The 69,426-nt window shown below is 46.6% G+C and overlaps 5 protein-coding genes and 1 long non-coding RNA gene across 8 annotated transcripts in view; 4 read left to right on the plus strand and 2 right to left on the minus strand.

The window, feature by feature from the left end:
* Positions 1-8,490: 8,490 nt before the first annotated feature.
* BPGM (bisphosphoglycerate mutase) lies at positions 8,491-23,889 on the minus strand. Of its 2 annotated transcripts, none has more exons than XM_032106653.1 (4): positions 23,805-23,889; positions 22,672-22,764; positions 19,640-20,295; positions 8,491-11,724 (listed from the first exon to the last, which is right to left on the minus strand). In XM_032106653.1, the coding sequence occupies exons 3-4, from the start codon at positions 20,238-20,240 to the stop codon at positions 11,546-11,548; spliced, it is 780 nt and encodes a 259-aa protein (XP_031962544.1). In that variant the 5' UTR covers positions 20,241-20,295; positions 22,672-22,764; positions 23,805-23,889; the 3' UTR covers positions 8,491-11,545. The 2 variants fall into 2 exon arrangements, with proteins under 2 accessions (XP_031962544.1, XP_031962545.1); XM_032106654.1 differs by lacking the exon at positions 23,805-23,889 and adding an exon at positions 22,874-22,942.
* Positions 23,890-34,188: 10,299 nt separating this feature from the next.
* Positions 34,189-40,532, plus strand: LOC116442950 (aldo-keto reductase family 1 member B7-like). The gene is made up of 10 exons (XM_032106647.1): positions 34,189-34,380; positions 34,733-34,900; positions 35,891-36,007; positions 37,258-37,335; positions 37,993-38,115; positions 38,568-38,674; positions 38,837-38,918; positions 39,396-39,479; positions 39,926-40,008; positions 40,462-40,532. Exons 1-10 carry the CDS (start codon positions 34,315-34,317, stop codon positions 40,502-40,504), a joined length of 951 nt encoding a protein of 316 aa, XP_031962538.1. The 5' UTR covers positions 34,189-34,314; the 3' UTR covers positions 40,505-40,532.
* A 3,700-nt stretch (positions 40,533-44,232) lies between these two features.
* Positions 44,233-50,079, plus strand: LOC116442947 (aldo-keto reductase family 1 member B1-like). Its single transcript, XM_032106645.1, has 10 exons — positions 44,233-44,320; positions 44,405-44,572; positions 44,905-45,021; positions 46,279-46,356; positions 46,590-46,712; positions 47,207-47,307; positions 47,469-47,550; positions 48,041-48,124; positions 48,547-48,629; positions 49,340-50,079. Exons 1-10 carry the CDS (start codon positions 44,246-44,248, stop codon positions 49,380-49,382), a joined length of 954 nt encoding a protein of 317 aa, XP_031962536.1. The 5' UTR covers positions 44,233-44,245; the 3' UTR covers positions 49,383-50,079.
* Positions 50,080-53,030: 2,951 nt separating this feature from the next.
* Positions 53,031-61,448, plus strand: LOC116442954 (aldo-keto reductase family 1 member B10-like). Of its 2 annotated transcripts, XM_032106656.1 has the most exons (10): positions 53,031-53,238; positions 54,482-54,649; positions 54,988-55,104; positions 56,376-56,453; positions 57,021-57,143; positions 58,268-58,374; positions 58,498-58,579; positions 59,053-59,136; positions 59,880-59,962; positions 60,243-61,448. In XM_032106656.1, exons 1-10 carry the CDS (start codon positions 53,173-53,175, stop codon positions 60,283-60,285), a joined length of 951 nt encoding a protein of 316 aa, XP_031962547.1. In that variant the 5' UTR covers positions 53,031-53,172; the 3' UTR covers positions 60,286-61,448. The 2 variants fall into 2 exon arrangements, with proteins under 2 accessions (XP_031962547.1, XP_031962546.1); XM_032106655.1 differs by lacking the exons at positions 53,031-53,238; positions 54,482-54,649; positions 54,988-55,104 and adding an exon at positions 55,511-55,598.
* Positions 61,449-62,655: 1,207 nt separating this feature from the next.
* LOC116442956 lies at positions 62,656-65,332 on the minus strand. Its single transcript, XR_004239703.1, has 3 exons — positions 64,567-65,332; positions 63,761-64,010; positions 62,656-62,826 (listed from the first exon to the last, which is right to left on the minus strand). It is a non-coding gene; the product is annotated as an uncharacterized LOC116442956 (long non-coding RNA).
* Positions 65,333-65,505: 173 nt separating this feature from the next.
* The window catches only part of LOC116442948 (aldo-keto reductase family 1 member B1-like), a 9,645-nt gene continuing 5,724 nt past the window's right edge, over positions 65,506-69,426 (plus strand). The window contains exons 1-5 of the mRNA XM_032106646.1: positions 65,506-65,637; positions 65,895-66,062; positions 66,592-66,708; positions 68,014-68,091; positions 68,460-68,582. Of these exons, the coding sequence (XP_031962537.1) occupies positions 65,572-65,637; positions 65,895-66,062; positions 66,592-66,708; positions 68,014-68,091; positions 68,460-68,582 (552 nt within the window). The 5' untranslated portion in view covers positions 65,506-65,571. The remainder of the gene's footprint in view (positions 65,638-65,894; positions 66,063-66,591; positions 66,709-68,013; positions 68,092-68,459; positions 68,583-69,426) is intronic.

Consider the following 69,426-nt stretch of genomic DNA (forward strand, 5'->3'; position numbering starts at 1 on the left):
TGCCCGTGTCCCTGATGTATTTTGAAACCCCCCCAAATTCCTGCATGAGTGGAGGATTCACAAGTTGCTCCTAATTACCCATGGTTTTAACCTCTGACTTTGAAGGAAGCAGCTCCCAAGCCCCTGCATAAATCACAGAATCACAGAATGGTTTGGCTTGGAAGTTTCGGGAAACTTCCCAGTCTGACCATGCAGGAGCTGCTCTGGCAGTCCCACTCCCACCACCAGAGGCTTTCACTGCTGGGACTGAGGCAGCAGCGGCTCCAGTGACCCCACGGGTCCCCTCCTGACTCCCCATACACCCCACCCTCACACCCAGACAAGTTTTCCTTACTGGTTCAACTCCAGGCTTCCCACAGCAGAGTCTCAGAGATCCAGAACCTTACAGCAATTTATTCGTGGTGCAGCAACACAGGAGAGCTCAAGCTGGTGCCTCTGAGGAGGGGCCCCGAAGTGAGGAACCCCTGGGCTTTTACCCCCTCACAGTCCAAGCACCCGAAACTCCCACTCTTCCTCCCGAGCCCTGGGCTCCCGCCGTGTCCCTGGGTGTCACCTGGCTGGGTCACAGGTCCCTCTGTTATGCAAAGGTCTGCAGTTCACAGCCTCTTGTCCCGGGCTCGAACCCAGAGCTCAACCTGCAGCTCCTGCAGCACCTGCACTGAAGCAGAAGGGACCTTGCAGACCATCCAGTTCCAGCCCCTGCCACGGACAGCAGCACCTTCCTCTAGACCAGGGTGCTCAAAGCCCCACCCAGCCTGCCCCGGGCATCCACAGCTTCTCCGGGCAGCCTGGTCCAGGGCCTCACCACACTCACAGTAAAGAATTTCTTCCCAATACCCAATCTAAACCTGCTCTCTTTCAGTCTGAAGCCCTTCCCCCTTGTCCTGCCACTACATGACCTTGGAGTCCCTCTCCATTTTTCTCTTAGGCTCCCATCAGATACTGCAAGGCCACAATTAGGTAACCCTGGAGCCTTCTCTTCTCCAGGCTTTCCTCACAGGAGAGGTGCTCCATCCTTCTGATCATCTTGGTGGCCTCCTCTGGACTCCCTCCAACAGGTTGATGTCCTTCCTGTGCTGTCTCCACTGTCTCCCAAAAACAAAGAGACAATTGAGACAGTCAGGGAGACTAGAGCTTTCATCATGTGAGATCTCTCTTACCTGTTGGTTACACACACCAAACACAGACACTGGCAGGCACAGCTGTGCAAAGGAAGCAGTCCTGAAAGGATCAGTGGGGTCAGGATTGAGCTCTTAATTATCTGATGCATCCAATTAAACTGACTGCAAAGTACCAACTGGATGCTGACATTAATACTGTAAAATATGTTTTACAGTTACAATTGCATCAATGAGAACCATAATACACTAATTTCCTGAGGCTGTTTTATGTACTTCAAGTGGTTTGAGCTTGAGAAACATAACTGGGAAAGCATAACAAATGCGTATTTCTTGGTGGTTTGCCTGGATTTGTTATGAAGCTGAAATCTAGACACTGGTCAAATGGTTCTTTATGGGTATTGGTCATAGGTCTTTCCTTTTTACTTTAATTTCCTGTTACATTTCTATTTAGAATTTGAAATTGTCTGTCCTGAGAATTTCCCTTGTGGTTGCTCCACTTCAATCAGAGAAATTCATGTGGGCATTTTCTGGAAGCTAAGTATGCAGGTCTGAACTTTTTCTCAACTGTTCGGATTGCAGCTTTCAACACCAGAATTCTGTAAAATACTTAACACTCCAATAATGAGAGAAAAGAGCCCAGTTCCCTCCACCTTGACCCGTCTCCCCAGCAGGACCTGCTGGAGCCTACAGAAAACAAAAACCAAGGCTCTGTAAAGAGTTTGACTTTCTAAGAAAAGATGTGGATCTGTTTCTCTCCTGAGTCCCACTGTGGTGACCCTGACGGAATCCTTCTCGCTTGTGCAATCACGGCCTGGAACCAGGAGGAGGGTCATGTCCCCAGCATGTCGTTGGACACTGGATTTACCTGTGCTGCAGCCAAGGAGCATAGACATCAGTCTGCAGACATCCTCTCAGGGTGGTTTTGGGCAGCACAGGACACTGCAAGGCACCCTGGAAGCTGGTCCCGTGGCCCCTGGATGGGGTGGAAGAGAAGCTCAAGTCATACACGACACCAGGTTTGCTAGGTCATCTTTATGGACAGTAAAATCCAGCTTTGGGGCAAGTGACAAAAAAGGGTATAAATGGATGTGTATCACCTACCAAAATCAACTCTGCAGCTCAGAAACCAACCTAATCAGGCACGGTGATGCCTCTGTGCAGATAGAGGCTTCTGTAAAACATATCCTAAATCAGAGCTAGTCACACAGGAGCTCCCTGAGCCACCGAAGAGAAGAAAATAGTGGGAGGCCACTATTAATCTCACCTAAATGAAATGTCTAAAATAAGTGTGATGATTCACATCCTAAAAAGGACTGTTAGTCCTTCTTGTCAGTAAAAGGAGCCGAGGGAGAGCCTTGCTCAAGTGGGGATATTTATACTGCAGCCATGTACGAGGAGGTGAGGTAAAGCCTGTCCCATCAGTGCCCCTTGGTAAAGAAAACACTGTTACCAGGAACATGCCCTGAAGTGCTTCATCAAAAAAGGCAGGAACTCTTCCTCCACTTCCAGCTTGGCATCATGGTTGTTTAAATTGAACTCGAAAAACTTCCTGGCCATTTGCAACAGCATTAGAAGGACTTGTGAGAACAATTTTCATGCCTTTTGCAGAGCTGGAAGTGGTGGGACTGTTTTTGGACATTGATTTACTCACATGAATGAACTCTGGCATGATTCTACCAATGCAATGCAAATTGCAACTGAAGACTCCTGAGCTCTACTCTCTCTACAATTTTTACATAATAAATGCTTATTACAGTTCTCAGAGCAGGAATGAAGAGGCAGGGAAACTCCATTTTAAAAACATATTAATCTTTTTAGCACATTGCAAAGATAAAATGCACAAAGCTGTTGTAAATAGGAGGTAAGGTAGAAATCTCAAGCTTTCCCAGAAACGTCATTTTATTACTCAGAGCTCCATTAGGTTGATGACCAGGCTAGAATTCAGCATTATTCATGCTTTGCAATGTCTAGCCCTCTTCCTGTCTGTCCATCGAGACTGCTGTCGTTAAGGGCCCTCCCAGGAATCTCGCAAGAAATACACTGACAAGATATAAAGATTGCATTTCAAAGTCTGCTCTTCACTTCTGCATCCAGGGGAAAAAAGAGTTGGTGGGGAGTCTGGCCCTCTCCCTCTGCAGGCAGCAGGACCTCCACAATTTACTGCAAGGAAAACAAGGATAAGGATCCCAGGTTACAATAATCAAGGCGAACACAGCAAAACATGAGCGTAAAGAGCTAAATTCAGTATTGTTTTCAGTCAGGGGTTCTGTGGTCACCAGTTGAACACACGAGGGCTAAACACTTGTCCAGCAACTGGAGCTGCATGACATCCTCATCCTTTTTGCCCACGCTGTCTCGGAGAGCTGGACAGGATCACACGTTCACGCTCTCTGCATCCAGTTAGACAGCTCTTCGAGTGACCTGCTCTTACAAAAATGCTGAGTTCAGTGGAAGTTACTGTGCATAACACTCAAAAACAGGGACATAGGAGGCAAACCTATTAAGCACCTTCTGAACCAAGACCAAATAACCAGGCTTTGTGGAGCCTTTTTCCTCATCTCCATGAAAACCAAGTCAAAGCTACACAAAACTGGAAAACAGATTGCCCAATGTTTTGACAACCCTTAGAGTACCCTTTGGGGAGTACAAGCATATCTAATATAGCACCCCTAATATTTCTGTAATCGATTTTTCCATTCATTAACTCAACCAATTCTTCTTCATTCCTGGCACGCCACCCTTGGACACTGAAGGGATTAACATCAAGCAGTGCCTGTTAAGTATGATGCTTTTTTGAGGGGTATCATTAGCAAAAGACCTGATCCATGAGGTGATGAACAACCACAAATCTCCCCAGCAGTGGCAGAGGCACACACTGGTCTTTGGCCAGCCACAGCAGTAAAAAGTCATTTGTCATGCAGCACTGCTGAGCCCACGCACAACAGAAATGCACTGCAAGAGCCCCTCAGGCCACAGAGCCCTTCCACTGCCTCCTACAGATCCTGCTACTCAACAAAGTCCACCACTGTCAGCTGTGAAAAACTGCTGGGCATCATGGTGGGAGAGAGCTTCACTGGAGGAACAGGGAGAACAGAACAAGCAGATGAAAATTATTAAGAGGAAAACAGGTCACTCAGTGTTTCTCTCACGTGGGTGGCTTTTTCCAGCTAAAATATAAAAATCCTCATTTTCCCCTGTGTGTCGTAGGAATGCAGACAGGACTGTAAAACATAAAATGCGATCCAGCTGGAAATCCATACCTCAGCACAGCAGTTCTCAGGCTTTTTCAGAGGTATCTCCCTCTCAAACCTATTCCACACTTGACCCTGTCTCCCCTCATCTAAGCACCTCTTACAGGCAGTCTGGAGCCGGCAGGACACGCCATCGAGGAAGGGGCTGTGGAAGAAGGCTGGGTGGGAGCACCTGGAGAAGGTACTTTGTGGTTGGATGGAGAAGTTTAGGGCGGGGCCACATCAGGGGACAGGGCAAAACCACAGACTTGAGAAGATGTGAGAGACACAGTAGCCAAAGGGATCACCCAGAGCCAAGTGATAACTCTTCTCCCCAAACAAACACGAAGGACCATGTGGGTTTTCAGCCAACTGGCATTTGTTTCCTTATTGTGTAGATAGCAGCTTTCTATGGAAACCATTTTGGCACTTGCCAGTGTTCATTTTTTTTTTCATTGTTCTGAACAAAGATGTCAGTATTTCTGGTGGATTCTGACCAAATCTGATTCATGCTTTCCAAGCTAAGAAAATAGGACCAAAACCCAAGCTCCTGTGGAATTTGAGTACTAAGGTATCAGAAGGGAAGGGCAGAGAAGCTAAATAAGGAACTAGAGGACAATAGGATATAAAGTACTAGTACTAGTTAAAAGGAGGTATTCCTGCCCGTGGAAAACACTTGAGCCAACCACACAGAAGGGAAAGCACAGAACGTAAGATTTCCAGTATTGAAACAAAGTCCTTTTCATTTCAGTAGGGTCTCCTAAAGCTTTCACCTGAGAAAATGAGCCCTGGGAAAGTTTATTCTGCTTTGCTATTGTCCAAGAAAAACTGAGTACCAGTTCCCACAACATTTCATGAAACTGAAATGTGTATGTGCATATATTTTTCAAAAATTCCAATACGGGCATGGGTTGAAGCGTACACCAAGTGCAAAACCAAAGCTCATGAGTTTTGTATCACTAACGAGCACTTTTCACACTAATGTGCTAGGGAAGGTTGCAGAACAAGAACGAGAATTTGCTTTGCAGGAGTCTTTATCAGCTACACCTACAGACTCACTCTACTTGGGTAACTCACATCCGTCCCTATATTTCAAGACAGGTGTGAGGTGTCTGAACTGTCTTTCTCAAAGCTCTATTTGAAAGCATGCAAAATGCTTCTAAATTTCCACAAATTCTGATGGGGAGAGAGAAGAATACAGGAGTCCTTGCAAAAAATTAGTACAAGGCTATCTGAAATCAGATCCCTGAAATCCAAGGCACATTCCAATTTGTGTTCTTCTTTAATTTGGCATTTGCTCATTGCTAAGCACCTTTCCTCATGCAGCACTGACTAGTCTAGTGAAGCTGCTGATGCAGGACTAAAGTAGGATTAATCTGCACAAGCGACCCTAGATGATGACTGCAATTTATTCCCCAGCAGAACTAACTCACCCTCACACCACTTGTTAAACCACAGGGCAGTGCTGGCAGAGATAAAAGGTGCTGCCTCTCAGGAGAGGCTGAGCACAGCTCGCTGTCCCCATGTGCACACAGGAGTGTAAAATTGATCCCGTTTTCCTGCACATACTTTGCCACAATGCACTTGCTCCACCTGTTGTCCACTTGCTTTTCTACAAGTCCACCTACAGCTGCACTTGGTGCAATTGCTTTGCCTTTAGGGATGCTTAGGGATCTTTCTGCCTGCCTTCTCACTCCTAACACAGCCAGTATCACTGCCTTCCCTACCAACTCTGAAAAAAACCATCTGCAGTTCAGGAACAGCTGAAGAACCACAGATCTGACAGAGATCGAGCTCAGCTTTAATCACAGTAGTTACTGAGAGCCTGACACGTGTCAGTCAGGAAAGCAGGAGGCACTAGGTAGTTAATTCCTCAGCAAGGCATCCTCAGTCTAGGTTATGGGATTAATAGCACATGCACATTCCTACTTTCCAGCACTTCTGCTAGATTATCACCAGGAACAAGGAGAAAAAAAGTCTTTTACTGGAAGAAACAGGCACTTCCACTGAACAGCTCTGGCAGCATCAGGGTGCTCCCTGTGTGTATTCAGTTGTGCTATTTGCTCCTAATGGGTAGGAATGACCAACCTAGAAGATGGCAGCAAAATACTGCCTGGCTCCTCTGATGCCAACAGCAACCAAAATGTAAGATTTGCTGTCACTGGATTGACACTGCTTTCCTAGGAGAGGGGGGGAGAGAGAGAGAGAGAGAGAGAGAGACACATTCTTTTATCAAAGTAGTAAATCCTAATACTTTCATGCAAGTACCAGACCAAAGGTGAGGCAATACTCACATGCTGTGCTGAGGGGGAGCTGGGAGACACCTGAGAAAGAACATGGCTCTATTGATGAGGCATTAACACTTGCAGACACAGCACTTGTAGTGCCATGGGTCCCCTTAGGGCCACGACTGCTTTCTGAACCCTGATAAGAGCAATTGCAGCACCACAGCAACAAGCACAGAATATTCAGAGCTGGAAGGGACCCACAAGGTTCATCTACTTTGCCATCTCCAACTGAGCTGTGGGCCAACGCCCCTCCTTTCGAAAGAGCCATGAGAAGTCATCTTCAGGCCACTCCACTGCACTGAGAGGGACTTCACAGCCCAGCAACAGCCGTAGTCTGGTATCTGCTGCCCTCCCCTGCTCTGTCAGCATAACGGGAAGAACAAGCACAGGGAGCCCCTCCCCCTGCAGCACGGGGACAGAACCTGGTTGCTAAACGCTGCTGGAACAGCCCCAGGAAGGCCCGGCTGCTGACTAACAAGGAATAAGGCAGGGGGAGGGAGGAGTGCCATGGCACAGCTATCCTGCTCTCTGTTCCCTCCTGTATTCACCCACCCCCAGAACCTCCAGCCACTGTAACACAAGGGACAGGCAGCAACACCTGTTAGGCACAGCTCTCAAAGCGAGATTCCAAACCTTTCTGCACCCTCCATCCCAATCATCAGTCAGTCCCCACCACAGCTAGGAGCTTTCTTGAGCAGCAGAGTTGTCATGTCGACTTCCCCTCCTGCCCACGGGAATTTAAGGCTGAGGAGATGCTGAGGCCAGCAGAGAAGACACACAAGGCAAGTGTCATTTATTGTGAACTTGGAGAACAAGTGCTCTCCACAGACTAAAATAATAAAAAGGGGGGAAAAAAAAGGAAGAAGAAAAGTTGAAATTTTGAAAATGAGACTAGGTAGAGTCAGTCTCTCCTCAGGCTGTGCAGAGCAACTTCAAAGCAAACCCCTTGGCACTGAAGTATGGCAGACTGAAACGAAGCTGGGCTTCAGATGGTCTTTTCCCAACACAGGAAACAGTGGACTTGGCTCTGGAACAATCTGAGGTGTTACTAAAGCCAAGTACAAGAAGTGACTGATGGAAAGGGAGGAATTACACCTTAAGATACCAATACAATTTTGAATTGGTTGGCAGCAGTGCCACGATAACTGCAAAATGGTAAAACATCAGTACACAAATGGCTTAGACAAATCTGTTCTATTCCCCACTCAATCTCAACACAATCACAAGACCAAGTTTTAAAAAGTCTGTTTCTTTAGTGTGCTTTTTTTTTAAGCCCCACAGCTGTGTCTTCCCCATTTCTATTTGAATGTTCAACCTTTCTTAGGACTTTTATACTGCCTCCATCATCCCAGCATCCAAGGCTTTCTGTGTGAAGGTCAGCAGTAAGAGGCAGCCCTCAGCAGGCTGGCAGATCCGTGTGCTTGTCGTTGGAGTTACAACTCTGCCTGGCATCCAAGTGCTTTGGAGAGTGGAGGGGTTGGCTTTGTCTCCAGAAGCTACAGCTTTAAGCACACCATCAGAAAGCAATGCTTCTCACTAAAAGGGAAAGCAGGCACAGGAATCAGTAAGCATTTGTTTAGATCCACTGTTCCGGAGCTAAAGTTTGTTGTTCCTAAGTAAATGCCCCCATAGTTTTCAAGGGGTATTTATTGCCTCCAACCCAACTTCTTTACATGTAAATATGAGCAAGTGTTGGCTCCAACACTGTTTTAACCCAATTGACTGCATGATGTGTGATAAACCACTGCTTGAAGAGTTTTGGAACCCTGAAGGACAGTTTTATTCACTTACCAGCCCTGAAAAGGAAACAAAAGAGGATGGGAGTAGAAGGGAAAAAAGACTGAAGCCAAATTAAATTAAATTTCAGGTGAATTTATTGAGTTACAAAGAACCTGCCAGCTCCACCATATTTACAAAGGTTTTCAACAGGATCTAGAGCTATTACTTCTACTGAACCACAAGTTAAAAATGCATAAACCAACCAAATCAACCACATCCATTATGTTAACTGTATAAACACCATTTACCTTACAGGACTTAGAGGCACACTCGAACATAGGGAAAAATGCTTCCCTACCACTGATTTCTAGAGCAAGATTCTTATTTCTCCCTCTGATGTAGCTATGCCTGAAGATCAGGAATCCTTACGCCACTGTTGATGGCAGTTGGTTGCTGCTCTTCAATATAGATGGTTTATGAATCAGGATTTTAATTAAAAGGTTTCTCAGAACTGCAAGGTGTTAAAATAATCTTAAAGAGCACAATGAAATCCCCAGTTGGTTCCATTTGATACTTTTGTGAGGTGTTACTGCTGCCAGATGTGCACATAAAATCCTGTCACCACTTTGGAGCCACAATCCAAGCAAACAAAGTCAAACTTCCCAGTTACTACTCACATCCCAAGCAGCACTGTAGAAACACACCTCCTGAAAACATCACACTGGTGTTCTCTTCTTCCTGTCCATGTCTCTCAGAGAATGATTTCAGTCAATTTCATCCATTCAGCTGCAAGAACAAATATTAATGCACCCTGAATTCCCTCATCCACCTGTCCATCCACAGAAGAGATCAAGGATTCTCAGAGAAGGGGAGGAGAGATCCTATCTCTCAGTTCAGCTGGGTTCATTTCCAAGTATATTGCAGCCACGTGTCACGTCCTGAAGAAGGCCTGCATTACAATTACACAATGCCAGAGGGATGTGGACATGGCCTGGGTGCCCACACACCTGGATGCACACAGTTCCCACTCACAACAGGTGGCTCTGCTAGTCTTGTTTATGAGTCTACAGTAACATGTGCTTGATATTAAGCTTCACACATCATTTAATGTTTGGGGAGGAATTTATTCACTTGAGTGCCAGTGGCCCCTCTCAGGCCTTTCAGAGGTGAACATTTGCTGATCAGCAATCTAACACTGTAACACTGACTTGTAAGCTATCAACTAAGATTCAGAGTTACTCTAAGCACAGAAAACTAAAACACCAGGAACTAAGTCAGTATCAAATCAAGTAGCAGAGAAGCTGCTAATAGAATTTCAGAAGGGGAAAAAAAAAAAAACCAAAAACAAACAAAAAACACTGAAGTATCTTTCTTGTACAAAGGAAGAGGAAACCTACCAGCCTGATGTTTAAAAGGGAAACATGTAATTTTGTTCCTACCACAAGGGCTACAAAAACAAAACCATAGAGAAGCCCAAGCACCATTCATGCATGAGAAACTACCTTCTAGCAAGAGGTCTTTTATGGAGTATGCGCTACTCTAATGTGAGCTGGCGTCAGACCTGGGAAGTCTTGTTCCACATGTCAGCAAGACTGTCAGAGGCACACCACACTGTCACACTGCTCTCCTCAGAAGAAAAAAAACACCCTCCACACTTACAAAGCAAGCTACAGAGCTGCTCACTGCAAAGCAGCAGCTACTCTAGGATTTTAAAACTTTATGATCATATCAAAGAAATTCTCATCAACATTGAGATTTGTAGCTGGGCCATGCTGAGAACACATTCAGCTCAAGCAGCACACACACAAGTGTCACCCATGTTGATATCCAAGGTCAGAATCAAATGCTCAGGTGTTGAGACAGGGGCTCAGATGTAAACTTTAGTAACAGTTTCATATTTGCAGGTAAGATTAAGAGCAAGTCTTCAAAAGTGGAATTACCCTGACGCTTGTGTACATAAAGAGAACATGAGACTGCCACACATGCTACACTACATCCAACCACGGGGTGAACTGGGCAAATCCAGTGCCAAACAACAGCAAGGCCACACTCAGCAGGAATCAAGCTACGATTGTGAGGAGAGGTTTACAGGAGAACACTTTCAGGCGTGGCAGAATGTCCTTCCTTGGCAGCAGGACGGCTGAATGAGCTGCACCCAGCAACACTTCTGACACGCTTCATGCATCTCTTCCAGCCCTTTGGAGAACGTGATACAGATAATGCCACAGTAATGTTACTGCAGAACACATTTATCAAGATACCTTTGCAACTCAGGAAAGCTTAGAGGGGTTTTTCCTATGTCACTTTTGCTGAGGTTAGCAGGAATTATCCTAGAAACTTGACTAAGGGATGATCAAACCTCCAGTACATGTTACCAAAGTGTTTCAAAGGTACTCAGGTCCCTCACCAAGAGCTACATGATAATTTAAACACTGAGCAGAAAACCTTTGTGCTTCTTCCGTGGACTACAGTCTGACTTAAATCCTATTACTGCAAGCCAGCAAAATGCAGGGATGCTAGGCTTTGCAAAGATGGTGGAGGAAAAGGGATTCCATCTAGATTCCTTAAAAACAGAATACACTGTAATAAAAGACAACTGTGACAACTCTAGTAGTTGTCTCTACAAATTCTCTGAACCATGAACTGGCCACAGAAGACTCAAAATACCAAAGGCAGAGAGCTGTCCAGCTGGAAGTGTTCTGAAAGACTGCAGGAAATCCATCAAGAACAAACTGACATGGCTATTGACACAGAAGAATCATAGCTGATAACAGAGTTATCTGGTTCCATTTTATCAGTGAGAGTTTTAGTGCCTGTAACAACTTGGACTTAGTCCAGTAAGCTGGTGCTTTTCTCCTTAACAGATTAGGACTGGTTGTTGGCAATAACACATCCCTTTATTTCTCTACTGGGCCATCCTCAGTGGTGGATGTGGGGCAGACTGCCCTGCAAGCTTCCATTACCTGAATCATCTCCTTCCTTTTCCAGTATCGAAAACCTCACACTGCTATCTAAATTCCAGTTTCTGAAAAGGCAGAGGGTTAAACTACCAACCTGAGACTCAACAATTGTCCCTTCCAATTATTTAGTGCTTGAAATTGAGACATTCACACAGTGCAACCTAGCAGTCATACACACATCGTCACTTACTACCACACTGAACACAGCTGTGTTACACAGTGGGATTTTACTTCTCAGCAGATTTTACTTTCCCTTGATCTTCCACTTTTTTGATGGCAGCTTGGATAGCTTCTTGATCACCCAGAAACTGGTGAGGGCCCAGAGGGTGCAAATTCTCATCAAGTTCAAGAAGTATGGGCACACCAGTGGGGAGGGTAACATTGATGATGTCCTCATCGGAGATGCCTGCCAAAGAAAAACAAAACAGAGTTATACCTACAGCTTCCTCATTGCCTACTGCCTTGTTTCTGAGGTTATCAGTCTTAAAACAGTCAAGGACACATTCCAGCCTCCATCAACACCACCAGCCACTCAAGGGTCAATTCCCAGCTAGGCCACAGCTTGGTAAGTGCTTTAGGAACAGCTGAAGGAGAGAATTCCCATCGAGGTGAAGACAGTTTCTTCACTTCTGCAGCCTACACATGTGAAATAAACAGGAAGGGATTGCCCTGGAGACTACACTGTTCCTTTAAGACAGGACACAGAGCACAATAGGTTCCCCCCCATAATTTCCCAAGTCACACATCACAGAAGATGATGAGAGTCCACATGTGCTATTCCAACATGAAACAACCTCTGCTGAGCAGCCAACACAGGCTCTTGAAAAAGGTGGGATAACAAGGTTAATCTTTCTCTTAAATTTTCTGTGCAACTCTTCTCACACAAACTGTCACAAAAATCAGTATGTAATTCTTCTTGTGTGAGAATCACTCTTGACCCACATCTGATTTCTCATAAGCAAGTTTATAGCAGGGCCCACAGTACTGTTCTCAGAATTACTACATACAGCATATTCATTTCCACTTTCAAACGAGGGGAACGGGAAGAAAAAGGAGGCAGAAAGTAAATTTGTACAGCTTAGAGCATGTTTCTTTTTTCCACTTAACTAAAGGAATGTGTACCTGGAAACAAAGTTTATTTTATGCTGATGTGTAATTAACACATTCTGGGTCTCTCACCTCAATGAAATTGCTGGTTATTTTTATATCAAACACACATCCAAAGCCTCCAAGAGCATTTCAAGACCAAACATCCTAGTAAAGTTTCCACACAAGGTCTAAATAGTTGCATTAAAAGCAGTGACTGCAAAATCATTATCCCTCAAAAAAAAAAAAAAATCAGGCAAAAGAAAGCTAGTGTCATTGGGAACGTCAAGATTGCTTTTTCCCCTCCCTTTTTTAGAAGCACTGGGGTCACAGCAGCAGCCTGCTATTGTGAAGCGGGGCAGCTTTGAGTAATTCACACTTGGAAAATGCACACAACCAAGCTTCTAAAGTGATGATACCATGTAAACTAGACCTAGGTGCACCCAGCAAACATCCTCCTGAGCAGCTGACAAAACAGATAGTCCTCAGGACACATGGGTATAAATTCACCAGTGATTTTCACATTAAGTAGAAAAGCAGAGCCAGCATATTAACAGGAAAACACACACGAGTCAAGCAACTCAGCAACAGTGGGGTGACAACAGGTCAGACAAAACGGAACTACTCATGAGGTGAGGACCATATGCCCCTGCCCAGAGACTACACCAGCACCCAACTTCGGCAGTGACCTATTCTTGCTTTGTGCTCAGCACTTGGGTGAGCCCTAAGTTTCAGAAGGGCATGGAGCACCACAAAGAAACCCTCACAAGAAACCTAGACCTTGTTACACATTCAGCATCAGTCCATTGAAACAAGTCACACTCAGCTTAAGCAATTCTTGCATACAAAGGGACAAATAATTCACCTGGTGTAGGCCACAGAATCAGACCTACAGGGAAAAAAAAAAAAAACCTCAAAGAATACTTGAAATTTAAAAACAGCACAGAAGTGAACAGGAAAAAAACTACATCAATTCACCAAGCACAAGTGCTGTTCTCATGGACTTTTGTTTGCAAAACAAGCAGCCAAGCTGCCTGAGCTCTTATTTCAAGGATTCTTAAACATTAGATTTTAACAACACCCACATCACCACGTACATCCCCAGAGAATCTGTGCCTAGGAAGTGTTCTGCCCACCTCCTAAATTCAGTCTCCCAGACTAAACCGTGCATATATACACAAAGCAGATGAAGTCATGCAGGAGAGTTTAGGCAAACCACATAATGTGGTCAGGAGACATGATATTTAAACGTTTCCTCTGGAGATGGATTAAACAAAACTAGCTGTAGCTACATGAATTCAGAAATGCATTTTACTGTTTTTACAGAACACAAAGTGACCACAATGTCAACTAGTATTGATTTATGAAGCAGAACAGCGCAGTCTAGGATAAACACACAGCAGCAAACATGATGGTTTCTCCTCGGGACTCTTCATCATACAGAAGTGTTGCCCCACAGCCACAAGTCTGGAAACACAAGCTGAAGTCAGATGAAAATCCTAAAGGAACAACAGTGTTCTGTTGCTGTGTATGGTATTTGTGTTCTTCAGGCAGCAAGAAGCTGAGCAGGCTGGTCACACAAGCTCTTTGGTTGCAGGGAGAGCTCACCAGAACACTCCCCAGCCAGCAGGCCAGGAGGACAGCAAAGAGATCATGCCCTGCAGTTGCAATGGCTGGAGTGTGAGCTGACTGCTATCCAGTTACTCCATGTGCTGTAATTATAACCAGCTGACCTTTTCCTGTGCCCCATCCAAGCTGGCCTGAGTCACAACCCAGCCTATGGCACAGGGAAGAAGGGTGAAATCAGGGCAAGATCTCTACTGCTGACTACAAGGTGCAATGGTAAACAAGACCACTGAAGAAGCAACACTCTTCCCTCCAGCTGAATACCAAAGCCTGGGTCTCAGCACTGCTGAAGTACTGTGCTGCTGGAAGCAGTCTTTACCCAAGAAGGCTTAAACCCCAGTTCTACCTACTTACAGTCATGAGAACCCACAGACACTACAGAAGTACTCAGGATGACTTCCTCAGGACCCCAGATCAAATGCTGACCAGGCACCTACATTCCTCAAGTGGACATCTCCCCTGCTCTATCCTGAGAGCATTGTCCCTTAGCTGTATAGCAGGAAGCAGTCAGGTACATGAACACAATAATAATTTGGTACAGCACTTGTTACAAAAAAGACCTTTAAAAATCACATTCAGAATTCTTCCCCAGCTCATTTACCATCCATTTAACTGAACTGGGTAACCAAACGCACAAACTGGAAGTACATCCAGGCAAGCTTAAGAATTCACCTTCATGTGGTAGCCCATGGAGAGTTTTGAAATATTTGTACCTTGCAAAGTCCTGCAGAGACAAACCCCACTGATTTTGAGCACCTACAGCACTTTTACAAGGGCTGGTTCAGCTTCCCCTTCCCTTTCACCTGTTTTTACCAAGTTCCTCCCTTCTATTCTTATGGTCAGAGGAACCCAACACCCACAAGAGCTATTGAGAATTAACTACAGCTCTCCTCCCCTGCATGTCAACTGCACTTGAGGCCAGATGATTCATCCAATAAAAGATCATACACGAGATCAAATGCATAAATTCAGCCACAAAAGCTTGTTTAATACTGGTGCTTTGTAACTGAGTTCTAAATCAGATCATAGCATCCTTGCCACATGCTTAATGAAAATACTAAAGCTTTAGCCTAGTAAGTTAAATATTCAGAGCCACTTTCTGCCCTCCCTGCAGGCTGACTGAAGATCTAACTTCAACAGGGTAGAGGAGGGAAATGAGCACAGTGTTAGAATCTGGTGTTTGATCTTGACAGAATGTTATCTTGCTGTGCAAAGTCTAAGGGAAGAAAGATGGGTGGGCTACAACCATGGTTGTAGCATACCATCTACATTTGTTTCACTCATGCCTGCCAAGATTGTCTATGTCTGTATTACACTTGCACAGCCAGGCTTTAGTAGTAGGGGGCTACGGCAAAAAAGAACTGTGGTGGGTTGACCTTGGCTGGACACCAGGTGCCCACCAAGCTGCTCTATCACTCCCATCCTCAGCACAGTGGGTGGGGAGAAAAGATGAAAAAATAATGTGTGCATCAAGATAAAGGCAGTTTACTAAAGCACAAGTAGAGGCTAAGCACAGAAACAAAGAAAAACACAGGATTTATTCTCTATTTCCCATCGGCCAGCAATGTCCAGTCACTGATTAGGGCTTCAGTATGCAGAGCTATTGCTCCAATGCCATTACAAACATCCTTCCTCCTTTCCCTTAGCCTTTACTGCTGAGCAGACATCATAAAGGGTAAGGAATATCCCTTTGGTCAGTTTGGGTCAGCTCTCCTGGCTACGTCCCCTCCCGAGAGCTTGCCCAGCCCCAGCCTGTTTGGGGACAATGTTGGTGAGGCAGCCCTGATGCTGCAGGAGCACTGCTCAGCAGTGGCCATAACACAGGCCAAGGTAACTTGCAGTAAGGCCCAACAAGCTCACAAGAAATAAGCAGCAGGAGCACTGAGCAAAGACTGGGGAAAATGACAGGGAGAGCAAGACCATCTCATTTCAGGAGCACTGAGTTGTTAGGTCACAAGCTGTTTCCTGCAACTGCACTCAGACACCACACTCACAGGAGCAGTATTTCCTTAAGAAGGCTAAGCAGCTGAATCAATGAAATAATCCTATTAAGGAGCCCTCAGCACAATCCACACCAGGTGCCACAATGTGCAGCTCCAACATGTAAACTACTGGAATACTGTAACTGCACACTCAGAGTGATGCAAGAAAGTAACATCCTGAGGGCACTGCTCTCCCTGCTCACCAGGTCACAAAACCAGCAGGAGGCTTTCAGAGTCACCACTGCCTGCAAGCCCAGTCCCAGAGATCTGTCCCAGCCCTGTGACAACCCAACAAGACCAGGGAGTACAACATCTGTATCTTCAAGAGGCCAGGAAACTCCTATCCTCCAGTGTCAACCCTGAGCATGACAAGGCTCAGTGACCACCACACCACACGCAAGAGGTGACAACCTTTCAACAGGTTGGAAACTCTAGAATCAGGCCTTCCACAAGGCCCTGTTTTGAGGTACTCAACACCAGTCCCCAGGGTTAAATGGCTGGGAAGAAAGAAAAGACAGCCCACCAATCCTTCTGCCAGTCATCTGGTAAATCAGTCCATTGGACTTGGTCTCCAATCAGCACTTCAACAGAAACAGGGCAAGGTGGTCTCAAGTGTTACACGAATGTCTTCATAAAAGGACACTGTCAAGAGGATTCCAACATGAAGCACTGGTTATTAGATAAAGAGAAAAGTATCCTCCCCCAAAGAACTGAGAAAAGTCATCTGCAAATAGATCCTGTGCATCCAGGATGTTTATTTAGCATGGCAGATCCTATGGACATTTCACACACATTAACAAGGTCCATTCTGTGTAAAGAGAAAACAAGAACAAAAGCCAAACCCACAATCAAAGCCTTTTGTGCATGATACTGTTGCTCCAACGACTGCATGCAAGTAGAAAGCAGAACTACATTTCCAGCTCTTTACCAATTACTCAGAACAAGGAAAACACAGAGATTCAGAGAATTGCAGTCCTGTTTCAAGAAAATACCTCCTTGAAATAGTAACTTCAAGGGATACTCTGTAGTGTTTTAGAAAAAAAAAAAATCAAATTACACTGAAACAATTAGAATTGTTTCATCAGAACCAACAGAATGAAAACATTCATATTTGCTGCCATTTAAAGTTTGAGCTACATCTTCCAAGATCAAGTTAACACCATGACTAAGACATCCAAGCAGCCATGCAAGATTGCTGCTTGAGGCATTTGGAGCCCAGTTTTCAAAATGCCAAGCAAAAAATAAAAAGCTCCAGCTAAGCTAGAGGGGCTTAGAAAACTCCACTCAAGTGCAGGACACTCTAAGCTTACAAAAAAAAAAAATCCACAGAAACACAGCCCATCTCACAATGGGTGCTATAAATACAGTAGACTGGCAAACTTTAAGCACTGTTAAATCAGGTCCAACTCTAGCAGGGATGCAGAGCAACTCACAACCTTTCAGGAGAGAAAGGGACAGTCAGCAATGCAGACAAGGAACCTCTTAGATCCAGCTAGATTTAGGCCGGGGGGGGAACAAAAATAAAACAACAAAGGCAGACTGCAATACCAGGTATCTCTGAGCTCTGTTCATGCTACCCTTCAGGCCAGTTCTTCAGAAATCCAATCTCTACTATATAAAGGGCAGGAGAGCCAGCAGGTTCCTATGTGGGAGCTGGAGTAGTCCACAGATGTTCCCTGGTCAACAGAACTAGATCCTGTGCCAAGGATTCCTCACATTTCCCTATGTAAGCATATGCTGGGAGGGTCAAGGTATACTGCAAGACAAAGGATAGCTTTATTTTATTTTGGCTGAGTATGGGCAGTCCTGGAAGAGTTACACAGAGATAACAATTGTCCCAAAGAAAAGTTCTGCAGCACTGTTCCTCTCTGATCTCAATGCAGCAAGAAGTTCAGCCATACTAAATGCAAAGTAACCCCTCCCAGCCCCTGGGCAGGCCTGCACAGAAGGTGGCCCAGGGTCTCTGCTGGAAGCTACATTCAGCTGTCATCATCTCGCCCCCAAAGGGCTTGGCCAGCATGGCTTCATGGAACTGGTTCAGTTCTTGGGAGGCAGGGGAGTCACCACAGTTGCAGATCCCTCTTCCCCTTTTTCCTTTATCACTTCACACAGTGTGGACAACCACTCAGACCACATCATGGAACTGACTGAACCAGCCCTTCCTCCTTCATCCAAGCAGTGATCTGCAGCCCAGGATTCACAGCCTCCCTAGCTCCAGAAGCCACTTGTACCTGCTTATTTCCCAGGCTTCTGACTCCTGATGTCCTGACTGTTCCAGCATGGGCAAATGCAAAAAGTATTCAGCAGGCAGAGCCACAGAACAGAGGATTTTACAACTAAGAAAAAACCTGAGTGGACACAATCCAGTCTGTGCATATTTGTAACTACAACTGTAGTAGTCTGCATTCACGCATATATAATCACTAAATTCTGCTCAACCCACAAAGAAATTAATACAGTTCGACTTCCAGTTTAGGATGGCCTGGAAGCCAGGAGATGAAAGAAGGGAGGGAAGAATCTAACAATGAAAAGGATGTTTTTTATTGTTAAGTCCCAAATAAGTCCTTTCCAAGACCAGTTCTGGGATTTCCAGCCCAGGAAAGACCTGTTGGAGCAGGACCAGAGGAGGGCCACAAAAATGAGCAGAGGGATGGAGCACATCTCCTGTGAGGAAAGGCTGAGTTGGGGCTGTTCAGCTTGGAGAAGAGAAGGTTCCAGAGGGCCTCTAAGAAAGATGGAAACAGACTTTTTAGCAGGGCCTATTGCAATAGGACAAGGGGGGATGGTTTTAATCTAAAAGAAGATAGTTTCAGACTAGACATAAGAAAGAAAATTTCTATGATGAGGCTGGTAAAACACTGGAACATGTTGCACAAAGAGGCAGCAGATATCCCATTCCTGGCAACATTCATGGCCAGGTTGAACAGGGCCCTGAACAACCTGATCTAGTTGAAGATGTGCCTGCTCATTGCAGGGGGACTGGACTAGATGGCCTTTACAAGATATCTCCCAACACAAGCCATTCTGTCATAAATAAACCTTATGCTAAGCTACCAACTTGGCTGTTTATTGGGATGCATTTTCTATATTGGAATATGCTACAGTATCTCCACAAGCTTTAGCAAGTGCCTACTCTCTGCAGAAACACCCCTGTCACATAACTTTTAAGCAAAAAATTATCAGGGTGACCCACCAGGGTAAAATTAAGAACATCTTCCACAACTCAAGTCAAGCACTTTTATTCCGCTGTGTTACAGCAATGCTTTTTCAGTGAAGAGATGATTATTTCAAACCTCACAAAGCAGCTGAAAAAATCCAAAAATAATTTGAGCCTGCAGAGTTTTTGCCTATCTAAACCAACCACAAAGTTGGTTTAGAATACAGGTTTTAAATGTACAGTGAGAAATAAAATGGAAGTGTCTGCCCCCTTTCTTAACTACATTAACCTAATTCTCTCCCCTTTCCACATCTCTCAGTTTGATTCCTTGACCAACTTTTTACTTTCTCCTTGGAGACCACAGACATTATTAACTTGCCCAGGTAAGTAATATACACCATAGAACAAGACATAAAGCTCCAAGCCATTGAGTAAGGAGGAGAGCAAAAGGCTAAAACAAAGACCCTTACCTTCCACATGCTTCAGCAATGCCCTGCTGCTGTTCCCATGAGCAGAGATAAGAATCATTTTGCCACTTTTCAGTTCTGGCACTATCTTTTCATTCCAATAGGGAAGGAGTCTGTCAAGCACATCTTTGAGACTTTCAGCCTTTGGGAGATTATCCTGGGAGACATCGCTGCATTTATAGCGGCGATCGTTGTAGATCTCTTCGTAGTAGGGGTGAGATTCAGAGATGGGAGGCGGGGTAACATCGTAGCTTCTCCTCCAGATTTTCACTTGCTCCTCACCGTGATTCAGAGCCATCTCTGCTCTGTTGAGCCCGATCAGGGCTCCATAGTGACGCTCATTCAGCCGCCAGGAGCTCTGAATGGGGACCCACTCTTGGCCCATCTCTTCCAGGATAAGCCAGGCAGTCTGGATGGAGCGGCTCAGCACAGAGGTGAAGACGAGGTCAAACTCGAAGCCCAGCGCTTTGAGGTGTTTGCCACAGTTCTGAGCTTCCTTTATCCCATCACTGCTCAGCTTCTGGTCCACCCAGCTGCAGAAGCGATTCTCCTTGGTCCAGGCTCCTTCCCCATGTCTTAGGAGAACAAGCCTATACTTTGCCATTTTGGTTGCAGCTTAGCACAGATGGCAGCTGGTGTGGCATCTAATAGTGATACATCTGGACAAAGACATGAGACAGACACATCAAACATCCCACAGATAATGCATTACAAACAGCAATATGGCAGTAAAAAGTAAACAACTATCAGAATAAAAACAACCAAAGAAACAAGTGTCTGCTGAGTGTGATTTTACAATCAAGAGTGGGAGGAATTCCAAACCAGGAGATGTGGGAAGGAAAAGTGCCATCCTTCACCCAGCTTGTTGCAACTAGCCCACTTTAAACAATTGATTAGGAGCAGATTTGGACAAGCTACTCCAGCCTACAGGTTTCCCTCAAGTGCTTAAACAGAGCTTCACTCAGTATCACAGGCTCCCAGAGAAGCAGATCTCTCTCACTGGGGAACTCTGAGGTGCCACACGTAGCTCAAGCCCTTAAGGGCTGTCCAGATCCTCACTGCACCAAGGGAATGCAGGCACAGACAGCAGCTGTGGCCCTCAACCAGAGGAACTGGAGAGTGGCACCACAGAACTGGAACTGGCAGCGCACAGAACCTTATCGGCTTTTCTCAAAGGAGATGTCAACATAATCCCACTCTGCATAATTTCCTCATATCCCCATCCTGTCCTGCTAATTATGCCAGTCTGTGCTTGATCTTTTCTCCAGGCCACCTCCTCCATCATTCCTCCACACTCAAGTGTCACAATACAGATACTCTGGGTGCAATGTACAACCAGTGAGTCCTCATTTCACTCAATCACACATTATCTCATCCTCTTCCTGACTTTCAAGTCTATTTTTCCTCTCTTGTCTGCGAATTACAATGCCAGATTCTTAGGCACCAGGATTAATGCTTTTACTTTTGGAGTGGGCACAAAAAGCCTATTGTGTCCTCATTAAGTCAGACAGCTACACATTCACAAAGTCAAACAGTACCTTTCTCCTCCTTCTTGACCAAGCAGCATCACCTCTGGATTGTCTTTAATGGAAGAGACATTTTGACCACACACCTAAGGGTCTGCCAAGGTGGTAAAATATCTGCTAGCAGACAATGGGATGCCTGAAAGGTCCATCTAACACAGGACTGCAACTCTGAAGGCCCCACCTGACCCCTCTGACCTGAGACACAATCTAGATGGCAATGAAAAGAGCAGGGGAAAAAATACAAAAATACAACTCTGCACTGGGGGGACTACTACACACCAGATGAATATTAAGTGCTCTCAAAACCATGGGCAGTGGGAGACTGAGCTCTGATTTCTGCACACCCAACCTTGGGCTAGATTTCCATAAGAAACACACTTAAGGGAGCTCCCATCATCTCAAATCAGTTGGAGCTGCTTCAATCACACTCCAAGCGTCTCAAATTCAGGCCCACTGTGACCCTGAATTAGGTCAGCAGGATGGGATAGGCCCGTGCATTCTGGGTTTTGGGAAACACCCAGCACAATACCAGCATTCATTTTTCCAGACTTTCAAAAAAAAGTGTCTAGGAAAGTTGAATTCATTAACAGACTCAGGAATCTGATCTTGCTTGTAACAGCAGCCTCTAATTCCACGTTAAGACAGAGTATACATCACACAAGGGCACTATGCAAAACCTCCTCAGCTCTAACTTCTGCCTAAAGGCACAGCTCAGGATTAAAAAGCCTTTGAGGATTGAGATTTTTAGAGAATATCAGGAGGTATTGTTTGACACACAACAGACAGTTGATAAATACAAAAGGAAGTCTTATTTCAGGCAAAGGCAGGCTGAGATTTGTGCATGGCAAGGAACACCTCAGACAAAATCCCCTGCATGGTCCACTTTTTCCACTCCAAATAATCAGTTGCACATTAAGCAAAGAAATCAGCTACTGCTAGGATTCAGGTGTCATGGCACATCAGATACAAAACTAAACTACACCCTTTAAGATCCTAGGTGTATAACAAAAACAAGGATTTAATAGCATTTCCACCTGAAGCAACTGGTCCTTCCTGAACATACCACAGATACAACTAAAAAATTGCAGTGTGTTCACAGCATGAACTACTACACACAAAACAGCTCCACAGAAATCTCTATCTCTGCAGACACCTCATTACCCAGATTAACTGATTCTATTATCCACAGGAATAGATTACATAATTTACAAAACCAAATTAAGACCAAACAATAGGGGTGATGCACCTCTTTGCAAAAGTTTCGTTGGTACTTTTAGCCAAAAACACTAAAAAATTTAGTTAGTGTAAAAGATACACTTACACAAAGACCAAATATCATCTGGGTGCCATAAACTCCAGTTCACTTACATAAAACATTAGGCAGAAGCACAATTCTCGAACAAATTTAGGAAGAACTAGCAGTCACAGGGTTGTTTAAATATCAGTCCACTTCTGGAAGCATTTAAACTAGAAAGCCTTAGAGCAACACATGGAAATAATCCTACTCACCTTTCCTACAGCAAAGGAACAACCTACACAAATCCCAGCACAGACTCAAGAGCTGCTTTATACAGAGGCCACCACACACGCTTGGCTGGTTACCTGCAGGGAAAGAATAAACATCGAGTGCTCACAGAAAGAACCCACAAGTGCAAATGGCTATGCCAGCCACCATTTGCTCTCAAAGCTGTTCAAGAAATAGAGCACATACCCCTCGTATGGACTGGGAAAGCTACCAAATGCCTTCTCCCAAAAAAAGATGCCAACGCACAGCTCCTGCATTTCCAACAAGGGAAAGTTTCACGTCTCCCACATGCCCCGGGATATCATTTGCACCCTAAGATTTGTTTAGGCTGCAATTACCATAGCTCTTAGTGTGCAAAAATCTACCAAAAGCTCTGGGACACCGTGGAGGATATGGACGGCAGACTTGGACCCAGCACAGAGGCACTGGAACAGGTTGTCCAGAGAAGCTGAAGATGCCCCATCGCTAGAGGTGCTCAAGGCCAGGCTGGTTGGAGCCCTGAGCAACGTGGTCTAGTGGCAGGTGTCGCTGCCCATGGCAGGGGGGTTGGAGCTAGACAGCCTTTAAGGTCCCTTCCAACCCAAACCATTCTGCGGTTCACTCTGTGATAGAGCAGAAACCCAGAGCCCCAGCACTGGAGAGCAGCACACGGTGCTCAGAATAACATCTTACACCGGCAAAGTTCTCGGCCAAGCACAATTTTAAGGTCTAATACCAGAGGCGGTCACTTCCAAGGCTCCTGCTCCAGCCGGGACAAGCTCCCCTGCTCATCCCTTTTATAAGGCGTCCCTGTGCCGAGCACCTGCGTGTCCCAGCCCTCCCCGAGCACGGAGGCTCGGCCAGAAGTAGGGCAGCACCTCCCGGACACGCGCAAACACCCGCGGCTGCCGGCGACCCGCACACAAACACGAACAGAGCCCCGGGCACGCAAACGTGTGCGGAGCCTCGCAGCCACGGCCCCCTCGGGAAGCCGCCGCTTGCCAGGGGGACAACACCGCCATCCCTCCCCGGAGCGCCGGAACAGCCCCGCCGGGAGAGCCCCCCCGAGCCCAGGGCCGCTCCACCCCGTCCCCCACGGCCGCTACCCGCGCCCCGACCCGGAGCTCCCGGGAATTACCGGGCTAAAGCCGCGCCGCCTCACGGGGAGCGCCGCCGCCGCCGCCGGGCCGGGCGAGGGGCGGACCGCGCGTCTTATTGCGGCCGCGGCGCCTCCGCGCCCCCGAGAGGGGCGCACCCCGATTGGCCGGCCGGGCCGATGGGCAGCAGCCTCGGCCAATGAGCGCGGGGCGGGGCGGTGACGCGGTGTCCCCGAGCGCGCGGGGCCCGCGCCCAGCCCGGCACCGCCGGCGCTGCCGTGCCCGCGCGGGGCTCGGGGATGCTGCGGCCATCCCGCCCCTCCTCCCGGGAATCCCGGCCTCCCGGCCGCCCGGAGAGGGCCGATTGGCCGCCAGGGATCGCAGCAGAGATGCCGGCTCCCCCCTCGCGGGTCTGGGCACGCAGGCGGCGCTTTGTGAAACGGGGAAACGGGGTCGCGCAGATGCGCGCAGAACACGACCGGAGGCATCCAAACCTCTGGCTGCTCCCGAAACCACCCTCGGACCGCCTTACTCAAATGGGCTCCGCTCCTCCCGAGCCGCGGCTGCCCTGGGCCTCAGCCCGGCTCCCGGGCACCTCCTGCTCCTTCCCACTGCCCTGGCGGGCACTGCGGCAGCGGAGGGAGGGAGGGAGGGAGGGAGGGAGGGATGGCCCGTCCGGCGCGTCAGGGAAGAGGCGAAGGAAGGCGCTGGGCTGCCCGCAGCCCCTGGATCCTGCCCGCTCCCCTGGCCAGCCTCCTCCGTCCCAAGGAAAGAGCCGTGGGCTGCCGACCAACACGCCCTCGCTCGCTCCCAGGCATTGAGGAGACCGGGCACAGTCAGACGGGGACTTCTCTCAGGCAGGGCTCACTTTTTCTTCCCGCTTTAGGACCTTGTGGTTCTGGTGAAAAGCAAGGGTCCAAAATCTCATTACTCATAATGAAATCAGCAGCCAAAAAAATAAATAAATAAAAGTGAGTCTTCCTAAGGATCATGCAGCTAGGTCATTTCCACAGGCTGTAATCCCAATCTAAAGTAATTAAAAACAAAAACAAGTGGGTGGAGCAGCTCTGGCTTGAAACAAGAGGGAAGTGGTGTGGGAAGATGGTGTCCTTTAGTGCTTCTATTGCCATAGGTCTGATTTTATTTTTAAAAAGAAGCAGAGCATGTCTTTCATACCCCATCAGAGCCGCATTTTCTTCTCTAAATGCTTACCCTTGAACAGCCACAAGATAAATCTTAAAGGGCCACAAACTGGATGTACACAAAATGTGCTCTATCATCCTCCCTACAGGGGATAGAGGTGATCTTCCCTCTTTAATAAGTTAAAAAGATAGTGCATGATAATAAAAAATGGGGGATTCAGATTCTGATAGGAAAAAGTGTCATGAGTAAATTTAAGAAAATTTGGGACAGAGGTATTAATATAATGTCTCTTAATATGCTGTGAGGAGAAATTGTGTCTAATTTTACATTTATAGGGATTAGATCCTAAAATGTCAGTGGGAAAGAAGGATGAGCCAGATGAAATACTGCTTTGCTAGGCTCACAGTGTAGTAAAAGTGGTCAAGGCTGCTGGTGAGTAGCATCCTGCACCTCTTTGGTGGTTACTGCACTGACTTTGTTCCTCATTTATTTGGGAAGCTCTAGAAAGCATTCTGCATCTCAGGGAGAATACTTTCAATGCCTTTCCTGATAGAGCTATCCCTGACCTCATCACAGAATGGCAATAAAATCTGCTGCTTCTGCAGAATATTTCTACTGGATGTGCATTGTACTTAACAGTTACACATAAAATCCTATTCACCTCGTCCACCAACTTTAATATTAACAACTACCTTTCATTTCTGTCAACTTTGTCTAAGCCAGAACTTGCAGTATAAACCCAGTCCAGCCTATGGAATCAAAGCAATACTCAAGTTCACTGTGTAGAAGAGTCTGATTTGCCACACATCAGCTCGAACTGGTGAAGAGAATTGCTCCCACATCCCCCTGCATGACCACACACGTGCAGCCACCCTGCCTTCAGGCAAAGTGGTCGGTTGACTTTGTAAGGAAAAGAAGCAAAGTTCCTAGAGACAGAAGGAAAAATACCTGTTGTTGAATATCAGCACTATGTGTATTGGCTGTATGTCAATCATTAAGAATACAATTAACAGAAAGAAACATTCTATGCCAATATGCAGTCGTAACTATAAGTGAGTAGACAGTAACCCATGCCACAATTCAGAACCTCTATGGCCATTAAATACAGATTTTTGTCTCCTTTAGTCTTTAAGCAAGAGCACTTCATCAGCATGGCAAAAACAGCCTGATGACTTTGATTCACATTTCAAACTATCCAAGGACAGAGAGTCAAAGCCATGTCCCTATGCGTGACTTCTTGCAGACAGCTACACTCACTTGGCAGCTATTATCTCTCAGACCAGCTGGGTTGTGTTTTTCAGGGTCTCTGCTCTGGAGCCCTTCCAGGCTGTTGCATTCAGCTGGAATGTTTGTGGCAGAATTAGTCCAGGAAACTCCTTTCCTCAACACATAAACTTCCGCCGGGGCACCAGTGCAACTGCACCACACCAAATAAAGGCCTGGAGCTGAGCAAGGCAGAAACAGAAGAAAACAGAACTAGAAAGAAGAAAGGCTGATTAATGATTGATTAAAACTGTGGTAAACAGAAGCGTTCTTCACTGGTTATGCCCTTGGTACTCTTTCATAGAATAGTTACTTTGTTCAAAGCCAGATCCAGTGGTTGCCACAGAGCATTGCAGACATGCTTATTCCAATTTCCAGAAAACCCTAAGCTCTTTGTTTAGAACTATTCGATACGTGATCTGTCTTCATTAAAAATTTCATTTTCAAAATAAAATTCTGTAATCAAGTCCTTGCACTCTGAAACCCTCTCTTTAAAACTTCTCCTGTGTGTTTTCCTACTGCATGAATTTATGTCTCCTTTTCTAGACTCTCCCTACTCCTTTCCAGCCCATTCTCTCTGCCACCCAGATGTGTGCCCAGGGAATCTTCCCTCACCTTTTTCTCTGATGCAGGCCCATTGAGGCCATTTTCAACACCTGACATTTTTTCCCCCTACGGAAGACCTAGATGCTGTTTTTTCTCTGTCTGCTATCCATGCTATTGTCTCTTATTCCTCTGCAACTATTCTGATGGCCCATTTTCACCCACGGAAAAATTTGTATGGAGAAAGCTCTGGGAGTACAACACACTACGCAGAGAAAAACATCCTTACTGCCTCCTGAGGATTCAGAACTACAACATAATGAAATGACTCTGGCTAAATCCATCTCTTCATACGGCTCTACACACCAGACCTCGGTCTGTAACACAAGGAAAATGAACCCTTTTCCCTCAGAGCAGAGCTCAGGGTGCAGGAACAGGCAAGGACGTGCCAGGCTTCCTTCTCTCTGCTGGAGCCACTCACCACATCTGGCAGTACCCACACACGTGGCTCTCAGCATTTCCTTGGCTCGAGCACGCCTGTGCGTGGGTAATTTTTCGTCGCACACCTACCCCTATTTGTCAACATATCACACCACCACATCTTAAACCAAGCCTGTTATTACCTAAAACTTGGGGGTGCACCTGACAGAGCAGCAAGGCACACCCTGCACACCAAGTAGTCACCCAATTACAATTTCAGCTCCTTAGCAAAGGCCCTTTGTCACCTTTTGTTTTACTAGTTTAGGCACTGTTTGACACCTGCTTAATACAATGCTGCTTTCATTAACACAGTGGGGCTTTCATCCTGTTTGGCTATGGAGGCAATATACAACTTCAGTACCTCAGTAGATTCTCTTTATATCAAAACCAGAAGTGTAAGTCCATGTGAAGAGAAAATAAAGTACTCTACCTTTTTTTTCTTCTCTCTCTCTAATGGCATTGCTTGGAGGGAAAATCTGTTTAAAAAAAAAAAAAAGAGTGTGTAAGCACTAAAACTAACCCTGCACTTGTCACCAGAATCAGAGCTTTAGTCTTCAAGTAAGTGCAGAAGTTTTTCTGAATCATTAATACCAAATAAATGACCGAGAAAGAGGAAGAAAATACATAAAAGCCTTCATGATATGCAAAACAGATGGAGGGAAGCTGCTTTGTGAGGCACAGTATTCTAAACCTGAAGTGGGAACTGAACTTTTTATGCAATCCCAGTGGCGAGGTACTGGTAATGTTATTCTGAAGTCAAAAAGGTGACTTCTGTCTGTTCTTCTGAAATATTAATTAAATAAAAATATTTTATTTCTGCATATCCCAAGCTGACAACATACACATGGGAAAAAAGCTTATATTCTCTATGCCCTTAAAACCATTACATTGTCATCTTCAAATAAACACCTCACCACAGCAGGTGCCTAGAAGATACAAACAAGTGTGTGGAACACAATGTTCTGAAGAAATCCTCACGGATACAGTTCTAGTCTTCAAAAATACTTCTAAAAAAAGTTTTATGAGGTGTCAGTGGCTGGGAAAACAAAATCCTTTCTCACAATCAAAAGTTTTCCCATTTCTAGAGCCAGAGACAGAACTTGAAGTTTTACAAGGTTCACTTTTAAATGTTGTGGGTTTGGAGGGGTTTACATTTCAGGTTTTGGTTTGGAGCATTTAACTGTTCTCGAGTCCCAATATTGTACAAATTAACTTATTGTAGCAATATCAACAGCAAAGAAAATCCCGTGATGAATCTGCCTTTTTCCCCCCCATGATAAACAAAGTGCTCTAGACACCAGACGTCAGTAAGGAACTGTCTGGGAAGAGATAATTCAAAAGGGCTTTGAAAAAAAGAAAGCAGCAGGGTGGTGTCTAGTCACGATAAGTTATTTTGAAAACAGACTGGATAGTGCTGATACTAGAGCACGATGACAGCACACAACAATCTGGGCAAATACAGCCAAAAGGGTAAAATGGGAACTTCACTGTCATTGCAGAGAATGGTGAGTACAACAAACACACACCACACATACTCAAGTTCGTGTGTATTGATGTCTTGCTATGAAAAATTAATGGTTCACCTCAAAAAAAAAAGCTGCTCTGAAGTCTTTTACTTCCACATTACAAGGAACCCCTGGGTTAGCTAAGACCTTGTTGATGTGTGTGTGCAGAGCTATCTCTGTCTGTATTTATGATGTTTGTTTTCTCACCAACACTCTACAAATCACAAAGACCCTTTTCTGGTGCTTCTTATGTTTCTGTCCATGGTATGTGGCTCTCTTGCATCACACCAGTTTACAAAACAAGACTGTCTGAGGTTTAGTTTGGTTTTGAATGGAGCACAAAAATGAGTTTCCTATATAAAAAGTCTGTCCTATGTGTCATGATTAGATAATATCAAGAGAAGGACTGAGTCACACTGTTCTTCTACTTTACTGTAACTTCTCAGAATTCAGTGGTGCTGCTCTGACCTTAAAAAGCAACAAAATCAGGCCTCTCTTTTACAGGATTATTTCCCAGGGAACTTTAGGAGTTAGGTTGCTAAATAAATAGCTGTGTATCACAAGTTAATTCATGCTTCCTCCCCCTCCACCCTGCCTCATTTCTTTAACAAAAAAGGAGCATGAGTGGAAAGACAGACAGGACTAATAAATCATGCATGATGGGGAGTCAGAATATCCAACTTCCCAGAGTTTTTCAATCTGAATTTTCATCTGTTTTACTTACAGGGAAAACCATTCACTTAAAAATTTTGTGCCTGACTTCCACTCTTTTTTGATTCAGAATTAGTCTATTCCTCTATTTTGTCATCAGATCTAGCTATCCACAGAAGGGCCTGGAAAAAATAGTTTGCCTGTGATTCAGAATCTCCTTTTTATCTTACAAAGAAAGAGACTTTTCTGCTTCCCAGAGACACAAGGCACTATCCAGCATTCAGCATTTTGGATAGGTCAAGTACTTGTTCAAATATTCAGTATTGCTGTCCTTACCCTTCTCTGTACAAGTCTGCATCTGCAATGTATCAAACAAGGAACTGGGCCAAGATCAATGCAATGGATGTGGGAGGAAAAAAATGGGCAGTATGGTCCTGCCCTTCTTAAGAAGGCATTTGCAGAAGTAGATATATCTGGCAACAAACTACCTGTCTTCTTTTGGGGGAAGGGTATAATGTCTCTAGAAAGACACCACAAAATGAGGCCCATGCTATTGGACCAAGGCCTCTTGCCTTTCAAAAGATACAGAAACTTCAGAGATGAAGAAGCCACTTTATCTGCTCTTATGGCTGCATGTAGTTTGGGGGGGGGCAGCTGGGAGCACAAACCAATTTTCCTGGCTTCTGCAGCAACCCACACGTGGCCACCATCTCTTCCCAGCCCCTGGGGCTCCACACGTGTTCTGGTTGCAGGACCAGCAGAGTCCCCAGACAAGACAATTGCTGGAAGCCTCGTGCTAGAACAATGTGCAGCTCATGGCCTCCTCCCTGCCCGCCCTGAATTCCTTCTGGAAATGACAGATGCTGAGAGTGCGGACGCCCATCTGACCAACCCTAGAGCAGACCTGGAGCACGCAGCGCAACAACTGCACAGCCATGGATTAGTGAAGGACAATGAGCCGAACTTCTGTGGGAATCACTGGACCTTCCACGTCCCCACTAAACGTTCGGATTGCTCACGGGTCCTGCCATGTGACGGGAGAAACACCACATGAGGTTCTGCTCTCGTATTTACAAAACCTGAGCAACTCAGTCAGCTAAAACCATCTGGCTCCCCTGTTGTGTACGAGTTCAGGTTATAAAGCAATTTCTATTCAGCTCTAACTGTACAGATTCCACAGTGGTATTTTTCATGTTGTTCCTAATCAAGATGAACTCGTTGGTTTTACTGTGTGCTTCGTTTTGTTTTGTTTTTCAAACATGAGGAAAATATTTCCAACACTTTTCAAAATTTTTGTGTTTTTTAAAAAGGAAAACATATCTCTCCCTCCACTCTTAGGACATTCAAAGCATCCCTTTCCTTGTCAAAACTAGACATAGCTTACTGCTGAAACTTGAAAGGAAGCATAAAAATATTTTTCCATGAGAACAAGAGCCTCCACTTGGCAAGAAAAATAGTCAACTGTTCTCTAAAGTGATGGGCTTTGGAAAACCTACAGTCTGCACATACAAGGAAAATCCCATTCCTGTGATAACCATGCCTACCAACAGAACTGGACAGGAATGCAGATCTGGGATGGGTGAATTTTCCATTTATAGATGAGATGGGGTTGGATGCTGGCCATGGTGTTCTTCCTATTTAATTGAAGTTGCCTATCCCCTCATTACAAAGCCCATTCTCCCACAGAAACAACTGAGAAGGTTTGGTCTTTGTTGATGCTTTGGTACCTGCTCTTTTTACAGGGCTTGACCTAGGGAAAATCAAGCAAAGTATTTGCCAGTCCCACATTAATCCACCTTTCCAGTCTGTGATCAGAAGGTTTCTTTTTACAAGTTAAAGAAAAGACACAAAAGACATGTTTCTGCTTCCACAGCAACCAGTCCTGGCCTGTGCAAGGAAGTTGCAGTTTAATTAAACCAGTTCAAAAACTGATGCTGTTAAATTAATGTGAAGTCTGTGGGAGGATGGATGTTATTTTGCTGGAGTGCTTTCTACTGTTTTAACTGAAGTGGTAAGGAAGGGATTTAAGCTAAATCAATACACAACATACTTCAACTGATATGTGTCCAAAAAAGGCATTTGCATCAACATAATGAAACAGTGCAAGATTTTCATGTAGACAAGACTCAGAAGAAAATGTAACTATATTATTCTTTGGGAATATTGTGAACATGCCTTGTTTTGCCCTTGTCTGCTGTCAACACCTCCTCCACTGCCTCCAGGGGTCTGCTCCCCACTGCCTGACAGTTTTATTAACTATCTCTTCCTGTCCTGTTTACCCTCAGGTACCCACTTGTTGGCAAGTTACACTTCTCTTTATCACCAAACCACCACCCCATTCAATGTAGCTCTCAAAAACTAGAGCTTCCTGCAGTTCTGCTAAGTTAAAAGGTTCCTCTTCAGGGTAGTTTCAACCTGAGGTTCTCCAGATTTTCCCCTTTCCTCTATTTGTTACAGTAATAGTTACTGCAGCTTCAGAACACAATTGGCTGGGTTTTTCTCAGAACTCAAAATATATTGTTTCAGGCTTCTTGTGTGCCCAGTGCTGTGGAAGCGTCAGACTGTGACTACTCCTTCTGGGAAGCCCATCTTGCTCCAGAGGGTGACACAGGTGAGTGAGCAAAAGGCCATTTTTAAAAAGGCCATTTTTAGCAGCTACTTTCTCAGCTTGGCACGATATCCCAGCACCTCTTGAGCTCACTGGTTTACTCTACAGCGTGGGGAACGTGCTTGGGAAAAAGGAAAAGGTCAATCCTTACTCTTCTTACTGTTCTTGGTTCGTCCCCCAGAGGCCAGCACGGCCAGGCCAACACTGGGATGCAAATCCTGAGCAATTTTCTCTCCCGGCTTTGCCCGAGCCACCACCACTGCTGCACTGTGGGCTGCAGGGGGAACCGAGGGGATCTCTGGGGATGAGGCGCTGGAAAACAGTGCCGAAATCACAACATCCAGCCATTCCAAGGACACCAGGGCCTACATACAGAATAGGTTAGACAGAGTTTGGTACCACAGTGCCTGAACAAAGAGCTGGCACTGTTGGCAGACTTTTTTAACAAATGGCTCGTTTCCACGCTATTGAATCGATGGCAAACTTCCCAACAGGAGCAGCCTCTGGCCACAAATGTGTAGTTAACAACCCAGTGTGTAGAGCACACGCTGCTTCCTACCAGCTGCACATGGCCCACAGTCCCCACTGATGGCTGCAGTCAGAAACAAGCTGGAGGTGCTGAGCACATGAGAGTGCTCCCAGTCATAGTAAATCCAACCACACAAAAATTCTAGATAGTCTTTCTGTTTCTCCTCGGACATAACTGTTGAAAGTAAGTGCTCCGTTAACAGGAGGGAGAAAACAGACTTGATTTACACACCTCCCCATGCATAATAATGCTTAAAAGTGCAAGTTTTGGAATATTTTTGAGACACAGTGGTGAGTTGAAGCAGGAGACCATCTCATGCATTTCAGTGCAAAAGACAGCAGGGAAAAGGAAATTCTTTTTTGTGTCTTTAATTTAAGGATCAGACAATTCAGAAAATTGGTATGTTAGTGATAACAGACTAATTTCCTCTTTAAACCCAGGTTTGTATCTTTTGAGTCCCTACCAGAAAATTTTCAAGTCTATTTATTTATTGCAAATGTAAGCCACCTTTATTTTTTTTTTTTCTTATCCTGTTTTAGGAAAAGAGGCAGAGGAAGAGAGATTTCCAACGTCTCAGTATTACAAAATCTAAGGGAACAAATATGCAATTCAATCTGCTGAGTTAAGACTGAAGAAATGCAAAAGCCACACACAAGTTTAACTCTGCCCCCGTGTGTGCAAACATGATAACACATCCATCCGCCTGGATCCTGCGGTGGTTTTGTGCTGAAGGTTGTGTCCGTTTCTGGCAGTAATTATATACGGCATCCACGATGACCATGATGCTACAGGACACCTTTTTTCTTCTATGCTCACGTGTCTCCGCATTACGAAACTCCTTTAGGAATGCACTGGCTGCTAAAAAACGAGCCATAGAGATATGCCTGCTACCCATAATAGTAAAGCAAAAAGTGAAGAAATGGGGAAAAAAAATAAAAGGCAGCACTCGAATTTTACTGGAGGGATGATCCTGTTAAGACGAGGAAAAACCAGGGACTTAATTTTATTTCTCACGTTTGGCACGCATGGCCTGTGTGAACTTCCCTGTTCTACACTGTGCCTCACCTTCCAGCCTGAGAAGAGGATACCAACATCTTTAGGGGGGCAGGGAAAGGAACTCCTTCTTCCTCTGCAAACTCACACTGAGGTTTCTCCAGCTGGCTCACTTCATCAGCACACAATGTGACAAGGCTCCATCAAGGGGAGACACACGCTGCTCCAGCCAAGGGCTCAGCCCACGATCACACACCCAGCAGCAAAGGAGCAGCTCTGGGAGCTGGGAGCAAGGGGCCTCTCGATCATGTCCTACCCTGGGACTTGTTTATTGACACTTTTTGGGACACCGCTGGACTTTACCAGTGACAATCCTGGGCCAAAGTGCCCCTGAATGAAACCTTCTCTCTCAAGAAATCTATGGAGGGAACTGCAACAGGGTGTCAGAACACCTCGGCACGGGGCATAAGAGAGACAGACACATGGACAATCCCTGGGACACAGACAGGAGCTGATCTCTGCAGAAACACCAGCCAGACTGGGACACACCTGCCCTCAACCCTTATCTTTTGATAAGGGAAAGGTCCGAAGGGCGTACCACTGCCACATCCCAAGTAATCACGTCCTCGATTTTTAATTGATTTCGGCTTTCACTTTAACCTTTGCGAGCTGTGTGTACAGAGAAAAAGCCACAGCCCTGTTTGCCGGATATGGGAGGACCCAGAGCACCAGGGACGCCCCAGCATCCACCCCAGCCCTGGCCAGTGACCAGGCACTGTTAAACCCAGCAGGCAAGAGGCAGCTGCGGGGAGGCAGCGCAGAGGGAGTGCAGGACCATGGCGACCTATGTGCAGCTGAACACCACTGCCAAGATGCCCCTCGTGGGGCTGGGCACCTGGAAGGTAAGAGCTTCAGAGAAAAGCACCTGTACTGCAGAGCTCCCAGGCACAAAACTTCACTGCCCCTGGTCCAGCTCTGGGGAGCTGTCCTGCTGCCTGGGGCCCCGCTCTGCCTGGCTGAGTGTGAGTGGAGCTACAGATAAGTGGCTGGAGGTTGATTTCCAGCCTTGGAGTCCACATTTATCACTGCAAGAAACAGTGTTCTTGGAAAAGAAAAAACTCCCACCAGCCTGGACTGGGGGGGGGGGGGGCGGATTGCTTTCACTAACATGGCTTCCCTGGTTTTATTTTGCTAGGATACAGGTCTTTAACAAGCACTGATTTGAGATTGTTAATATTGATGCATTTTTTCCAGTCTGCAGCTGGGCAAGGAAAAGCTGCAGTGATGGCTGCCATCGATGCCGGGTACCGCCACTTTGACTGCGCCTACGTGTACCAGAATGAGAATGAAGTTGGGGAAGGGATCCAGCAGAAAATCAAAGAAGGTGTTGTGAAACGAGAAGACCTCTTCGTTGCCAGCAAGGTAAAGATCCAATGATCCTGCAGCCTGGAGCACAGCTGGGGGAATGCTTTGTCTTTGAGTATTTTCCTAGCAGGAAGCTTAAGTTACGGAGACAAACTTTTTGCTGTAGGATAAAGCAAATCGTAACAGCATTCAGGCCACTCCTGACGCAAGCTGACAGCTTCAGCCCGTTCTGTATGGAGAGTTGGGAAGGATACACTGTGTCTGCAGCCTGCTGTGGTGGCCCAACAGTGCTGGGGGATGGATGAAGAGAGGCCAACTGCAGACTGATTAGTGCAAAAGAAGGGAGCAGGAAGAGGAAGGGTGGGCCAGGTAGCCCCAGCAAGGTAGAAACACATGATGCAATGTCAGAGACCACTCAGTGTAAAGGACTGACAGAGGCAGAACCAGCTTGCTAATGACACCTCGGGGACTGCTAAAGCACAGCAGAGCACACTGCCAGTTGTTCCAGCAGTTGGGCTCAGAGCATTCCAAAGGGGTGTCCCTGCAGTGGGAGCTGTCATTCTGGGCACCTTGGGACACTGCAATCTGCTTAGCATATGTCCCAAGGAAGGTGGGGTTGGTGGCTTCGCTTTCTTATTACAAAAATCAGGCTACTTAGCTGGAATCTGAAGGTACTTCTTACCTAAGTAGAGGTTGGTGACAACCACTCTTTGTGGCTCATCTTATATCTTCTTGGCTTTGCCTGCTACACGCAGTGCAGGAGTTCTGTGCATGCTCAGGAACGACAGATACACAACTGCCAAGGCAGACCCTGGGCAAAAGGGGGTGGCACAAACCTTGTGTGTGAACTAATGTAACCAGAGACTGGTACACACGGCCCCCACAGTCACAGGCCAGCCCCATCCCAGAGCATGGCACATCTGAACAGCACCAGCATGGCCTCATTCCACATCAGCTTCCAAAGAACAGGGAGCATTCCTGTGCTGTGCAGAAGAGCGCCTGAGAGCTTTAACCGGGAGATCACAGTCTGCCCTGTTTTGTCTCCAGCTGTGGTGCACATTTCATGAGAAGCCTCTGGTGAAGGGAGCCTGCCAGAAGACACTTGCAGACCTGAAACTGGATTACCTGGATCTCTACCTCATCCACTGGCCTTTTGGCTTCAAGGTACAGTAACAGCAGGTTTCACTCCTGGGAGAGCTCCTCAGAAGTGCCAGGGGTGCTTGCAGCACCACTGCTGCTGCAGTGCAGGAGGAGCCGTGCCTGTTGTGCCAGCGCTGCCCCAGTGCTGCCCATCCCGCTTTCCTCTGCCCCATCAGCCGGGCCCCTGATCCCCGCCCCGGGACCGCTGCCTGCACAGCGTCCTCTGCCCTCCTGACAACGGGGAGGCAGAGCCAGCACTAAGGTCAGGCCTCTGGCTGCAAGAAAAAGCTACGCCTCTTTCCCGTTCTTTTACAAACCCAAAGCATGCTCTTCTGAAAGAAAACCCCCTGGGACAGAGGGGTGCAGTTTGCTGCCTGACAGAAATTCTTTCCTCTGCAGGTTGCAGAGTCACACGGTTAAAGTAAACACTTCTGTTTCCCATTTCTTTCTTTAATCACCAAATCCTCCATACGGTACAGATTGAGCTGACCGTGTCTGTAGGAGCCTTAGTGTCGTTTCACAGACTTTGGATTTCAAAAGATGAGACTTTCGGGATCAAGTTTTCACAGCCTACACAGACTTCAAAGCATTTATGTCAGCATATATAGATAGATACACACACACCTGTCAAAATCTCTATTCTACCTTATGCTTTTGAGCTCAACTCCATTCCTTCAATATTGTTTTAGTTAGCTTTAAGTGGACAAAGCTGTCAAGTGAAACTCCACAATATTGTGGCATTTAGAAAATTCCAATCATTCAAACTACTTTGGCCATACTGTCTAGCTACAGGCTGTTCTAACTTTCCTAATACAGCCATTTCCATAGTGAGCCTCCCCATGGGACATCTGTCAGCAGATGCACTCCTGTATAAATGTCTGTGTTCACAGGGTCAAAGTCAGTCCTCCCTATACCTTCTTAAAAACATCTAAAGAAACTGTTATTCTTAAATGTGCAAAACAGAACAGTACTTGACGTGAACTAATGTAAGACTCCAGAATATTGTTCTCTAAGTTAATCACTTCCCTGCATGCACTTTGTGGATCATCACTTCAGAGGGTCCAGTAGAAACACCTGTCTTTATTGGGAGAGTAGATGACGAAAATGCATGAACTAAGAATAAGAAGTGATTGAAGAATTAAGTTATGATGAGAATGACTTGATTTTTTTTTTAATGCAGTATTAGCTTTACCTCCTTACATCCCTGTTGGGTAATTTTACATAGCAAGTGTCTCAACAGAGATTATTTCAAGCCTTCTCTCTCTCTCTGACAGGCAGGAGAAGAACCGTTTCCCAAAGATGACAAAGGCATGGCTATACCCAGCAACAGTGATCTTCTACAGACGTGGGAGGTAAGTTCAGCCAGAGCAGAAGAGAAATGTCCTCTGTCCTCATCAGTCTTTTCCATGTTTCCATTACCTTCAGCAGTCACAGAACTGGTGTCTCATGCACACAAAATTAGTTGGAAGGAACATAAGGCAGCACAAAGTAGCTTTTCATAATGGGCATGCTTAATCCTTCCCTGGTTATTCCTATTCTCCGACTGTCCTACTTTACTGGAGCTGCACAAACACTTCCAGTGGAGCTGCACACCAGACTGAAGCTAGAAAAAGTTCATTGTGGAACAATAACAACTGTACAATTGTTTTCACCACAGTTCTTGTGTCTTTCTCAAGGTGCTCAAACAAATTTCACAGAAATAAAGATATTTTAGGTTTAGAGATCTTGCCTACAGTGTGTAGTACAGCCCTCCAGTGCTTGCACAACAGGGGATTACTGAGTGTCATCATTCTTCTCCTCGTGCAACTCTGTGGATTTCCACACACTCAGAGAATGAGAATTCGGGCTTGGGTGAGATGGCATTAATGTGCCAGCACCTGCTTTTCCCTCAGAGAACTCTGCAACTCTAAATAGTTATTTTGTGCTGCTTGTGGTGGGAAACAAGTCACATCAGGAAGAACATCATCATGAGCTGCCTTGCACACCGGATGATGATTTTGCTATTTTAGGCCATGGAGGAGCTGGTGGATGCTGGCCTGGTCAAAGCCATTGGTGTCTCCAACTTCAACCATGAGCAGATCGAAAGAATCTTGAACAAGCCAGGACTGAAGCACAAGCCTGCAAACAACCAGGTAAACTGCAAAGTGGCTGCAGGCGACTGGTTTTGTGGGATTATAAAGATCCAATTACAGCTGCATGAGGAGATGGGAAAAGGGAGAACTAAGTAGACACAGCATGTACTTTAAATCTCTCCCTATGGATATTTCAGTTGGATACTTGTGGGGTTTTTTTTAATCACCTTGCTGAACCACTTTTTAAGGATGTTGGAGCATTTCCCTGAAAAGTCTTTCTGGAATAATAAAGAGCCCAGAGATTAGCTTTGTGAACCCCCCCCCAGCAAAAACCATACAAGCACTTTATATCAAAACAGGTGGTTTTAATACTAAGGATGGGTATTATCATGCAGGCCACCGTCAAATTAGGGAAAAAAGCAGCCTCTGAGTGGATTAGGAGATAATTTACGGAGCACAACAATATTGCAACAGTTCTACCACTGTCAGACTCTTTGCTTCTGTGTTGGCAGATTGAATCTCATCCATACCTCACCCAGGAGAAGCTGATCAAGTACTGTCAGTCCAAAGGGCTGGCTGTGACTGCATACTGCCCCCTTGGCTCTCCCGACAGACCGTGGTAAGGCTGCTTTGCAACCTGCCAGGGAGCTGCTGGGGATTATGACTGAAGCACTGAGACCACACGTGCACTGCTCATTTCTTCATTTAAACACAGATCTCTGGTGCTACGCTGAATCTTTCTGTGGAGGTTTCTTGCCACTGATTTGTTTTCTCTGTCTAGGGCTAAGCCCGGGGATCCTTCCCTTCTGGATGACCCCAAGATCAAGGAGATTGCAGCCAATCACAACAAAACCCCAGCACAGGTGGGTACTCCTTCCAGTTTTGGAAAACAGAGCTCAGGAAAGGGTAGAACCTCTATCCCTTCCCCATGAATTGTGGCACTCCTCTGCTTTTTCCCTAACAATGCAGATTTTTTAATTATATTACCTCCAAGACACACTACTATTAACTCTTTTACCCTCAAAAAGACTCTTGATCCACCTTCACATGTCACTTCCCTTCTCAAGTCCTTTTGCAGAGAATGTAAGCCTTGCATAGACTGCTAAAATCCCTAGGGCAAAGGAAAGGAATCAACTGGCCCAAACCTGGATGGGAAGGGAGGTTTCCTGTGAGGCTCCTCCACTCCCCTCTTTGCTCTCCAAGCAGTGCAGCCAACGCTGCAGGGACAGGAATAATTTGAAATGCAGCTCTGCAGAAGCAGGTACAGCTTAGGGAAAACAGCTCTGCTTTTTCCAGAGCAGGAGCCATTCTCTCTCTGACTCGGTTTTTTGTTCTTGCAGGTTCTCCTTCGCTTCCAGGTCCAGAGAAATGTGATTGTGATTCCCAAATCTGTCACCCCACAGCGCATTGTGGAGAACTTCCAGGTGAGGGATCACAAGTGAGCTGGGTGCTGCCCCTCAGGGATGGCTGGGCTTCTCCCTGCACAGCAAGCAGTGATCCTTCCTCACCCTTGCCATGTCCTCCTGCAGCAAGAGGACTGGGCTTCTTCCTTCTTTATGCTTCACCTGAGTGTTAACCCAGGCCTAGTTTCTGAGGGTTTAATCAACAATCCTTACATGGCATTCCCTGTTCCGTGGCTTGTGGATGAATGAGCAGGCACAGCCTGCTTGGAATCCCCACACAGGAACGTGTCAGAAACATCGTACCTAGAATTAGCAACATTCATAAAATAGTCTGTGCGTCCATAAAACAAGTTGTTCTTCTTAATTTAGTGGTCCATGAGTGAAGATGGAGTCTCCAGTGTGGAGCTGCTCCTGTATTTCTATTAGGTTTGTTCCAAGAAGTGATTTCCACCTGTTTCTCTATTTAGGTGTTTGACTTTGAACTGACTGAAGAGGAGATGGCAACTATTCTGACCTTCAACAGAAACTGGAGGATCTGTGAAATGCAAATGTAAGTGACACTGCTTGGGTTTTTTTCAACTTCTAAGTTTTGAATATTCTTTACAAGGAATTTTGTGTCACAGCTTCTAGGTAACATGAAATTCAATTTATTTAAAAATCACACCAACTCAAACTCCAACTGGTTTGTCCCAAAAAAATAACATTTTTAGGAGAGGGCTTAATGTCTTCATTTTAGAAACAAAACAAAAAAATTAAACCAAACTACATTCTAATTTTGAATTCTTAGTTTTCAGGAAACTCTCTGTAACTTTCATTACAAAAAATGGGTTCTGGATGTTCAACTCATCTTTGTATTAGAGAAAGGAGGACATCTATCTCCACCTATTCTTGCTGTAACTCCATGATGCAGATCTTCCCTTGGTGGCTCCTCCATGCACCCAACACATCTCTACATAACATTTAGATCACGCATGAAAATAACATTCTCTTTCATTTGTTTCAGATCCAAAAATCTCAAGGAATACCCTTTCCATGCAGAATACTGAATGTGCTTGTAACATGGCCTTCACTAGACCTCTGGTGTCTCATTTGGCTCCGCTCTAACTTTATCAATTTCTCTTATTGAATCTGCCCTGGTGCTGCCAGTGAAGACATGGGATGTTTATCCCATGAAATATGGGTTTTTTGGAAGATGGAAAGACTATTTTCTACAGCACCACCATTCAGTGATTGCCTTCAGTCTTGCATCAGCAGAAACCAGATGCTGACGAACCACAAAACACATCCCACAGATCCACAATTTCATCAGAGGTGTCACATATTTTAAATCAAATTAACTTTAAAATGCAAAAACCTAATTGGCTGAAAGTTTTCTGTCTGCTGTAGGAAAAACCCAAAACCCTCCTGTGGTGATCTGTTTACCCACTGCTTTTCTGATCCCATATTTCCCCGCCTTGCTCCTAGCCCTGGCCACTCCCTCGGGTCCTCCCTTTGGTTCCTGTACCCCAACTCTGCCCCTGAGCCCCTGAGAAAAAGCCCCTGCGCCTGGATCAAGAGCTCTCTCTGCCTCTGGGGATTGCTGGGAGAAGATGTAAGATTAAAGATCCTCTTAAACCCTTATGGAGAGACCCTTCTCGCCTCCTTTGCCATCACTGTGTTGTAAAGCTGATAGCTGCCGGAGCAAAACTGCGGAGCTGTTCGAAATGGACTACGGGAGGGGGAAAATGGTCACACTGCCCTAGCAGCTCCACTGAGCTCTCAGGGGAAGCTGCATCCTGCTAAACTAAACCTAGCATTACAAACTAAACCTAGTATTACAAACTAAGCCTAGCATTACAAACTAAGCCTAGCATTACAAACTAAGCCTAGCATTACAACACCCTCCCACCCAGAGACGCACAGGGGAGTGGGCTGCAGCCACCTGCACTGTGGGGACACAGATCCTGCCTGGGACACTCAGCATTTTCCCCTGCCATCCCTCAGCACCCACATTGTCCCCTCCTCACCAGCCACAGCCCCCGAGCCCTGGGTACAGCCCCGTTGGACATTTTGGCCATCACACAACCCAAGTGTCTGCTGGCACAGGAGGCTCAGGCCCTCAGTGCAGAACCAAACTGCCAGCACCTGAGGATCTTCTCCCCAAAAATCTCCACTCTCAATTCACAAAGATATAATCCAAGATCATGTGCCTCCCAGCTTCCCAAAGGAAGCAGCCCATAAAGCCCTTAGCACCCTCCAGGCAGCGGTAAGATAACATCCTGCGAAAAAATTACTGAATCAGTAAGGGCACAATCTTTAATATGGCATGGGAGCCAAAGATGTAGGGAATTTCTACCACCTTTCACACCCTCCTTCCCTTGGAAAGCTGCTGATCAAACGCTTGCTCTAACAATAGAGCCTCCACTGTGGGCAGAGTCACACAAATTTATCCAGATCATCCTTGCCTAAGGACAGCACCTACTGCCTCAGCCCACCCATGCTGAAGAGCTCTCCTGCTCCCAGCTGAAGGGTCTCTCCTGTCATCCCAGGGCACATACAACCTCCAACAAAGGAGACATCCACAGGGTTTAGGCCCATCAACTTGCTGAATCAGGCCTAGGCGTGAGGGATGCACAGACAGGAGCTGCCTGCTTAGGGTCCATGCTCATAGTTTCATTTCTGGAGTTTCATTTTAATCACACAGTTCAGTCAGCTCCTGCAATTAATAGACAAATACAAGAATTATCAAGAATTATCAAAAAGTTATACAAGAATTATCAAAAAACCTCTTGAAAAGACACAGAGAGGGTGGTGGGACCTCAGAGGATGCTCCTGCCTTGATCTGAACTCAGTGCAAGAAAGAGGCCAAGGTCTTAGAATCAGATTAAATCTCTATCCCCCTGTTTTAGTCCTGCCTTAACAAGCATCTGGAAGTTGAATCAATGCACACCATTTAGCAACATAAACATTCTGTTCCAATATATACTCTTTTCTCAAAGGCTCTGCCACCATCTGACAACGCCAGCCACACTTTCAGGTCAGAAACAACTGACAGCTCCCGTGTATTGGCACGATCTGGGCAAGGCCTCACACCAACAGGCACAAACAAAGCAAAACACAAAACCTTCTGCCCAAAATCCTCACTTAAAAGACCAAGGTGTCTCTCACAGCATGCCTTGGGAAAACCAAGCACCAGCCTTCACAGGAGACCATGAGTTCACCGAAGAAAGTGAGAGGAAGGACAAATTGCATTTCTCAGCCCTGCTCTCCACCAAATCTCTGCCATGACACACTCTCCTTGCCGCAGGAATGTGAGCTTTGAAACTTCTCCACGGAAAGACACGCTCAGAAGAAGGAGAACAAACACTGCAGGGTTCTGTCCCTGCTAAGAGGAGATCCCATCCCACTGGCCAAACAGCCAGGCTTTGCATGCCTTCACAGAGCACAGCTCTCTCACAGCACCAGTTCACCTTAGTGCTGCTCCAGTACAAAATGTGATGGATTCTGGCAGCTCCCACACCAAGCCTTGAAACCCACTCACCACTGACTGCTTCCGAGCGTGACACTGCTCACACAAATCACCAACGCAGCACCACAAGCTCAAGGGGGCCTTGGGAATACAAAGGAAAAGCAGGAGCAAACTGGCACTTCAGGGCTCCCTGGGCTCACTTGAGAAAAGGCACTGCAGACAAGGCGAAATGTGTGGTTTTGCATTTTTCACTGACTTCTCTAAGCAATGAACCAGACCAAGAAGCTGAGCAGACTCAGAGCAGATCTACGGAGAAGGAATCCCAGGAAAGGATGAAAGATAAGCCCTAAATTGGGTAACTCTGAACGTGATTAAACTGCAATACCACATCCCGCAGTGGACAGCTGAGAGCACTGACAGAAAACTGGAGGAAGATTAAAGGGGAAAACTAATTATCTTGTCTGCCTTCGGCTAAACGAAGCAAAAAAATCTTGCACATCTGCTATGGAGAGGCATCCAGAGAAAAATGCACCATTGTACACACTTCGGATTTATGTTTGTAGCTGAATAAATTCTCCAAGTACAAGCAAACAGCAAAGCCTCCCAAGCAGCCCTAATATGCTATTATGGAGCACTTAAAGGATGCTGTTGATGGCTTTTTTTTTCATTGCACTGTGAACACCTCATCCGTACAACATATTTTGCCTCTCTGAAATTTCGCAGTCAGTTTCTAATGAGAAATTAAAAGGCCACCTAGCATTTATTTCTAGACTTGCATGTTTTGTTCTGAAATACGGTCCGCACCTCCCTGAAGGCAGAGGGACAATGTGATCACTGTGGCATTCGCTGAAAACTCACGGCTCTTCAGTAGCTTTGAAAACACACTAAAACACACTTTCCCCTAACACTTAAAATGAAGTGATTTGTACTGATTCTTTCCGAAATTACTCGCAAACTCACCCCGAAGGGAAACTGTTTGTCCCATGCTTTTACCTCTCTCAGGCAACCGAGAGATTATCAGAACACCACGGCACGAGAGACACGCACGGACAACCCGTGGCACAGGGACGGGGCGCCGGAGGAGCTGATCGCTGCAGAAGCTCCAGCCGGAGCGGAACACACCTGCGCTCAGCCCTTATCTTTCGATAAGGAACTCCACCCTTCTCCCGGGGGAAAGGTGGGCGCTCCCCCGGCCGGCCCCACACGGCTCTCCCCGCGCCGTCTCCCGCCATGGCCGCCGCCCGTGGGGGCCCCGCCGCTGATTGGGCGGCGCGGCCGCCTCGCGCAGGGGGGCGGCGCTGATTGGCCGAGGGGCGGGCCGGGCGCGGTCACGGCGGCCATGGCGGCCATGGCGGGGTGCGCGCGGCTCGGGGCCGCCGGCAGCGCGCCCCTCCTGGGGCTGGGCACATGGAAGGTGAGGCGGGCACCGCAGCGGCCGCGCACGGGAGAGCACCTGAGAACCCCTCACCGAGCCGTGTCCTGCCCTTTCTCCCTTTAGTCCCCCCCAGGTAAGGTCGCAGCTGCGGTGATGGCTGCCATCGATGCCGGGTACCGCCACTTCGACTGTGCCTACGTGTACCAGAATGAGAAGGAGGTTGGGGATGGGATCCAGCAGAAGATCAAGGAAGGTGTTGTGAAACGAGAGGACCTCTTCGTAGTCAGTAAGGTATGGATCAGGTGGTTATGGATTATGGACGTACTGGTTTTATCTGTGATGTTTTTACAGTAGGAACATCTAACGTTTAACCCAGGTAAATGCTGTAGCACTGGAGAAGCTTGTAATGTAAATGAGACAATTCCCGATACTATTTTCTTGTTTGCTGTGCTGCCACAATACCATGGGCCAGGCCCAGCCCAAACCTGGCTGCGTGTGAAGAGCACTAGGATAGCCTCATTCCACATGTCGTTCCAAAGAACAGGGAGCATTCCTGTGCTGTGCACGAGAGCGCCCGAGAGCTTTAACCCAGGAATTCAGTGTGCCTTGTTTATTGTCTCCAGCTGTGGTGCACCTTTCATGAGAAGCCTCTGGTGAAGGGAGCCTGCCAGAAGACTCTTGCAGACTTGAAGCTGGATTACCTGGATCTCTACCTTGTCCACTGGCCTTTTGGCTTCAAGGTACAGTAGCAGCAATGCCCATAACTTTGTTTCTTGTGACTGTCTTAACAGCCCAACGATTGTTCTGGCTGACAATTACAGCCTTTCCTTTGCTGCCTGTTATCTGTGCCAGCACTGCTCTCCTGCTCAGCTTGACCCTGGCCATGTGACTCGGGCTCTTGGTCTCTGCCCCAGAGGCAGTTGTTTGCATACCCCTTTGATCCTGGGAAGGATGCCCTGAAAACTAGAGGGAATGATGGCCTGAAAACTAGAGGCAGGTCTGCCAGCTCCAAGCATAAGACAGGCTGCTTTCCCTTTCTCTTGCAAATCCAGTGTGCTGTTCATCTCAAAATCACCCCTTGTGGGAAGGAGAGTTGCACTTTGCCGCTTCTCTGCAATTTTCCTTTGGGTGTTACAGAATCAGAGAGCAAAAGAGAGCATTTCTGTTTTCCATTTCTCTCTTTAATCACCAAGTCCTTAATGCAGTACAGATTGAGCTGACATTGCTTGTAGGAGCATTAGTGTTGTTCCACTGAGACAGGAATTTAAAAGGTGAAACTTCTGTGAGAGATCACTCAAGATCAGTGAAGGAGTTGATATCTCTGTTTGAATATTTCTAGTCACAGCCTTTCTGTCCTCCTGCAGTCTGATCCCTCCCCATTCTACCTGCTGCCTTTGAGATGCTCATCTTTTTTTCATGCTTTATTTTAACTTTGTACTAACAAAGCCATGAAAATGAAACTGTCTCGTGGTGAGAGCAGCAAACAGCTGCTAAGCACAGTTCAGTCTTGGCATCTTTTCATAACTTGTACACAAAGGCTCTTCTAATTTTCCCAGTGTTGGCGGCTTTACACTCAGTGTTGTCATGGAAGAACTGTCAGTGCACACAATGCCTCTTTTCAGCAGATCTGGGGTTGTGTAGACCAAAGCTTTTCTATGGAAAAAGAACAAAACAGTTCTCCCTAAGTGGGAACTAAAGAACAGCACCTGAAGGGAGCATGTGTGGGGCTGGAAGCTGTAGCTCTGACTGGTTTGTTTCCCTGTAGGTGTTTGGGTGAGCCATCACTTCCAGGGGTCCAGCAGAAAAACCTGTTCTTATGGGGAATGGTCAGTGGCAAAAATGCCTTCAGTTCCTTCCACTTCTCAGGAAGGAATGACTAAATGTAGACAAGAATTTGTACCCTTGCACTAGAAGTTTAAGGTACTGTGGCTGTGAGCTCTCATGGTATTAAGTGAATTTCTCAAGAAATTTTCAAGCATTTTTTTTGTCACTGACAGGCAGGAGAGGAGCTGTTCCCTGTAGATGACAAAGGGATGGCTATCCCCAGCAGCACTGATATTCTAGAGACGTGGGAGGTAAGTTCATCCCGAATGGAAGAGTCACATCTTCTGTCCTCAGCAGTGGTGTTGGCTTTAGCAGTTGCAGAATGGTTCATCTGTGTATGTAGAATTAGTTGAAAAGAATTCACAAAAGCACATGGTAGCTTTTAGAAATGTGCTTCCCGTGAAGAAAACCAGAGCATGTCAGGAGGAATGTGTTCAGTCATGTCTTACCCACTGCATGCTGACTCGGCTCCACTTCCTGTCAGGCCATGGAGGAGCTGGTGGATGCTGGCCTGGTCAAAGCCATTGGAATCTCCAACTTCAACCGCGAGCAGACTGAAAGAATCTTGAACAAGCCAGGGCTGAAACACAAGCCTGCAAATAACCAGGTAAGCTGCAAAGTGGCTGCAGGGGAATACTTTTCAGGGATTATAAAGTTCTGATTACAGTTGAATGAGGAAGTGGAATAAGGGGGAACAAAGTAGACACACCATGTACTTCATATCCCTTTCTCTGGATATTTCTTCATACAGACAGAACCAGAATATTTCCTTTTTGTCTCATCTTGTTGAACCACTAACTCTGGAGTACTTTGCTAGGAACCATTCTCTCTGGAGGCATGAAGAGTCCAGATATGAGCAATCATTCTGACATAATGATTGACTCTTATAAAGCCTCTCAGAACAAAATCCGAAAAGCACACAAAGACTCAGTATAAAAGTTGGTGCCCTATAGAATTATAGTCTTGTGTTGTCACACAGGCCACCTGCAGGGTCAGGTGAAGGCAACCTGTAATTAGGAAATCAGGATTCAGAAAAACCTCTGGAGAAAGGGAAAACCACAGTAGTTCAACAGCTCTCAGTCTCTGCTTCTGTGTTGGCAGGTTGAGTGTCATCCATACCTTTCCCAGGAGAAGCTGATTGACTACTGCCACTCCAAAGGGATCACTGTGACAGCATACTGTCCCCTTGGACGTCCTGACGGGTAATTTGCAAGTGGGTTTGTGTGATTTAAGTCTGAAACATTCAGACTAATTGAGTAATGGTGCAGCTGTATATATGTATTCTTTTAAATTAATGGGGCTAGATAGAATCTTCCTGAAGTGATTCCTTGTTGTTTCATCCTTTTCTCCCCCCTTTGTTTAGTTCTAAGCCAGAGGCACCTTCCCTTCTGGATGACCCCAAGATCAAGGAGATTGCAGCCAAGCACAACAAGACCCCAGCACAGGTGGGTAGGTGCCACACAGTGGGTACCCCTTCCTGTAACACACCAATTCAGGAAACTGTCTGAAGAGAGGGAGCAGCTTCTGTGGTGTTACCTGTGAGCAGTGCTGCTTTTTTGTGGTGTTAACAAGCAGTGCAGGTTCTCCATTCTGTGGCCTGCAAGATACGCAACTAGAAACTCTGGCCATCAGTCAAGAAAATGTTCTTGACTCATCTTCAGTTGTCACTTCCCTTGTCAAGTCCTCTTGCAGAAGATGAAAGCCTTGTCTAGACTGCAGAACTTCTGGGTGCAAAGAAAAGGAATTGACTGGCCCAAAACCAGATGGGAAAGGAGACCTTCCATGTGGGCTTCCACCACTTCCCTCTTTGCTTTCCAGGCAGGGCAACCAGGGCTGCAGGGACAGGAATGATTTGAAATGCAGCTCTGCAGAAGTACAGCTTAAGGAAAACAGCTGTTGGAACAGGAGGAATGATTGAGTTGTCTGTTCTTGCAGGTTCTCCTTCGCTTCCAGATCCAGAGAAATGTGATTGTGATTCCCAAATCTGTCACCCCACAGCGCATTGTGGAGAACTTCCAGGTGAGGGATCACAAGTGAGCTGGGTGCTGCCCCTCAGGGATGGCTGGGCTTCTCCCTGCACAGCAAGCAGTGATCCTTCCTCACCCTTGCCATGTCCTCCTGCAGCGAGAGCACTGGGCTCTTTCTGTCTGGAAGCCAGGGCTACAGTGAAAACTACAGCTGAAGAATAGACAGAGCTCTTGGAAACAGTATGCTGATAACCTTATCAGGCACTTCACACGGTGTCTCCTGTTCTTCTGTTTCTTCCTTCTGCCAGTAGAGTCTGGAAAATCCAAAGATATTTCTTTCCTTTCCCTGTTTCTTGGAACCATCACTTGTAACCAGCATCCTTTCTGATACAAACTTGTTCTTTCATCTTGTGAATCTTGCTTCTGGTTTGATTTGTTCAAAGAAGTTAAATCCAGCTGGTTTTCTCTTTTTAGGTGTTTGACTTTGAACTGACTAAAGAGGAGATGGCAACCCTTCTCAGCTTAAACAGAAACTGGAGGATCTGTGAAATGATCACGTAAGTGGCAGTTTGTGGCCTTCAAACTCTTACATTTTCAACAATCTTTATTCTGATCTCATAGGAACTTGTGTAGCTGTTTAAATTGGGTGTATTTTGAAATCTGAAATAATTTGAGGGATGAAGCATCTGTTGTTATACTTAGATGACTATAAGTCATGCTGTGTGTTCATTGTTAATCCATTCTCCAGAAAACTTTGTATGCCTGGAATTCCAGAATGAGGGTTTTAATTGCTAACTTTGGCTGTGTCCATATGGGAGAGATGAGCATTAGGCAGTTTTAAACTTGCAGTAATTTTTTTCTGTGGGGTATTATAAATTGTCAGCTCTTACATAGGTGGTTGTGGGGGGGAATGACCATCTGTTGTTCAGTACAAAGCACAGCTGCTTGCAGATAAGCACCTTGGAAGCCAAGACAGGAAGTCTTGGCTGCAAGGCCACAGAAACTGCTGTTGTCTCTGTAAGCAGTGTGAATTTTAACTCTTTATGTAGAAAGTAAATTGGTCCCACCACTGTTCAGTGCATGAATAATAGAAAAAGGCTGGAACTTGTTGGTCCTGTAGGCTGTTTTTATACCACTAAGTCTGTTAAGTTCACTCTGCAGTTACTCAGTTCAGAGCCTCCCTTGAAGGCTCCTCTATACATCCACTGTTGTTCTATATACCAATTATTTTAGCCTTGAGTAATCTGTTCTCTTTGGTTTCCTCCAGGTGCAAAAATCACAAGGAGTACCCTTTCAATGCAGAATACTAAAGATGGTTGTTTTTCTACCCTCTCTCAGGCCTCTAGGGTCTAATAAGCTTCTACCATTGCCTCAAATTGTGCACTATGTAGCTTACACACTGTACCCCTCCTGCCAGCAAAGGCACAGGATATGTGTTCAGTGACTTTGGGTTTTTTCCTTTGGTGGAAGGAAACAGTACAGTTGTTCTGAAGAATAAAATATGGGCTATGATAATTCTCATTACATGAGTGTCTCTGCATGGCTGAAATAGCAAAGGAGAAAACAGAAGGAGGAGCTAGCAACTGGTTTCATCTTCTGTCTTGAATCAACACTGCTTAAGGCTTCAGGGTTAAGGATATGTGAGCGCAGGAGAAAGATTCATCCTGAATTATCCCATAATCACTGCCTGAAGGTAAAAGACAGAAGTAACTTTACTTCTAGAGCACAGCCAAAAGCTTCCTGGGAAAGAAGAATAAATGGGAGAAGTGTCCAGACCTACAGATGGATACCTCCAGACTGGGCTTCATTTCAGTCACATTTTTTACAGGCTGAAACTGGACAGAGATTGATGTTCAGTTTCATTCTTGACCAAAATTAAAATGTTTGGATTAGTGCTGGTTTAGAAGTTCTATTCTAATGTTAAAATTAACAAACCAAGAAGTTTGCATCAACAATGTAATCTGAAATAATCATCCCTGTTCAATATTAAATGATGTCACAAGAGCATCAAGATCTTGTCTTGATCAAAAGTTGAATAGTTTGGTATAATAAGCATTGACAGAGCAATGCTGAAAAGAACAGTTCAGCAGGACAAGCCTTAGTATGGACTGTGGGTCAACAAGCAACAGGAGACCAACACCTGAAACTGCTGGAAAGCTCAATGTTGGCATCACTGGGGGCTGATTTCGTTGGTAGCTAGTGCTGGCATCTGGCTATTAAAAGCCCAGAGTAACAGAGACTGGGTGGGGGGAGAGGGGAGTCAGTGTTAAGCAGGTGTCTGATACAGCACAGACACAGAGGGTGAATGGTGGAACTGGTACATGTGAATGCTGAGCTGCTGCCCAGAGCCTGACGCTGGAGCAAGTGTTATGTTCCCTTCAGGGTGTGCAGATTGGCTGGGACAGGTCTCTGGTCACTGTAACCATGTGAATGAATAAAGGTTTCCTCTGACAAAGCCTCTCCCTCCTGGTGAAGGATGCAGGTGAGCCTGGCTGGGCAGTGCTGGGATAGCTGGGAGGTGTTCTGACAGTGTGGCAGTTCAGGTGGCCATTTGTCCATGTGTGCCTTGGGCTGGTGGGCACAGGGCACCTGCAGAGAATCTACTGCATTCTGATCCATAACATCCACACCAGACCAAGCTGTGGGGTCTGACAAATGCATGTGAAGTTCGAGTTGTATCATGACCAACTAAGTGGTCAGGAGACTTCCTTGAGAACAAGATGATTAACAAAAAACAGCTTTTGTGAAGCTTAGTAGTATTAGGGCCTAATGCTGACTTAGTGCTTGTGCTGTACTAGTATTTAACGCAGTATGCAGTGGGTGAATACACTTAGACAAGCTTGAGCTACTTGCACTGTACATCACTGGTTTGTAGGTGTAAGTGCACGGATGAAAGGTGCTTGACACGTGACAGAAAGGCTGAGAGGCTGAATGTCACAGGAGCATCAAGAACTTGCCTTGATTGGGAGTTAAAATAACTGGATATAATAAATCACGACTGACCAGTTGGTGCAGACAAGAATTGTGGGAGGAGTCTTGGTACATATGATAGGGACGTGCCCAGGAGAATAATAACTGGAAGTGCTGGAAAGCTCTGTGGTGAAAGTGGACTGATCTGGCTGCCAGGCTGTGCTGACACCGATCTAGCTTTACAAGCCCTCAATAAAACAGACTTGGGAAACATTACTACACCCGTGCAGATATCCAAAATGATAAGACACGAGGTGTAAGAGTATGTGTTAGTGCTAAGCCATTGCCCAGAGCGTGATACAGGTCAGAGTTTAGTGCTGCATTTCCCCCAGGTGAGGCCACACTGACTCACTGGAGTATTTTATGAGGGGCACACACTATTATACTTTGTGAAACATTTCCAGGTATCATTCTCCTGTTGCTTTACCATCCATAGCTTGTATGTACCCAGACTCCTTCAGTGCATGTGTCACATTCTCCCTGCCAGGCTTTTCCTCCGTTGATGCACTTGGTGAATCCAGTTTAGCACTATCACACTGTCTGGTGTTCCCTTACTCCATGACAAATGCAAAAAGAACCTGGCCTTTTTTGTGTGATTAAAAAGAAAGAAGCTTTTGTTCTCCAATGAGGTGTGAACAAAACTTGTGCTTTTGGCCTGAGCATTTTGGTTATGAGAGACAGGACAATGGACCTGGGATCCATTACATCAGATGCAAACCTTCTGCCCAAAATCCTTTCTAAAAGACACAGACATCTCTCAGTCAAGAAACCATTGGGAAAAATCAAGCCCCTGCTTTCACAGACCAGAGAGAAAGCAATGTAAAAATCTGATTGATTCTGCCAGTTCCTACACGGAGACTTTTTACAGCTGGAGTCAAAGCACTCCACTATGCTGAGCATACAGGAAATAAAAAGGAGAGCAGAGGCAAATCACAGGCATGACTCAACATTTTGTTTTGCAAAAAACACCCTGTGAAGTGCATATTCCATAAACTTTTAGCAGTCACCATCAGCCAGAAGGAGACTGCCTACTAACAGTGCAGGTGATCGCTTCGGTGTTTCCAAACAGGGTGGCCTCTCTGAAGGGCAACAGTCTTTGTCAGGAGAAGTCTCCACACGACTTCTGCTAATAATTATGACCAAGACAGAGGTCAGGCATGGAAAACTGATCTCTGAGCCCAGCTAACACCACACAGTCCACCTCTCTGGCAGTACTCACTCTGCACACCAGTTCTGCCCCTCTGATAACCTTAGCTCCAGTCCCTCACCCACCATCAGCACCACTTAGCAGGAATGGCCACCAAACACAAGGCCACGACTAGAACTTTCCTGCAGCTCTGCAGATGGATGGTATCTGTTTCCCCGAACTGAGGGAGGGACAGTAGGAAGGAAAAGGGGAAATGCAAAATCCCCCAGACTAGGATGGCAGGAGGCATCTCATGCAAACAGCTTGGTTTTAATACTGTCACCGGCAGCCCTAATAGCACAATCTTTCCATTGATTTCACTGTCCTCTGAACCAAACCCTAAGAGTCTGAGCATGCTCAGAGCAGATTTACAGAGAAGGAATTCAGGGGGAAAAAAAGAAAGTAAAAGGCAAACACTGTGTTACATAACTATTTTGTGATGTTAACTGAAACATCACATCCCGCTGAGGATGGCTGATGGTGCTGACCATGAACAGGAGGATTACAAACTATTGTCTGCCCTCAGGTAAGCAGGGAAAAAAAGAGCTACAAAGCAGCTGCTTTGGAAAGGCACACAGAGAAGAACGCACCATTATACTCCCAAGTGACGCTCACACCTGAATCCTGAATAAATTCTCCAAGCACGAGCATGCAGCAAAGTTCCTCAGGTGGCCTCAACGTAACATCCATTATCCTTCTGCAACTTCCACTCTCCCAACACTAAAAACAACGTTCTTCTTTAAAATAACTTCTTTCTAATTTACTCCTACGAAGGAGGCCGCTCTTCCTCTCCTGTTACCGCAAGCATCATCCCCCCTTCGGAGGGGGCCCGGAGCCCACGGAGCAGCTGTGGCGGGCGGCTCCCGGGACGGGGCGGGCACGGTACCGCCGTCACTAAAGGGCTCGGCGGGCGGTACTACCGGGCAGCATTCCCTGCTGGAGCCATGGCGACCTGCGTGCAGCTCTACACCGGCGCCAGGATGCCCGTCGTGGGGCTGGGCACGTGGAAGGTAACGGGGGCCGCGGTCGCTCCATCTCAGAGGGGCTGGCTCCGCAGCCGGTGCCATCTCCTCCGGTGGGGTCTGGAGCGCTCGGAGGTGGGCAGGGAGCGAGGACAGCTCGGCTCGGTGACACGTCCCCGCCGCTATCCCCGAAATCCCGCCCGGGATGCCCTGTCCCTCCGGTGGTCTCCGCAGGCAGAGCCGCGGCGCTGCTTTGGAAGTCGCTTTCCCTGGCGTGCCCTCCGTCCCTGCCGCCCCCCTCCTGCCGCGGGGGAGAGGCAGCCCTTGGGTCTCCCCAGCCTGAGAGAGGGCGGCTCCGTCCCTCCGGTACCCTCCAGGGATGCGCGGATCCCATCCATCCCCTGCTATCCCATAGCCCGGGCTCCCGCGGCTGCCGCGGCCTCCCGGGCCCCTCTCCCTGCCCCTTCCCGTGCCGCTGCGCTGGAGGACTTCCCTGCTGCTTCCGTGCTGAGTAACTGTAGTCCTGGGCGATGTCCCTGGGAGTCATCTGCTAACGAGGTATGGCTTTAGAAGACCATTCATGCGTTTCGAGCAAGTTCTGACAAAGAGGTTTGCACTGTTGTTACGATGGCTACAAAATCACTGATCTATACAATGCCCAGAAACAAACATTGCTGGATTTGTATGAACAACATATGCCAACGTTTCTTTGTGCACAGCTCTTACACACCCTTTCAGGGCATAGAGACACATAGAATTGCACATCTCCTCTCTCTCTGAAGGAAGCAGCTGACATAACTTCAAATTACAGGTGGGATGTGCTCCAGGATGAGCTGGGCTAGATCACAGTACAACACTCCAAAGAGATGTGGATGACTAAGGTGTAGCCCACTGCCCTCCCCACAGAACTAAAATTTTCCCAGCTGGGCAGTTTGACTGTTTCTCTTCTTTGACACAGCACTGGGAAGCGAGGAGTGCTGGGCAAGAGGCACTGCAAAGCTCCCTGGCACAAAACTTGGTTCCTCCCGTCCACCTTTGGTGAGCTGCCCAGGTGTTGGGGGCTCTGATCTACTTGGCTGTTGGCTGAGCCCACGTGGGACTGGGGCTATGGATAAAAGGCTGGAGGCTGGCTTCAAACCCAGCAGCCTGCATTTGTAAGATGAAGAGAGCTTTAGGAACATGGCATGGAAAAACTCTACTTAAAACCCCATTGTATGTGTTTCTTTAGCTGCTAGAGAACTAGGAAACGGCCTGTATGCTCTGATTTGGGATCTTAACCTTCTTTTTCCAGTCTGCAGCTGGGCAAGGAAAAGCTGCAGTGATGGCTGCCATCGATGCCGGGTACCGCCACTTTGACTGTGCCTACGTGTACCAGAATGAGAATGAAGTTGGGGAAGGGATCCAGCAGAAAATCAAGGAAGGCATTGTGAAAAGAGAAGACCTCTTCATAGTCAGTAAGGTAAGGTGACCTAGGATCCAGGGGAAAGCCTGCTTTGTGACAACATATGCATAGAGGGCAATTCAGAGCAGTGGGGAAAGGCTGTGTGCTGTAGTGTGGAGCAGTTAGGAGAATAGTTCAGGCCCATACTGATAGAAACCTCTTTTTGTCTCTCTCGAAATTTTGTTTTGTATTTTGTAGAGCGTTATTTAAGATGTGTTCCACATTCTCCATTTTCATGGGACTGTTCAAAATATGTGTTAAGCAGAAATGGTCCCAAAAAGGGTGCTAGTTTTTTTCCTTCTTCTGGAAAGAGATTTAACCCAGGAGATCAGAGTGTGCCTTGTTTTTTTCTCTAGCTGTGGTCCACTTTTCATGAGAAGCCTTTGGTGAAGGGAGCCTGCCAGAAGACTCTTGCTGCTCTGAAACTGGATTACCTGGATCTCTACCTCATGCACTGGCCTCTGGGGTTCAAGGTACAGTAACAGCAGTGCCCTTGGTTTTCACTCCTGGGAGAGCTCCTCAGAAGTGCCAGGGGTGCTTGCAGCACCACTGCTGCTGCAGTGCAGGAGGAGCCGTGCCTGTTGTGCCAGCGCTGCCCCAGTGCTGCCCATCCCGCTTTCCTCTGCCCCATCAGCCGGGCCCCTGATCCCCGCCCCGGGACCGCTGCCTGCACAGCGTCCTCTGCCCTCCTGACAACGGGGAGGCAGAGCCAGCACTAAGGTCAGGCCTCTGGCTGCAAGATTGACTCATGCTGCTTAACTTTTGGCTAAATCATCCTTTCCTGCTTTGTGGGAAGGAAGGCTGTACTTTGCTGCCTGACAGGAATTCTTTTCTTTGCGTGTTACAGAATCACAGAACAAGAGAATGTTTCTGTCTTGCATTTCTTTCTTTAATCACTGAGTCCTTATTGAGCTGACCTTTGCTGTAGGGGCCTTAAAGTTGTTCCATAGACCTTGGATTTCAAAAGGTGAGACTTTCTGACATCCATGTCAGACGTACACGAGATACATCTCACCCTTCATGTACTTCAAAGGAGCCAATGTCTCAGTCTGTGTCTAGTCTTGGCTTTTTCTTTCTGCTGCAGACAGGTTAAGACCTCCATCCTATCTGTTGCTTTTGAGCTTGTCAACTGTTGGTCATACTTGCAAAGCTGTCATGGTTAGTTTTATGTGAACAAAGACCTTGAATAAAAGTGTCATGGCATAACACTCTGACATCTGCACACTGGATGTGGAGCGATGTGGAGATGTGGGGTTCTATTTCTGAGTTTGTACATCTGGGGTGTTCTGATTTGCCTAGTGCCACCAACTTAAACGGATGCTCCCCTCACAGGACACCTGTGTTCACATAATACCTTGTTCAGCAGATGTGGCTTGGCCTAAACCTGATTTAAATGTTCCTGGGCCCTTAACAGGTCCTTCAAAAACACCTCAGTTCTCTCTTAAAGGAATAATAGAGGAGTACAGGAAGCTTGTTTGTTCCACAAGTGGTGTGATTTGTTTATCTGTATGTGTTCTAGTGAGTCACCACTTTGCTGGGTCTAGGAGATACACCTGACCTTCCTAGTAGGAATGATTCCTGATCATTCCCACTAGGAATGGTTGCTGGCAAACATTGCCAGGAACAACGTAGGGCAAATATTAGTATTTTCTGTACTAGTAGCTAAGGCCATCATGGTCTTCAGTTGTCTTGGTATTAACTTGCCAATAAAAAGTGTGTTTCAATCATTTTTTTTCACTGACAGGCAGGAGAGGAGCTGTTTCCCACAGATGACAAAGGCATGGCTATACCCAGCAACACAGATTTTCTAGATACATGGGAGGTAAGTTCAGCCACAGTGGCAAATCATGTCTTCTGTTACTGGCAGCCTTTTCCATGCTTGCATTACCTTCAGCAGTCACAAAGTTCTTATATATTTATTGCACCATATACAATGTAGCTTTTCAAAACATAAATGCTCAGTCAAGCTGATAATCTTTAGTGAAGCTGCAAGCCAGACTGCTTGACCATACCAGAAACAGAACTGTCCTCACCACTGTTCTTAAACTGCTCAAATACACTTTGCTGAAATAAATTAGGTTGTGATCTTACCCACAGCCTGCCCTTACAGCTCTCCCGTGCTGGCTCAAGAGCACGTCATTGATTATCCTGATTTCCCATGTGTAAATAACTGAGAGTGAATTTCTGCCATCTCAAGAAAGGAGCCTTTGGATTTGGGTGAGATGGAAGAGGTGACACAAATACACCGGTGTGCACTTTCCCCTAAGAGGCAATCTTTGCAGCTCCAAACAGTTGTCTTTCCTTGCCCATGAAGGGAAACAAAGCCACACCAGGAAGAATTCCTTCAGTCTTGTATACTGGTTGCTGACTGTGCTCCTCTTTCTGCCAGGCCATGGAGGAGCTGGTGGACTGTGGGCTGGTAAAAGCCATTGGTGTCTCCAACTTCAACCATGACCAGATTGAAAGAATCTTGAACAAGCCAGGACTGAAGCACAAGCCTGCAAATGTCCAGGTGAGCTGCAAAGTGGCTGCAGGTGACTGGTTTTGTGGGATTATAAAGATCTGATTACAGCTGCATGAGGAGATGGGAAAAGGGAGAACAGAGCAGACACAGCACAATTACACCCTGTGATTACTTCTGAGTACACATAAAGATGTTGTAGATCTGTGTCCTGATAGGGAATGAAGTTGTGGTACACAAATTACAACAAGAACTTCTTAAAATACTTGTTCTGTTATTAGTAATGGCATCAGTCTGTTATTAATAGCAGGTAATTGTTCACACAACACGTGGTTTTTTTCTCATGCAGGCATGCACAATTCAGTCACCCAGCTGAAAAAGAGAGATCAGTTTTAACTATCTATGCAGAAGAAGAGCATTTATTGACTCACTAGTGGCTTCCTGGTATCTACCCTGATTTATGTAAATAAAAAATAAAGTGCTTGTATACGCACATATCAAAAAAAATCACCTAGCCTTTGTCTGCATACAGCAGCCACTGCCCCTTTGTATGCAGGAGCTGCAGAAGTTTATCCCTTCAAGGAGCCTTGGACAGAATCAGATATCTCTTACAGTTCTGAAATCAGTACTTCTTGCAGGTTCACTAAGAGTACTAACTTCCCTCAGTCTCCAGAGCCTGCCAGTCCTTCCCCTCCATGTAGTTACAAAAAAAAGAGCATGCTAAAAGGAAAAAAAAAAAAGCATCTCTGTCCAAAACTATGGAATCCATTCACACAAATTCATGAGAAAGGGGCTTCTATGTCTAGAACAGACAAGGGAGAGGACAGAGCAGTGCAGCATGTCCTTCTCATCCCACACCATATTACTGCTGACTATACAAGGCATTGGGGTTTTCAATACTTGCTAAGATGCTGCTTAGAAATCTGAGAAGGACCTCAGAACATGCCAAAGAACCAGGGCCAAAGAACCCGGAGATGAGCCCTATGAAATGCTCTTTCCCCAGAGCAAAAAGAAATCTCACTGTAGAAGTAGGTGCTGTAGAAAACTAAGGCTGAATAATACCTTGCAAAGACTGGCACATGAGGACAAATACCAGCCTTTAAGTGCATCAGGAGATAGTGCCTGGAGTGAGTTACAGCTGTATTCAATCAGTCTCTATACTCTTCTGTGGGCAGATCGAATGTAATCCATACCTCACCCAGGAGAAGCTGGTGAACTACTGTCAATCCAAAGGGATTGCTGTGACAGCCTACAGCCCCCTTGGCTCTCCTGACAGACCATGGTAAGGTTGCTTGCAATTTGTGAGGGAGCTGGCATGGATAATGCTTGGAGCACTGAGACAGCCAGTGTACTATTAGCCATTGATCCCAAAACAGATTGCTGGTGCTCTCTCTCCTCTGTGTAGGGCAAAGCCAGAGGATCCTTCCCTTCTGGATGACCCCAAGATCAAGGAAATTGCAGCCAAGCACAACAAATCCACAGCCCAGGTACATGGATGCCAGACTGTGGGTACCCCTCCCTGTAACACAGGACAGCTAATGTCAATGTAGAGGACAGGCTGGCTCTTTGCTGCCAGTCACCTCTGGTGTGAGGCAGCAGTGCAGGTCTGTTTTCTGTGTGGTCTGCAATGCACACTCTCAAGTGTGCCCTGACTGTCATCACGAAACATTTTCTTGACCCATCTTCAAATGCTGTAATGTTTCAGTCTTCATCTCAAGTCCTCTTGCACAGAATGTGATCTTGACAGAAGTCTGGGTGAGCAGGAAGATTTGACTGGCCCAAAACTGAATGGGAAAGGAGGCCTTTCACATGAGGCTCCACCACTTCCCTCTTTGCTCTCCAGGCAGGGCAACCAGGGCTGCAGGGACAGGAATGATTTGAAATGCAGCTCTGCAGAAGTACAGCTTAAGGAAAACAGCTGTTGGAACAGGAGGAATGATTGAGTTGTCTGTTCTTGCAGGTTCTCCTTCGCTTCCAGGTCCAGAGAAATGTGATTGTGATTCCCAAATCTGTCACCCCACAGCGCATTGTGGAGAACTTCCAGGTGAGGGATCACAAGTGAGCTGGGTGCTGCCCCTCAGGGATGGCTGGGCTTCTCCCTGCACAGCAAGCAGTGATCCTTTATCATTCTTCCCAACTCCTGCTCAGGCAAGAACACCGGGCTTCTTGTCTGTTTACACACTCTGCTCAGGGCTAAACTTAAGGTTACAACTGGAGAGCAGGAGTGAACCAAGTTCTTTGGAAACAGTGTGCTGATAATTTTAGCAGTCACTTTACACGGTGTCATGTACTCTGCAGACTAGAGATGAATTGCCACATGGTTCTTCACTGGCACTTGAGTGCAGTAGCACACCACAAAAGGCTTATGTAGAGCAAGCAGTGTTAAGAAAACAGCTGTGGTGTTCACAAACCATGGTGCTCTATTGTTAATTCAGTGGTCTTTGACTGCAGCTGCTCACCCAGATTTCAAAAAGCCTAGACAGATTAAGTGAAATATGGAAGTCCTGTAGATGTGCCTTTGGAATAGGACAGAAAGATGCATCTTTCACAAGTGGCAGATGCAAGAGCTTGCCAAGAGTCCTGCAACAGCTGGCACGTGTAATTGCAACTTTGGATGAATTTTTCTATTCCCTCTGCCAATGCCTTCTTGGTGATACAGAGAGATGCCTTTTTCATGAGTACTCATTTCTTCTAACCAGCTTGCAGACTTGTTCTTTAATTTTGTGGATTTTGCTTACAGCCTCTGGTTTTTTCAGAGAGGTCATTTCCAGCTGTTTCTCTTGTTAGGTGTTTGACTTCAAACTGACTAAAGAGGAGATGGCAACCATTTTCAGTTTTAACAGAAACTGGAGAGTCTATACAATGAGCACGTAAGTGGTAGCATTCAGTATTTGTTTTTCTCCAACCCCTTAAGTTATGAATACTATATACACAGAGGTTTTACATCTAAATACTGCCTAGAATGCCAAGAGCCTGGATGATGAAGTAATTGGGATGTTCCAAGTGTACAAAAAACACATACTATAGAGGAAAACAAATCTGGAACGAACCCATCCTACAACACAGAGTTCATATCCCACCTTAGTGGCTTCTTTAAGCACAACTAGAAAGGAAAATTATGACTAAAATGAAGTCTTCTATTTCCTTCAGGGGCAAAACTCACAAGGACTACCCGTTCAACGCAGAATACTGAAGATGTTCATATCCTGCCCTCCTTCAGAGCTTGGTCTAGTATTTTTCCTACCAATTTATCTAGCTTTCTTATTGCATCTCTCCTCCTGCACCCAGTGAAGTCACAGCAGTGATTATCTTTTGTTTGTATATTTTGTGGTTTTTTTTTATATTCAGTGATTATCTTTTGTTTATTCTTTCTGAAAGATACAGTAAAATTGTTCCAAAAGAATAAACTGGGGGCTGTAATAATTTTCTGTCAAAATGTGGATTGAGTAATCCACATTTAGCAAGGGAGAGACTTTGAACTACACATTCACATCTATAATTTATCCTGTTTCAACACAACAGGCTGAGGAGGATAGTTGGCAGTTATGGGAGAAAAATCTGAGAAATGTGAACTAAAGGCCAGCAGTTTTATCACTCCAGAAGTAACTGAGAAAGGAGTTTTTCCTACTTAGGAAAAACTTTCCCTTAGGGGGAAAAAAAAATCCATAAGCAGAAAGCACACAGGTGCGTGGTCGGCAGTATCTTCAGGCAGGTTTTCTCCTGGATTTTCCCCGGGACAGGGCACACTCCCGGCGGGCAGCAGAGGGCAGCCAGCCCTCAGCCACTCGAGCCAGCCCCATTCCCGGCAGTGCAGGGACATTCCCTACTGTCACCCAGCCCGGGGCTCCGGCTGCTGGCACCGGGAGCTCAGCCCCCAAAGTGCCGGCAGCCCCGCTGGCCCTGCCAGCCTCCGGGCCAGCTTCTCCTGGCCGCAGCCCCTGCCCCTCTAGCTCCATCCGCATCCCCCCTCAGCCCAGCCAGCCATCCACCACTGCCCTTGGCCCCACAGCCCCAGGGGACAGCAGGAGGTATTTGCTTTTGGGGCTGTGTCACCTTCCCGCTTCCTACGCCTGGGCAGGTGACCAAACACAATCATAAAAAGTTGCACACTGGGTGTCAAGGCAAAAGAGTAAGACTTTTGTTCAAGAAAACAAGCACCTTACGAAATTCTTTCCAAAAGTTCCACTTTCAAATCATGAAAATGTGATCCAAGGATGTTTGCTTTGCAGCTTCCTAAAGGAAGCAACCCACAAAAGCTTCTGTAATCCCCAGGCTGAGGTGAGACAGCTCTGCTGAGATCAAATACATATTTTTATCAACAATAAAGCTACAATGTTGCTATGATGCAAAAATTTAGATCACTGTCTTTTTAGTGAATACTTTCTCCAGCACGGGTTACCCAGTGGCCCATAGAGCCTTCAGGGGTTTCCTTGTTCAAGCATGACTCATCCACCAGCTGCAGTCCCCTTGGAATTAAGTCCTTTCAGCATGGATCTCCTTCAAAAAGTGCACCTATGTCTCCAGAAGTATTCCTGAGTCACAGCACTGCGAACTTAAATTCTGGCACCAGACAGGGTGTTTATATCTGTTTCAGTGGTCTCCGCCTAGGTCACCACTGCCATCCCTTGATACCATCTGCAATTTTTGTTCTTTACATTCCACCCTGCACTAAATTGAAAGATATACTAAGAATTGTTTCACCCTTATTCAAACTCCATCTTTAAAATAATCATAATCTTACTGTATATTCATTACTCCACCCCTTGCCCCAGCAGACCTCACCACTGTGAACATACGACACATCCCAAACCCACCCCTTGTCCAGCAGACAAAATTATCAGGATCAACGCTGGAACAGTCAACATATTTTCCAACCGCTTCTAAAACGTTTTCCAAGCTGAACTCCCAGCATCATCCTTGGTCATGCCACTAATCTGCCCATGTTCTGGCATGCACCATCCAGTACAAGGTGTGTAAGTTACTCCTTGATGTCCCAAAAGCTTATCAAGAGATACCAGTAGTAACTGTGCTCCAACCTTGGAGCTTTCGGGCCACAGCATCAGTGGTCACCACTTCTTCAGGGTCCCTTCCCCCTTGCCTATAAACACAACCCAGCAGTCCAAGCAACTGAGGGGGAGTCTCATCTGTGGGATAAGCAGAATCAGACCATTGCTCCCCACAGCTCTTCACTGGTGGATCCTAAAGCCTCTCTCCCACGGGAAGGGCAGTGCCTGCTAGTAGCAGAGAGCCCAAACTTCCCAGAACTCTGCTCTTACAAGGCAAAAAGCTGTATCTTATTTGCTCCAGTTTCCCAGCACTGACACAGCCACTGCAGGGACAGCTGCTCCAAGTGTTCAATATTTCTGGAATTTCCTTCTGAGCAAAGGACTGTCTGAGAGAGCACTGACATTGTGGGGAGCAGCATTCTTACCTCCACAGGCCTACCTAACCTTGCAGTTCAGGCTGCCTGAAGAGGCTTTGTTTTCACTTCGCCATCAGTTTCCCCCAAGATGCCAGGGGAGAAAGCATCTGCCTCTCTCTTCCGAGTCATCTTCCCACCCAGTGCTGGTCTGCCCAGATGCCTCCTCTCTTCAGGCATTTGCACACTGTGTGTACTCACCCCTGGACATGCACTGGCTGCTCTACTTCCACGACCTGTGTATTCCCAGGGTCAAGATCATTGCTCCTTCCAGAGTTCCTCTCACTACTCCACTTCTGGGCTGTGACTCAGGTACTGAGGAGAGAAAAAATAACACAGAAGAACAAATAAGTCAGTGCCTTTCTCCCCCTTCTCCAGCCTCTGTTTAAGCCAAACACCAATCCCCTCCCTGTCCTCCTCTCCACCCCTACTTTGTCACCACAGATTACATCCAGGCCATCCCAGTCCCTCCCTGGAAGCAAGGGTGGCTCGGAGGGTGATGCTGGGTGCTTTATGCTTCCTTTCACCACCCAGTCCTGCTTACTGTGTCCTAGAGCTCCTGGGTGGGCAGTCTGCTGTCCCCAAGACTGCCACTGTCCCCAGGGCTGCTGCTGTCCCCAGGGCTGCCACTGTCCTGCCCAGCAGGGGTGGCCCAGCCTACAGGACCCTCAGCAGCCATTCCCTTTGGAGTGAGGTGCTGCCCTTCTCACCAGCCAGGGGCACTGTGGGGGACACACAGGTGCTTCCCATCTGCCAGAGCTCAGTCAGCCCAGGTACAGGGCCAGTTTCAGAGCTGGCCAGAATCAGTCCTGACCAACCTGAAGCAGTTCATGGTTTCCCCCTGCCCAGAGAAACCATGGTTTCCCCCCTGCTGCGCTAAACCTGCCCTTCCCACACAATAATCACCACAGAGGGGTGGCAGGACTACTTCCTCATCCTTGGCTGTACCTGGGGCTTGTTATTTCAGCAGGTGCAATTAAAGGACGAAAGCATGAGGACAAAAAGCATCATCAGCTCTGAGAATATAGGAGATCCACCAAGATGTGCTCCTGGGCTGATTTGAGCTCAGAGTGAAAAAGAGGCCGAGGTCTTCTACAGTCAGGGCTGGTCAAGCCCCTTAGATCTGCCTCCTGGCATCCAGAGGTTGATCTCAACCCCCCACTGAGCAAGATAAATCTCCCCTCCAAGCGAGGCTGAAATTCCTGCTGTGCTTCCCAGTGATTCAAGCTTGAAGCCTGCGTGCTCTCACCTCCAAACCCCGGGTCAAGCTGCGCCTGTGTCTGTCAGTAGCTCTGAAGTTGCAGACCCCTGCAGCTCTTCCCCTTCGTTGTAGAGATGATCACACCTTGCAACGCTGTCACCTGCCTACTTTGCCTTCATGTTTTTTCAGCAGGCCACTGGGTCTCTCTGGTAAACACTGTCCATAAGGACATACCCACTTCCATTATTTTGGGCCCTGTTCTCCGATTCCAAACACTGCTGGTCACCAAAGTCACAGCCTGTGGTGAAATTACAGTTACTAAATGCAAAGTCAGCAAAATAAACTGAAAACTCATGATATTATGCCTCCTGCTTCAGTGCACGTGGATCAAGGAAAAAAAAAGAAAGGAACACCCTCCTCCCCTTCACAGTTCCTCATTGTCAGTGGCTCACATGGCCATGTTATCAAGGACAAAGGACACAAGATTTAGCAGGCTGGCTGTCACAGGGTGACACGAGCAGTACTTCTTCCTCCCCCAAGGACCCCACCAGACCTTTGGGAGAGGCAAACAGTAGAAGCTGACTGGCCTTACAGCTCTGAGGGGAAAGGCTCCGACTCACAAGAGCAAACAGCAAAAACAAAATACAGAATTTCTGCCTGAAGTCTCTTGTGACAAGATGAAGGCATCTCTCTGACATAAAACCATCAGGGAAAATTCAACCCAAGTGGTAAGAGATAAGCACCAAGTTGTGTAAAGGTTTTGTGATCCAAGTGAAAGCACATCTCATCCTGCCAGGGATGCCTGATAGTGCTGACACAAAACAGGATGAACATTAAAGAGGAAAACCAATTACCTTGCTGTCCTTAGCTAAATGGAGCAAAAAATATGGAGCTGCAGAGAGCAGGGAGAGGCACCCAGAGCAAACGCTCACACCTGAAGAAACTCTCCACATGTGAATAAGCAGCAAAGCCTTCCAGGCAAGCCTGGGTTTTTCCATTGCGCTGTGACGTCTTCAGCAGAACAGCGAATGCTTGTCTGCAAAAGCATCAAAGCCAGTTTCTGATGTGAGACTGCTGGCCACTACCACATATGATTACAATCGTGCATTTTACTCTGCAGTGTCCTCAGCACCTCCCTAAAGGCAGAGGGACAGTATGATCATTATGTCACTCATTAAAAAGTCACTGTTCCTCTTCTGCGACTTTCAAAACACTTTCAAAAAACCTCTTCTAAAATTCAAAATAAAGCTGGGTTTTTTTAGATCCACTCTGTCCTAAATTGGTCCTAAGCCACAGTTCGCAGTGGAAGCTGCGTTTGTCCCACTTGGCACAGGGAGCATCTTCCCCTGGGCTCTCCGAAGCCGGGCACACCGAGGTTTCTCCTGTCGTGTCGCTGTTATCGGCACACAGGACCACAAAACCCCGGCAAGCCGGACCAGCCCTGGCCACCAGGGCGCTGCTCCAGCAAAGGGCTCCGCGCTTCCATGCCCTGAGACACACAGCGAGCCAAGAGCGCTTCGGGCGCGGGGAGACAGTTCTGTCCCGTGTCCCCTCTGTCATCCGCAGCCCGGCGATGTGGCTCCAGGGCACCGAGGTGCTGCGGGACGGTCCGCGTGCGGTGAGCGCAGCCCCGGGGCCAGGCTCGTCTGACACAGCCCGGGGGCTGCGGGACGTTCCCGCACCACGGAGCCGCAGACGCTGCCGGCTCCTCAGCCCCGGCAGCGGCCGCGTCCCCGCGGCCCGGGCCCGGCGCCGCCCCGACTCCCCCGCGCCGCGCCGGGCGGGGCGGGCCCGGCCGCCCGCTCGCTATTAAAGGCGCGGGGTTCGGCCGCGGCTGTGGTGGTGCTGCTGGCGGGGCTATGGCGGACTACGTGCAGCTCTACACCGGCGCCAAGATGCCCATCCTGGGGCTGGGCACATGGAAGGTACCGGGCCGCGCTCTCCCCGGGCTGGCGGCGTGAGGGCGATGGGGAGGAGGGGAAGGAAGGAGCGCGGCCCGGGCCCTGCGAGCGCTGTCGTGGTCGCGCAGCGCTACCGACACCCGGCCGGGCCGCCGCCGGGGTTTGGCTTTATTTCAGTCGGGGATTCCTTTGGATATGGCGGCTTTCTCAGCTTTATCTTGCCGTGAGAAAGGTCTTCAGTGCTGTGCTGATGAGAGCTTTTTTGCCATCGCTTTTTTCAGTCCCCCCCAGGTAAGGTCGCAGCTGCGGTGATGGCTGCCATCGATGCCGGGTACCGCCACCTCGACTGTGCCTACGTGTACCAGAATGAGAATGAAGTTGGGGAAGGGATCCAGCAGAAAATCAAGGAAGGTGTTGTGAAACGAGAGGACCTCTTTATTGTCAGTAAGGTATGGGTCTGGTGATACAGAATATACCAGTGAATGCTTTTTTTTTTTTTTAAAGTAACCCCCCAGTTCTTTACTTACCTACTCAGTTGTGCAGCATGGAACAATTTGAACATCACTTAAGCCATTCCTGATATTCCTACTTTACCTCATCCTGTATTGAGAATTATGCAGGGTCCATACCACAAACTTAGGTGATGCTTTCACCTTTTTCTGGCATAAAGCTATGCTATTCTCTTTCATGCACTGTCTGACCTTCTATTAGGTGCTTTTTAATTTGTCTTAATAAGTGAAGCAAGACTACTTCTGCTGTCTGCCAGGACAGCATGTAGTCATGTGTGCTGTCACTGCACACATTGCCCAGTATCACAGGCCCGTCCTGTTCACAGAACAAGCCCCACTTGAAGAGCTGTAGGATGACCTGGTGTCACATCACTTCCCAAAAGGGACAGACACCCTGCTGAACAGTACTGAAGAGTTCCAAGAGCTTTAACCCAGGAGGTCACAATGTGCCTTGGCTTTTTGTCTCCAGCTGTGGTGCACATTTCATGAGAAGCCTCTGGTGAAGGGAGCCTGCCAGAAGACTCTTGCTGCCCTGAAACTGGATTACCTGGATCTCTACCTCATCCACTGGCCTCTGGGATTCAAGGTACAGTAACAGCAGTGCCCTTGGCTTTGTCTGTGAGTGCCAATTTTGAAGAGCTATGTTGTTTATAACCCAGTGATTGCTCCAGCTGCACAGATCATGCTGTGTCTGTTGTGTACCAGCACTGCTCTGGTGCTCAGCCATGTGAGCCAGGCTGTTGATTTTTACCTCTGAGATCCCTGCTTGCATGGCATCTGCTGCCCTTTTGGTCATGGAAGAGGCAGACCTTCAGCCCTAGGGATGGATTTCCGTGCTGGAAGCAGAAGTTATATTTCTTTCCTTTAGATTATTGCTTGTATTGCCTTCTACAAATCCAAAGTATGCTCAACAGACAATGGTGTGGCTCCTTCTTTGTGGGAAGAGGGCTGTACTTTGCTGTCTGACAGTTCTTTCCTCTGCATGTCACAGAATAAGAGATTGTTGTCTTTCATTTCTGTCTTTAATCACTGAGTCCTTTAATACAATCCAGCTGGAACTGACCTTTGTTGTAGGAGCTTTAGCATTCCACAGGCCTTGGGGTTAAACTTTTTAGTTCCTAACTCTTCTACTGACTGCATGCAAAGGAACTGATGTCTCAGTTTGAATATGTCCAAGCTTAGTCTTTCAGTGATAGCTTGATCGAAATTTTCTTTCTACCTCTTGCTACCAAGATGAGCTGTTCTTCATAACATCTGTGTTTTTAAAATTAGCTTCACGTGGACAGAACTATGAAAATGGAAATGTGTTGTGGTGTAAATAACGAATGAGTAGAAAGTAACTGGTTTTGAATGAAGTTGATACCTGGCAGATAGTCCCAAGTGGGATACAGGGTGTTCTAACTTTGCCTATGCTAGCAACTTACACAGTGAGACTCCCCATGAAACACCTGTCAGGAAATCTGGTCCAGGATAAAGTGAACACCTTCCAAGTCCTAAGTGGGTCCTCACTATGCATTTCATTAAAACACTTCATTATGAGCAGGTAACAACTGTGTCTTTTTGTAAACTGGCTGTAATTCTACTTTCTGTATTACAAGTGAAGACTTAACTTTCACCATATGGATTTTGATGAGCCAGGAGACATAGTGTCTATCAGAAGTATCTGTCCATATTGGGTTGGCTGTAGGCAAAACAACTGCCATAATATCATGTGAAAACAAAAGACTGAAGACTATAGATAGTGAGTATTGGTGTCTAATACATATGTAGATAATTCGTATAATAATAAGGATTAGTTTGTCCTGTAATAAGAGTTTATAGCATCATGGTCTTCAGCTGGTGTTAACCTCCCAATAACATGTGTTTCAAGCAATTTCTCTCTCACTGACAGGCAGGAGAGGAGCTGTTCCCTCTAGATGACAAAGGCATGGCTATCCCCAGCAACAGTGATATTCTAGAGACGTGGGAGGTAAGTTCAGCCACAGCAGGAGAAAGTTTAGACTGATGAAGGTAATGACAGCCTCAGAGACTGCTGAGAAGAGAAGACAATCTCATGTACTTAGAATTACTTGGAAGGACTCACTGGTACAATAGCAAATTGCCATCTATCAATTCATCATTTCCTAACTTGCTGTGAATTTCCATAATCTCAAAGAATGAGCCCTTTGAGCGTGGGAGACACGGCACATATACAGCAGTGCTCTGAGGTTTTTTCCTCAAACTTGAACTCTGAAAATCTAAATACTTATTTTAGGCTTCTAATGAAGGAAACAAGAATGTGCTCTTCAGGCCCTACCTTTGTATACTAGATGCTGACTTTGTGCTCCTTTCTGTAAGGCCATGGAGGAGCTGGTGGATGCTGGCCTGGTAAAAGCCATTGGAATCTCCAACTTCAACCATGAGCAGATTGATAGAATTTTGAACAAGCCAGGACTGAAGTACAAGCCTGCAAATAACCAGGTAAGCTGCAAAGTGGCAGAGGCAAATGTTTGGTGGTGTTCTTCTTTGTGTGGTCATTTGTTGTGGGTTTTTAAAAGAAAATTACAAAGATCTTACTTTGAAATAAGGTTATAGAAAGAGAGACTGGAGTAGACAACTGCATATTCTTCAGTCTCACCCTCCAGCTGCTTCTGGATGCCAAGATGCTGGTTTTTCATGAACTCTGTGCTGCTGCTTGGAAATCTGGCAATGAGCAGCTCCAAAATCCCCTCTTGAAGGAAGAAAGGAGGGGGAACTCAGATGAGCTCTAAAAACTTCCTTGCAGTAGAGTAAGACTTGGTGTATGTATATATAGAGAATTAGATGACCTTTTCATAACATTTCTGTGGAGAAGCCGGTTTCTGTTGCTGGTAACTGAGAGAATTGATCGGGAACATGCTTTATGGACTCAAGACTTAATGAAGGTTAGGAGGAAGGAGGAAATGGAGTTGCAAGGTAGGCGATAGAGTAGAAGTTGTACAGACAGCACTTGAATGAAATCTTAGGAAAATTCAAATGGCAGGAGCCCTTGGAAGATGATCTGCTCAGAGGTGCATCAGCCCTGAGATCAGACTAGGTTGTCCAGGGCTTTATCCGTCTTGAAAACCTGCGAGGATGGAGACTGCACAGCCTCCCTAGGCAGAGTGCTCTGCTGTCTGATCCCCTGCCTTGAGTGTATGGCAGGGAGAGGGAGTTCTCCTATATCCAGTCTCAACCTCTCTTGTTTTCAGCTTGCATTTGTTGCCTTCCTCCAAGCACCACTGAATAGCTTGGCTTGACTTTGAATGACTTCCTTTTAGGTACTGAGAAGCTGCTACTAGGAGGC

The sequence above is a fragment of the Corvus moneduloides genome, chromosome 4 (genome assembly GCF_009650955.1).
Source record: "Corvus moneduloides isolate bCorMon1 chromosome 4, bCorMon1.pri, whole genome shotgun sequence".
Lineage (NCBI taxonomy): Eukaryota > Metazoa > Chordata > Aves > Passeriformes > Corvidae > Corvus > Corvus moneduloides.

Coding starts and splice junctions, on each gene's coding strand:
- BPGM (XM_032106653.1), bottom strand. CDS start 20,240: ATGGCAAAGTATAGGCTTGTTCTCCTAAGACATGGGGAAGGAGCCTGG. Junction 11,725..19,639: donor ATTGCTGAAGCATGTGGAAG/GTAAGGGTCTTT, acceptor TTTCTTTGGCAG/GCATCTCCGATGAGGACATC.
- LOC116442950 (XM_032106647.1), top strand. CDS start 34,315: ATGGCGACCTATGTGCAGCTGAACACCACTGCCAAGATGCCCCTCGTG. Junction 37,336..37,992: donor ATCTTCTACAGACGTGGGAG/GTAAGTTCAGCC, acceptor TTGCTATTTTAG/GCCATGGAGGAGCTGGTGGA. Junction 40,009..40,461: donor AGGATCTGTGAAATGCAAAT/GTAAGTGACACT, acceptor CATTTGTTTCAG/ATCCAAAAATCTCAAGGAAT.
- LOC116442954 (XM_032106656.1), top strand. CDS start 53,173: ATGGCGACCTGCGTGCAGCTCTACACCGGCGCCAGGATGCCCGTCGTG. Junction 58,375..58,497: donor GGCTCTCCTGACAGACCATG/GTAAGGTTGCTT, acceptor TCCTCTGTGTAG/GGCAAAGCCAGAGGATCCTT. Junction 58,580..59,052: donor ACAACAAATCCACAGCCCAG/GTACATGGATGC, acceptor CTGTTCTTGCAG/GTTCTCCTTCGCTTCCAGGT.
- LOC116442947 (XM_032106645.1), top strand. CDS start 44,246: ATGGCGGCCATGGCGGGGTGCGCGCGGCTCGGGGCCGCCGGCAGCGCG. Junction 44,321..44,404: donor TGGGGCTGGGCACATGGAAG/GTGAGGCGGGCA, acceptor TTCTCCCTTTAG/TCCCCCCCAGGTAAGGTCGC. Junction 44,573..44,904: donor ACCTCTTCGTAGTCAGTAAG/GTATGGATCAGG, acceptor TATTGTCTCCAG/CTGTGGTGCACCTTTCATGA.